At 36.9% G+C, this 72,089-nt stretch overlaps 2 protein-coding genes and 1 pseudogene across 13 annotated transcripts; all 3 read right to left on the reverse strand.

Annotated features, from left to right (window-relative positions):
- Nucleotides 1-1,071: 1,071 nt before the first annotated feature.
- Nucleotides 1,072-1,597, reverse strand: LOC132296469 (uncharacterized). Its single transcript, XM_059794669.1, has 2 exons — nt 1,593-1,597; nt 1,072-1,399 (listed from the first exon to the last, which is right to left on the reverse strand). The coding sequence occupies exons 1-2, from the start codon at nt 1,595-1,597 to the stop codon at nt 1,072-1,074; spliced, it is 333 nt and encodes a 110-aa protein (XP_059650652.1).
- Nucleotides 1,598-23,890: 22,293 nt separating this feature from the next.
- On the reverse strand, nt 23,891-25,125 carry LOC132287923 (uncharacterized; annotated as a pseudogene).
- A 247-nt stretch (nt 25,126-25,372) lies between these two features.
- LOC132295385 (protein MIS12 homolog) lies at nt 25,373-51,895 on the reverse strand. Of its 12 annotated transcripts, XR_009478452.1 has the most exons (12): nt 51,449-51,887; nt 51,146-51,286; nt 50,838-50,946; nt 37,747-37,875; nt 37,572-37,629; nt 37,291-37,410; nt 31,242-31,337; nt 31,002-31,140; nt 29,613-29,750; nt 29,378-29,500; nt 28,336-28,476; nt 25,374-28,260 (listed from the first exon to the last, which is right to left on the reverse strand). XR_009478452.1 is itself a non-coding variant. In XM_059793641.1 (10 exons), exons 4-10 carry the CDS (start codon nt 37,866-37,868, stop codon nt 29,439-29,441), a joined length of 735 nt encoding a protein of 244 aa, XP_059649624.1. In that variant the 5' UTR covers nt 37,869-37,875; nt 50,838-50,946; nt 51,146-51,286; nt 51,449-51,887; the 3' UTR covers nt 29,272-29,438. The 12 variants fall into 12 exon arrangements, 9 of the variants coding, with proteins under 9 accessions (XP_059649624.1, XP_059649628.1, XP_059649629.1 ...); XR_009478451.1 differs by having other exon boundaries at nt 25,373-28,476; XR_009478450.1 differs by lacking the exons at nt 25,374-28,260; nt 28,336-28,476 and adding an exon at nt 28,839-29,249.
- Nucleotides 51,896-72,089: the final 20,194 nt, after the last annotated feature.

The following is a 72,089-nucleotide window of genomic DNA, read 5'->3' on the forward strand; positions in this document are numbered from 1 at the left end:
ACAAGATTCGAACTCATCCATTACAGCCTGACATTGCGGGTAGGTGCGTTGCAAGGTATTGGCCTGAGCTACCATATCTGGCCAAAAATAACCCTGACGCTGGAGGCGCCGGTACAACGCCAAAGGCGTAGCACAGTGCTGCTCGTGAGTTGCTATGAGAGTTGCCTCAGCATCGCGAGGGCCCAAACATCTGGCCAACGTTCCGCATGGCAGGCGGAAGTAGAGCAGTCCCTGTAAGAGCTGGAATGGTTTCAATTGTGTGAGAGGTAGCGACCCTATCCGCTGTTTGAGCTGACTAATGATTGGGGCTCGCCAATCATTGTCCAGAACAGTTTGGGCCAGGAAAAGCTCAGCGATGATAACTGGACCAATACGTTTTGTGATACGGATCTCAGTCATGTCATCTATAATGGTTAGCTTCGAAGCTAATGTGGCGAGGGCATCTGGGTACCTGTTATTGGAACAAGGTACATGCAAGAAACGAACGGAGGAGAATCTCGCAAGGAGCTTTTAAATAATGGTACGATAAGATGCGAGCGAAGGTTCGCGTATAGCACACTCACCCGTTACCTGTTTAACAACCAACTTGGAATCCCCGCATACACATAAGCGCGAGATACCTTTGTCGAGGGCTACGAGGAGGCCAAGAATGAGTGCTTCATACTCAGCTTCATTGTTAGAACAACGAAAAGCCAGCTTGAAAGCCGCAGTGACCTACTGAGTTGGCAAGGTAAGAACAATGCCTGCCCTGCCACCCGTGCTAGTCGAAGACCCATCAAAAGCTAGTTTCCATTCGCCGTGACTGTCTGCAATGGCAGCCACCTGGAGTTCGTCAAGGAGTAATGCTTCATCGAGGGGCTTATGCCTCTGTTCGGGGAACTGCACGAGCATATCTGCTAAAACTTGGCACTTAATACCCTGCGGTGCATAACAGGTAATGTCAAACTCCAAAAGAGCTAAAAGCCATCGCGACGCCTTCCCTGAGATGATTGGCTCAGAGAGGAGGTGCCGATATAGGTCGCACTTTATGATTAAATGGATCCGATGAGCCATGAAATAATGCCTAAACTTCTATGCAGTGAAAACAAGGGCGAGGCAGTGACGCTTAATGGCTGAATAGCGAGCCTCAGCTTCGCGTACAAGGTGACTGAGATAATAGACTGGTCGTTCTTGCCCGTCGATTGTTTGCGCGAGAAGGGCCCTAATAAACTTGTCAGTTGAAGTGAGATAGAAAAGTAGAGGCTGTTCCCTAACAGGTGGGTGCATGGTGGTCGAGGAGGCAAGAATGGTCTTAATCTTCTCAAAGGCTGCTTGATGAGCCGCTGTCCAAAGGAATTTGGCATTGCCTTTGATCAAAGTGCTAAAAGGATGAGAGACTTCGGCGAGAGCTGGTATGAACCTACGCAAATACAAAACTTTGCCCAAAAAGCTTTTGAGCTATTTGAAGGAGCAAGGGCGGGGCATATCTGTGATTGCACGAGCTTTAGTGGGGTCGAGGTCGATTCCCTGGCGATGCACCGAAAAGCCCAAAAAATTGTCGCGACATACCCCAAACACATACTTAAGGGGATTCATGCATAGATTGTATATACGGCATCGCTCAAAGACGCGACGCAAATCGTGGAGATGATCCTCTCATCGTTTGGATTTCACGACGAAGTCATCAACATAATCTTCCACCGTGTGATGCAGTATATTGTGAAAGATGGCAGTCATGGCTCTTTGATATGTGGCTCCAGCATTCTTTAACCCGAAGGACATGACAGTGTAGTGGAAATTACCAAGTGGTGTCCCAAAAGCAGTCTTGTGGGCAACTCCTTCGGCCATCCGTATCTGATTGTAGCCGCTGTACCCATCCATGAAGGAAAAAAGTGAATGTCTGGCCGTTGCATCAACCAGCGTGTCAATGATAGGAAGAGGGAAATCATCCTTCGGGAATGCCTTGTTGAGATCGCGAAAATCAACGCAGATTCGAATTTGTCCGTTCTTCTTCTTCACAGGAACAATATTTGCCAGCCAAGTTGGATGTAAGATTGGCCTAATGAACCCTGCAACGAGTAAATTTTTGACCTCTGTCTTAATCTGAAGCTCGAGCTCAGGTCTATAGACGCGAGGTGCTTGTTTGACAGGGCGCGAGACTGGGATGGTACTGAGATGATGTGTCACGAGCTGGGGTTCAAGTCCTGGCATCTCGCTATAGGTCCATGCGAAGACGTCCGAGAATTCCTTCAGGAGGTAAATAAGGCCATCACGCAACGATGGGTCCAATTGCGAGGAGACGAAAGTTGCCCGTGGTTCTCGTCCTGTAGGGGCGAGATTAACTTCCTCAAGATCCGGCAGTTGCAGTGGCTCCTCCTTTACACTCGTAGGCTCAACAACTGGGCTCGCCAAGGCGAAGCCCGTACACCATCATAAGCGATAGACATATCGCCCATTCGGCAGCCTCACTCATTTGCACTCCCGCGGGGTAGCAGCTTCTGCACCGCGACGCGGAACATACGGCTGTGAAAGGTAAAAAATGCCTTGCTGTACCTCCTCCCACTTGGGTAGCAAAGTACGAATTATATGCGCCTCTGCTTCTTTATCCTCATCATCAGACTCATCAAAGAAGAGAGACTCAGTAAAGTGTGCCTCATGCTTGGCAAAAGGCTTATCAGAGCACGGAACCGTGACGACCTTGTTACCCAAGATGCCTTTGAAACATTGATGGTAGGTTGAAGCTACTAAGCCGAAACAGTGCATCCACGCTCGCCCGATGAGCACATGATAGGATGTATCAGCCTTGATGACATGGAATTTAGTGGGAGCTTGAAATCTACCAACCGCAAGATCAACATTTACATAGCCAAGAGTCATTGCCGAAACCATAGACCTCAATGGTTTCTTTGACAAGGACATCTTGGGGCAAACCAGCTTTCTGAAAGGTAGCCCAAGGCATGATGTTGATGGAAGACCCGTTATCGAGAAAAGCGCGCCAGAACTCCCTACCATTGAGTTGCACAGTGACATAAAGTAGACGATTCTGAGGGGTAGAGACCTTTTTGTCAGATTCAGAGAAAGAAATGGTCAATAGAGCCTGGTGAGAGGAGGGTTGACTTGACAAAGCGGCTGTACAGCACTCTTCCTCGCCGTATTGCGCTTGAACCTTTGATTGTGTGGGATTGGTTTCTTCAAACTCTTCATAATACGTGACCACAGCCACACCGCGATAACGAGGGTACGGATTGCGCCGCACATCCTTTGGCGCGGTCAACTCAAGATCACCACCCTCGAGCCGTTGTTGAAAAATTCACCTCAGAGTCCTGCATGCACTTGTTGGATGTGAAGTGGCTTGGTGGAAGATACAGAAATTTGGACTTGCACGATCCTGCGCCGTTGGCTCTTTGTGAGGGACGGGTAGCACGACTACACCATGCTTGACCCACTGTTCGAGAGTACTGGCAACTTCTTCCATACATACCAGGAATGGGGGAGGATCATTTATTCGCTTAGCTCGAGATCCCTTGGCCCTAACATCTGTCTCGTGACGCTTTTTGGCCTTATCATTGTGAGGAGCAACCGGCGTGTCCTTACGAGTGACCTGTCCAGCAACCTCTGTTTTGGGAGGTTTAAGATCTTTACAAATGTTCCGTATAGCTGTGGTGAGATCACTGAAGCTGTTGAGACCCAGATTGACCAAGTGTATCCTGTAGGTCTTAGTCATGCCTTGTATGCAAATATCAACCAGATCCCTTTCACTACTACCCTTGAAGCATTCCCTCGCACGGGTCTAGAAACGAGAAATGAACTTGAGGGGTTCCTCGTAAGATTCTTGCGTTTCTTTGGTGAGAGAGAGAATAGTGACCCTCTCGATGGCTTGACCAAACTTGTTATGGAACTTCTGGGAGAGTTGTTGCCAAGTGGTGACCGAGTTTGGCTCGAGACTACGAAACCATCTGTACGTGAGCCCGGTGAGAGACTTGGCGAATTCTCGCAAGCGTAGGATTTCGTCATGGCTATGTTGGCCTAAAGATTCCACGAATCTTTGCAAGTGCTCATCGGCATCCCCTTTGACGTCGTCATACTTGGGAAATTTTGGGATGATGTACCCCTGTGGGTATTGTGTCTGAGCCAGGCTTTTTGGGTACAGAGGCTCTGTCCGCAAAACTAACGCACGTGCAGCCGATGGGGCATGCTCTATAAAAAAATCACGTAGCATAGATTTAGTGACATATTCCAGGGAGGGGTTTGCCGGTGGAACTGTTTGAACTGGGGTGAGCTTTGGGGCTGCTTGGGCTTGCGTCGACGGATACCATAGCGGTGGCACGCGAGTAGACGAACTACCTGGCTGGTCATGCTCAGGAAGGGCCACTCTAGTGGGAGAAACAGTTATGGCTCGTGCACTCTGCCTGATCAAGGCTTCCAACCTATCAAGGCGGTCGTTAAGATCACGGTTGGACTGCAATAACTCCTCGTGAACAAAAGGGGCCACTGAACTTTCCGGCATTGTGATATGTGGTGCACGAGCATTGGAAGCATGTGACGATGCCTAGGATTGAAGAGGAACGCCACCACCACCACCAATAGAGGGCTCTGAATGGTGAGTCGGCGTATCTTGTGATTCCATCTGCTTGCACTGATATCCCCAGCAGAGTCGCCAAAATGTAGGGGTTCTTTTTTACTAGGTAATAAAATAGCAATAAAAAGAGATATTAGGAACACAAATACGAAGGAAAACAGAGGAAATGCTCAGTGTAGGAGGAAGAGAAGAAGACCAACTAACTCGATCAAGATGGTGGTAGGGCGAGTATATAGTATGATAGCTTTTCTTTTATTCAGGAGAGCTTGTTCTTTCCTCGTAAGACAGTGCCATTTATAGATCAAGATTTCATTGGCCATTATCCAATGGTCCCCTCTATGCATGGTTCCTCGTATGCATCACCCCCAATCCGGATTACGTGAGTAATCCTGAAGATTTAGGAGTCTGAAGGGTCTAATCCTTTCCTTGAGCCTTGTCCCATGTTACCATGTCACTTCTCCCCTAATCAGGGGCATTAAATGTTGCTTGGCCGTTCGGTTGGTCAAGCCTGACATAGCATTAATTGTGATTTTAAGGTTTGCTGTCACAACGTGTATAATCCCATCATCTTGTTAATTGGGCCTTACCGAGAGTGAAGGCACTTCTTGACTTCTTATCCACCAATCCAAGATCCTCCTAAGTTTTCCAAACATGGATTCCTATAACACAAAGATCCTACCTCATCTCATGCTAAGGAGCTTCGCTCTTTCAGGATAGCATCGTCTGGCATAACACCAGGATTCGGGATACTCGAGACTTGATAGGCCTAGTGTGGCGCCAGGATTTGGAATGCTCGAAGATCAGCTTCTTGAGGCTTACTGGGCTTGGGGCGATACCAAGGCTTAAAGCGCTCGAGATTTGATCTTTCGAGGCATGAAGGCCTAGAGCGATGCCAGGGCTTAGAGTGCTTGAGATTTGATCTTTCGAGGGTTGGGGGCCTGGAGCGATACCAAGGCTTAAAGTGCTCGAGATTTGATCTTTCGAGGCTTGAGAGCCTGGAGCGATGCCAGGGCTTAAAGCGCTGGAGATTTGATCTTTCGAGGCTTGAAGGCCTGGAGCGATGCCAGGGCTTAAAGTACTCAAGATTTGATCTTTCGAGGCTTGAGGGCATGGAGCGATTGTGATACCCCCGGATTTCCGAATGCGGGTTGGCCAGGCCCACGCCCGAATACCCGAGGATATCAAAAACAAATCGGCAATAAACGAACACAGAGTACAAAAAACATAAAGAAGAATAAATAAAATGCTGACAAGAAACTAAAATGATAATCTAATAATAAATCTCATAATATATTTCCATTAATTAATAAATTCTTCTGATACAACTGATCCTCCAAAATATAACTCGGGAATCCATATTGTGTGGACTCCTAGAAAATCCAAACTAAACAAATGACAGCAATAACTGTCTAAATCAGGAAACTGAATCATAAAGGAACTCCTATGCAGCATCGGAAGAATGAGGTAGACTGATCCCCGCTCAGCACGAACAACCTCTACTCCTAACAAACTCCTGAAAAATAATGGTGGGTTAGGCCCACAAACAAGTTCTACTTTACTACAGTTCAAGCAGAGATACGATACACGTATACATCCTAGTCAATCCAACAATAATTAGTAGTCCGTATATATATATACACACACTAAAGGAATATCACTAGGCTATAGGGTTGTCTCAACCTAAATAGTAGGCAACATGCAAAACGCACATATAGTGGGCATGAGTACCTAGACCTACCAGGGTACACAACTACACTATATCTAGCTACACATCCCTGGCGATATACGCGCCCTAACCACTGATCCTGAGACTCAAGCTCATATCATGGTACCATACTTATATATATATAATTTAGTAACCATCCTATTCAGTATAAATTAATCATCTATAAGTCATTCAACTTGTTCAGCTGACCTGACTTGAATATAAGTAGGACTTAACATTTTAGTTAATCCATTCCCTTATATAATAAATTAATCCTCTATAAGTCATTCAACTTGTTCAGCTGACCTGACTTGAATATAAGTAGGATTTAACATTTTAGTTAATCCATTCCCTTATATAAAATAGGTAGGACTTAACTGATAAGTTAATCTGTCCCTAGAATGCTACCGTCCCATACCGGTGCATTAAACTGCACAATCCAACAATTAATGTAATGATTAAGGAAATACATCAAACAATCTAAAAATAACTATGATAATATGATATCAAGTTATCACAAAATAGGAATGACTTATTATTTATTTAAGCTTCCTATATCATATGTCATACATAAACTGATTCTTATACATATGATGATATTTTATTATATCGTCAAATAAGTATTCTCCATATCCAATTCATCCTACATATTTAATCTCAATTGCTAAAATATATTAAAAGATTAAATTCATTCGTTTGTTTAAAACATTCAAATAGCAAGCATCATTATGATTGAGTCTATTTAAATTTATTTAAACCCAAACTTAGTTCCTATTTAATGTTCAGGAATCCTAGGCATGTTTCTACATTCTATCATTCCATAGATATGAAAAATACATAATGTAAACATATAAAAATTCACACCGAAAATCAAATCAAAATCATGCACTTATCAATTCATAACACAAGAACAGATATGAACCAATTTCATAAAACCTATATTCTAATCCAATTAAATATGCATAATTATTTAATTTTATGTGTTTAATAAATCTTGGAATTTCCTAGGCATGCATAGAAACATGAATCAAAGGGAAAGAGATAAAAGAAGAACTTGCCTTAAACTTTCGGATCGAAAATTAAATTTCTTCTTCCTTAATCTTCTCTCTATATGGTTTTTTTCCTCCTTCCTTCATTTTCCTCCTTCTCTCTCTAACTCTCTCTCTCTAGAACATATCACGTGAATATTTTTAACCCCTTTTTACAACTTATAGCTATATATTTATAGGCTAAATAAAATAACCCTAACCCTTTTCCCAATCCAAGTTAACTTAAAAAAAAATATATTAAAATATTAAAAAAGTAAGTAAAATATATTACGTATATAATTTATGTATATCTTTATTAAATAAATAAATTATACCCATCTCATTATTTATTAATGGATTATCCAATAATACTAAAGTTACCATAATATTATAAAGTAACTTAAAACATAACACGTATCAAATCTACTTATATTTTTATTATTTAAATATAAAACATATACATCAAATTAAATATTACTACCCAAGTTACCATAAAAGTAATTAATAAATTACTTTCCCTTTTATATATATTAAAAAGGTAAGTAAAATATGTTACGTATATAATTTATGTATATGTTTGTTAAATAAGTAAATTATACACATTCCATTATTTATTAATGGATTATCCAATAATACTTAAGTTACCATAATATTATAAAGTAACTTAAAACATAACACGTATCAAATCTATGTATATTTTTATTATTTAAATATAAAACATATACATCAGATTAAATATTACTACCCAAGTTACCATAAAAGTAATTAATAAATTACTTTCCTTTTTATATATGTATATAATATATATCTATATATATACATACACAACTATCCATAGGTAATTCATACACATCCAACCTCCTATCCAAGTAGTCCATGGGACCCAATTGGTTGGCCCATTACTACTAACCATAACCATAAAAGAAAAATAAAATAAAATAATAAAAGAAAAGAAAACATTTAATTTACAATTAATCAAAACACCATTTAAGCACATAATCTAATTAAACAATTAACACATAGACAAATACAAATAATATATAGGCACATAATCAAATAATCAAGTAATACCTAATTCAATTAAACGCATAAGTAATTAGTCAAATAATCAATTAAATAATTAAAAATACAATTAAAACAAATAAATAAATACTGAGACTATCCTTTTAAAATTAGGGGTATTACAGCGATGCCAGGACTTAAAGTATTTGAGATCTGATCTTTCGAGGCTTGAGGACCTGGAGTGATGTCAGGACTTAAAGTACTCGAGATTTGATTTCTCGAGACTTAAGAGCTTAGAGCGATGCCAGAGCTTTGAGTGCTCGAGATTTGATCTTTCGAAGCTTGAGGGCCTGGGGCGATGCCAGGGTTTAGGGTGTTCAAGATTTGATCTTTGGAGACTTTTGACTTTTCAACTTGCCATGAAAAGTTTAGCTAGGGTTGTATTGACTTGTCAACGTGTCACATCAGCGTCTGATAAGTGACAACACAAATATTTCCCCTCATTTTACTGGGTTGGTGCTTTTAGTAATCGTCTGTCTTCTTCTTTTTTATTTATTTATTTTGGGTGTCTAGTCCTCTTTGACTTTGGATTCCATTGTTAGTGATTTATACAACAGTAGCCATGAAAAAGAGAAGGAATTTAACTGAGGTGGGCGACAAAGAAGCAGAGAAGTCTGACTATGAACAAATTCAGATATCGGATTGTTCGTTCATAGATCTTCCAAGTCCTATAGTGGTCGATATTCTACTAAGACTGGGTGTAAAGAGTATTCTCATTTGCAACTGCGTGTGCAAAACTTGGCGCAGTATTATTCTGGATCCTCAGTTTGGCAAGCTGCAATTCGAGCAAGCAGAGCCTTGCCCTCTACTTTGAACGGAATTGGATATAAGGCCCTCAACACGTGTGTCAAGAACTCTTTACTTGGTTGAGCTTGAAAATTTCCACAATTCGAAGGGCGCTGTTAACATGAAGCTCGAAACCAAATTGAAGATCCCATTGCACAATCCTGAAATGTTGCTCGACAGTGAAGGAGTTGATGCCCAAATGTGTTGCCTCCCTAAGGGCCCAAATGGAGTTAAGAGGAAACGCTGCATCAAAGTTAGACCTAATCATCACAAATTCAAAATTGTGAATTCATGCAATGGTTTTCTTTGCTTGTCTGACCCATGGGGTCAATGTAATGACTCTATTGTTGTGTGTAATCCAATCACAGGTGAATATGTAAACCTTCCAGTGGCTGTGGATGATTGGAGTAACGGGAATTGCAAATATATCGTTAGTTGTGGGTTGGGCTTCAATCCAAGAACTAACCAATACAAGGTGATAAGAGTAGTTAATCAATACAGTCGCAATCCCATTACCGGCAAGGAAGAATGTGACTGTACTAAGGCTGAGATACACACTTGGCTCAGGGTCATGGGAAAGCTTGGGCGATGTTCCCTATTATAAGCTAGCATTTCCAACCTATTTGAAGGGAGCTCTTTATTGGTTCCATAATGACATGAACACTTCAGTTTAAATAGTTTCTTTTAACCTTGATGACGAGCAGTTCCAATCAGTTCCCTTTCCTTCTCATGAAAGTGATGACACGGTTGGTTTGAGCACGATTGCTAATGTGTCCATGGGAGTATTACAAGGCTGTCTATGCATTTGTGATGCCTCCGACAGTAATTCTTTTATTCATGTATGGATTATGAAGAAACATGGTGTTCAACAATCTTGGACAAAAATCTTATCTATCGATACCCTATATGATGAGAGGTTGTCTAACTGTTTATATCTGCCAATGAATTCCCTAAAGGATGGGGCAATATTGATGTTTAATTATTCTGAAAGTGCTCTGGTTTGTTTTGACCCTAAAACATCAAAATTCAAATATCTTGGAGTTCATGGGGTTAAATCAGAATTCGATGCAATTGCTTATAGTCCAAGCTTCATTTCACTTAAGGATGCTGTTGTTGGAGATAATGTGGTGGTGCTGAATATAAGTTCAAGGTAAATATGTGCTTGTTCGTAATTTACAGTCACTTTAGCACTAAAAAAAATAACTAAAAAGTTTAATGATGAAATCTTATTCTCACTTTTTGTTGTATTTCATCCATAGACATTGTAGATTATGAGAACATAGATAAATATTTGCAAGTGATAATCAAACTTTTTGTCCATGCTTATAAAAGTGGGAAATATTTAATGGAATATTGGATATAGATGAATTTGTAAGAACAATTTCAATGCACAGTTTTTTTGGACTGAATCTAAAATTAAACTGGCTTAATTGTAATGGTGTTTTTTTCTTGATTTTATTTTTATATTTTTATTTTTTGTTGTTCAATTTTAGGTAACTCCACTGCAAAGTTTCTTTCATACTAAAACTCAAAGTAACTTGTCTGTGATTGAGATTATTGAAATAAATGTTAAGTCCACAACTAGATTTTTTTTCTCTATAATATCTTTCCACTGGTCATTAACAAAATGTGCAAGTCAGATGAGTCAAAACACTGTCACGTTCCACTTGTCATTTATACATTTGATGCAATATTTCCTATACATAAATCAGAGTGCGCATACTTTGGCCCCCAAAACTAATCTGACAAATGTTCTGATTTGCACCCTATTGTGAGGTTGTTTGACCTTCTTAAAGAATAAGCCATAACAAAACAATTAACTAGAGCTGCACAATTGCTATTGCTCTCCTGTCTTAGTTTTCAAAGTGTATAGGATATTTGTTCTTACCGTTTGGACATGAAGATTAGCTAAAACATCTGAAAGCTGCTAATGTGTGCGTGCACGCACAAAAAATCCGATAGTGATTCAAATTAACTGCCCTTTACTGACAGGAAGTTTCTACTAAACTAATTGGAAGATTACATGAAGTTGAGAGTTTTGATTCAGTTTTTTATTCGTTCTTGTTTGGATTCTTTGAACATTTTAATTTAATTAGCTAAAACATCTGAAAGCTGCTAATGTGTGCGTGCACGCACAAAAAATCCGATAGTGGTTCAAATTAACCGCCCTTTACTGACAGGAAGTTTCTACTAAACTAATTTGAAGATTACATGAAGTTGAGAGTTTTGATTCAGTTTTTTATTCGTTCTTGTTTGGGTTCTTTGAAGATTTTAATTTAATTAGGATTTCGTTTTTGTGTATGGCTTCTATAACTTATTGTTTCCAGGTTGAATAAAGAGTACCAGATCAATTTGAGCATTGGTATGTTTGCTCTATGGATCTTATATTTGATGCACATTGTTCCTCCCTCTTATCAATTTCCCTTTTTACCTCGATGATGCTAATTTATTTCTTCTTTCTTTCTTTCTTTTTTCCATGCTTATATAATGCGCAATAATTCATTTTATCTTTATGTGAAGAGATTTTAATCCTTACCGGTAAACAATGCAGATTTAGAGTTATGGCCTTATGTGCTTCACATGACGTCAAGGTTAGTTTAAAACTTTAAATACAGTTGGAAAATACAGAAATGGGAAAATAAAAATGAAACAACAAATAAAGGGGAAACAAAAAAAAAAAAATTCAAACTACATCAAGAACTAGACCTCATGTGATTCTGCCCCTTATTACGTGTTGTTATCCGTATTCTTTATTCTCCTCTTCTTTCTTCCTTGTACACTTCTTTATATCAATTTGGTTCATGTCAAAGTGGAGATGAGACTGCATTATCTTATTACACCATCAACATTTACCAGTGCTTTCATTCATTTCCTTGCTTCCCCTTTGTAAAAAATTGTAGTCATACTAATGACAATAATAATATAATTTGTTCTTGGATGTAAAATAAAAGGGCTAAAATAAACCAAGTTGCAGACTGTTAGCGGAATAATATTTTTGATAAGAGTGAGTCCACTAAAAAGCAACTGAACGAGATGCATCCCATGCACACACTGCAGATACAGTAGAAATGAAAGAAAAAAGCAGGATTCAATTGATTAATCTAAATTTGCTATGTATATAGAGATATGTATATATATGTATATAGTTAAATGTAAGGACTGAAGATTGTATAGATGGCGTGCACTATATATTTTAGAAATGTGATATTTTAGAAAGAGATTGTTGATTCTCAAGTTTTCTAATACAGGCCAATTGGTAACCGGGGGAAATTCTGGAGACACTACAAAAATTAGTCTTGAATTGTCTTAGCATGCAGACTCTAGATTCACTATCAAACATTCAATGAAAGAGATTGTTGATCTTTTCACAACTTTAGGTACGGTGATTAGATGAATTAACAAGTCCAGCAATGATAAAATGGATGTTTAAGGTGAGGTTGTTTGAAGGAGTCTATTCTTTTGGGTAAAGACTATTTTGATTAATTCTTTTTCTATTTTTAGGTTTACTACTTCACTCTTTTCTTTTCTTTTCTTTTTTTTCCTTAAAAATATCTTATTCTTTTTATTTTCATAAGAAAAAAATATCTCAGCCTTCCCATTAGTGGTTTATCTCTTTTATGATTAATAATATTTGGTTTATTCAAAATATAAGAGATTGATGTATTAATATTCCATAAACAAACTGTTTTCTAAAAAAATGTCTTATCTGTATTGCGGTGTTGTAATAAGAGGCTTTTTTACTTGGGCAATAGTCATAGTTGAAAATTGCTAATATTAAATCTATATGGTTTGGCTTATTGGTGTGGAAATTTTCTAGGAAATCCTATCTTAGCTTTAAATTAGTCATGCAAGTTGTTTCACAAAAAAGTATATAAAAGAAAGCAACATAGCACTCAAGAAGTTACAGCGAATTATTTGAAGTTAATATAGTTATTCAAAACAAAAAGTCTTTCTGTGAAATATTGCTCAGAGAGAATTTTAATGTTACATTTATGTAGTTCTGGTTTTATGTAAGTGCCAAGTGTTTTACTCATGGTGGCTATAATATATAATGAACCATAGATGGTGAAACTGAAGCTCAAAGAATTGTAACTACTACTGCAATTATTGTGTGGATTGCATGAAGAAATGGGAAATATTTATTCAGAAGATCTTTATTGCTATTTATTTGCAGATTACGCTCTTATATTATGAATCTTGATGTAGGTGTGCAGAAATCAAAGTGCAGGGAGAGTCTAGACCTCTTTCGTTGGTGGAAGAACGGAGCTATTGCTCATCATCAAACTAGTCTGATGATAATAACTGGTGGAAGCCGCACTGATGATGGATGGCAAGTTCCACGAGTTAGAAATTTCGCTTCCTTTTAGTAGTTTTTGTGCACTTCTTTATGGTTATGGAAAGACGGTATTGAATACTTGGCTCAGTACGCCACAAGACACAATCCTAATTTTTGTGGAGCTGGGACTTCTTGAAATTTCTTAGGTGAATGCAAAACATATTGTCAACAAAATTAGAAAATGCAGCCATATCTTTCTCATGCTTTGCATAGGATCTACTAGGAACTCATCAGAAAAGTTACAATTCGAACATATTTACACGATTATTCTAAAATTTGGGACAATTAATAGTTTATTGCTTTCATCTATCTATACATGAATGGACCAAACTCTGTTATAGTTTATTGCTCCAATTCAAGTTGACATGCTCCCTTGAAACGAAATCGTTATAGGAACATGTTTTTGTAGCTTTAGCTATTCTGATTTGATCATTGACTAATGTAAACTACCTTCTAGTAAAACAAACAAAAGAAAACTTAAAAATTGCAGCTATTGACTTTGTAATCAAACCGACCAACATTAGTCCTAATAATCTAACTTGATTGTCCCTTTAGTTGATTTTCTTAGTGACACCAAGTATTTCAGACTTCCACTTGTACCATTTTGGGGTGTAGCAGTGCCTGTGTATTGTTTACATTCAACTCCGTACTGTGTCCTCCGTGCTGAAGGATGCACTGTCTGAGAGACACAAAAGGGAGAGATAGAACAAGTAAAACAAGAAGACGTCATAATTAGAAAAATGTCTCTTTGCGTAATGGGTTTTTATTGAAAGTTTTTTTTTTCTTTTAACTTGCAACAATATTCTCGTAGTTACATCTGAACTGTAAAAAGGAAGATTATGTTAATATTCATCCTCCTGTATGACAATTTGCCAGGACACAGAAAAATGTATTCCCCGACTTGATGTCCTACATTTAGCATGGCTTGCTTCTGTTTGGATCTGCAAGTGGATAGTAGAGAGCATTTGGCCATTTTGTCACTGGAGTTATCGATGTTTTGTTGGAAAGTGGGGGAAATAAGTAATGATTCAAACTCACCATTTTGTGAATATTGTTCTTGTTATGTGAATTCTTGGGTATTTGGGCTGATTGTGATAAGAGGATGTGCCTTGTAGTGTTGTTACATGAATTTCATGAATTGGTGCTTCAAAGAATTGGAGATTCTAAATCAGTATTGACGCGGGTTCGAAACTTTGATAGGGTAGAATTTTTCTTCCGTGTACCGAAGAGGATGATACAGGAAATGAGAAGTTGAAATAGGGGACACTAAAAATTTTGGCATCACATTCAGACACTTGTTATCCCCGTTGCACAGTTCTCTGAACTGCATTTAACATACCAAAGCCTTGTGCATTTGAGCTCCCGTGGCATTTGAGAACATCTTCATTTGATCCTTCTTAATCATGCTATGAAGCCCTCACTAGAATATGCCCCCCTAACATTTCCCACTCATCTCAAGAGGTTGCTGTTTCTGCAACTCAGTAGGGCTTGCAGGTTCCTCATTTCAAGTACTGTTCTGTCTAGTTTTTTGACCGCCCTCGTAGAAATGCTCCCAAAACATGCTTCCTTTGCCACTTCAGAAGCATGAATAGGGACTCCACCATGTAGAACTCTGTTCCTATGATTCCAAATACTCCAAATAATTGAGGTGAAAAAACATCTTGAAACTTTACTCCTCGGAGTAGATTATGAAAATGAGTGACAAACCATTCTGTGTCAGCTGCTAAAGCGTGAATTTCCATTACCTCCCATTTGTATAGCTCAGCAAACCATTCCCACACTAGCCTAGCAAAGCCGCATGTCCAGAACAAATGGTTATTTGTGTCTGGTCCACAGAAGCAATCGTGGCAAATCAAAGTGTGTATCAAACCTTGTCTCCGCAGATTTACAAGACTTACTGGCCTGCTGCGAAATCAGGACTGCACAGACAGAGACTCCGGGCCTACTGCCATTCCAAACCGAAGAAAACTATGGAACCAAATTACTGTGATGTCTGCTAAGATTCCAGGCCACCTTGAAACAGAATTGGCCATCTTTCCATTGCCCTTCATCTTCGGAAGCCGTATTTGCATTATCAGTTAACCAATGCTATGGAATTTTCCACTCCACACCCTGCCTCATAACGCGAACTGTATCCCCAGCTTGAAAACCTGAAATGAGTCTTCTCACTCCATACCTCTGTTGCAGGGAGATGCCATGAAACCGGGAATCATAAAATAAGCTGAACAGAGGATTAGCTGTAGAAAAATAGATTTCTTTATGATGACTTGAAACATCCTAACATTTCTCATGGAAGATAAAGTCATTATGAGTTCTCCAAAGATAACATCAAATGAAACAAGCCAATACAACCGATACACTTCTTCCCCATTTATTTTGCAAGCTTTTAGACATGTTTCAACTAGCTCCACATGTTTTACATGTTGCATCATCTACACCCTCTCAATTTTCACTTTTCTATATATTCATAGAAAATGCGTAGTGTGTATCAGGAAGTTCCTCCTCACCAACGTAGAGGCATCTGTATCGTGCCAAATCAATAATGGTTGTTATTTTTTCAAATCTTTTTGACAAGACTGGTTCTCGAAGATAAACATTCTTCTCTCAGCTTTTCTAGACGAATGCTATGTTGTGAAGTTATAGGGTTAACAGTATACAATTGAGCAAAGAGAATAGCCTATCAATCAATCACCACATCCAAAATTCAACCCCCGTCGCATATAAATGTCCGATTTATCTTTAGGCACGCAGCTGGCCTCCAACTTGTGGGATAAGCTCGAGTGGGTTTTTACTTGAGGAAAAATCGTGGTGCACTCAATGGATGGTTTCCACCCAAAAAACACTCCATTCCGATAAAAAAACAGACTTGTCAAACTGTTCAAATTATGTAAGAGAATCGAAGTTCTTTCTGCAGCTGAGTTCCCTAATGATCGTCTCTTGTTGTGCAGCCTCAAAATGTAATAATATTTTATAGTTCAATGAATTCTCTTTGCTTGCCTTGAAATAAAAAATAAAAAAATCAAGTTACATTATCAAAGTTATATATATTATCATAGTCATAGCCATAGGTTTACAACAATAATTTTAGTTCAGTTAGCTGGTTAGCCCCAGTTTTACTTGGTTGTTGTAATCTTCACAGTCACTTCAATTTTTTTTTTGTATGATTTTTCACTTTACATTTTGTTTCTGTGTTCAAAGGGTAAACGAATCCCACATTGATAAAATATAATATAACATATATCTTAATAATAAAATTTTTTGCAACTTATGATTGCCAGGCTCAGTGGCGTGAGCTTGTAACCTAGTGGGCATTAAAATGGTTGTTTGTAGTGACTGAGCTCGAGTGCAAGTGGGTGAGGTGGTTCCCTCCGGGTTAGAGAGGGCCAACCCACCATGGGTTGGATAGCCAACCAAAAACCACTCTGGATCAGGGCTTAAAATGGAGGGGCCCCACAATCATAGGAAAAATGAACCCCCATTGGTTGCAAATAGATGAACAGGTGCACCATACCTGGCGTGCCAGCCGGAGAACTTGGTCCCACACACAACCACTTTTTAATGCTATTTTTTTTTTTTTTTTTGGTCTGAGTTACAGAAATTTTACAAGATGAGCTTGTAATTTAAATCACAAATAAACAATTCATTGATTAATTTGTATGACCACCGAAAAACTTTTTTTTAATGATTTTTCACTTTACATTTTGATTTCCTTAATTACCTCCCCAGGAAAGGAAATAATTTTTTTTTTGCCTTTGACATAAGAAAATAAGATAAATCAGAAATTTTCATTCCTTTGACACAAGAAAATAGATAAATCAAAAAAATTTATCCCTTCAAATATAATCTAAAAATGCCAAACAAATAATACTAGATATTATATATTTCTTTTCCCTTCTATTCAACTAAACAGAATAAGAAACGCAATCCCTTCACATCATTTCTTGTTTTTTTCCCTTTCATTCAATTTTCTTTCTACCAAACAGAAACGTAAAACAAAAAAAATAATATTAAAAACCAATCGTAAAACAAAAGAAATAATAAAAAAAGGAGTCTATTTCATGAATTTTGTTTTGCTGTTCAATTCTTTTTTTTTTCCGTCACCTTTTTCATTTTTCCTCATGTTCACTGCTCTAGACGCTGTATCAAATGAGCATTAGGCCATAACATTAACCCGTATGATACGATCCTATAATCTCTCATCTTCAAAAAGGAAGTTGAGTGTTTCGGTTCTTGTAATCCATATGCATGTTTGTTTCAACTTTAAAGAAATAAATTAATATTTGTGCCATGGTTCTCTCTCTTTCTTCTTCTTCTTCTTCTTCTTCTTTATTTTTTATTTTATTTTATTTTATTTTTTTTGTGACAAGTTCAGATCGTTTCGTGGTGTTTTTTTTTTTGTTTTTTTTGTGACAAGTTCAGATCGTTTCGTGGTGTGTACAACCCCTTGGCCCCTTGGCTCCTTTCAGCTTGATTCTACATAATTCACTAAAATAATGCTATAGAAGATTTGCCTGTTTGATTTCTTAATTCAGCAGAACATTATAAGTAATTTTTAAAAATAAGTTTGTTTAATAAAATTTTTGAAACATCCCCTTTGCATAGTTTCTTACTGAAGATTGGCCAAGCGGTAGTAGGTGTTCCCCCAGGGGGCTTAGGGGTCTGGGCTGCTAAGGGGATTGCTTTTGCTAGGGGTAGTGGGGCCAATTTGGTTTAAGCAAACCCAATAAATTTCTCATGACTACTCTACCCTCATATAATCGCATTATCTCTTTTAGGGTTTCTGTTTGCGATTTCTCTAGGGTTTTTGTTACTTTTTCATGATAGAACAAATTCGTAAAAAATATTTTACCTTGACGGAAGTGACTTCAGATCTACGCAACAACGAGTTGTTCGATTGTGGCCGGATCTGACGGATTTAGAATTCGGAGAATTCAGATCTCGTCAACCGTAAGCATAATTCGGAGAATTCGAGACGGGTGTGGGAATTCCATTCTTATTCTTTCATATATAAAAAAAAATCCTTCCCATTCAACCATAGAGGGCAGTGGCCAGTTCAAGCACAGAAGGCAATAGAGTCCGGAAAAAGTAAAAAAAAAAAAAAAAAGTCAATCACAGTGGCAATCTTTCCAATTCAAGCTCCGACCTCGCCGACTACATCTCTCTGTAAATTCAATCGAAAAGAACAACTCTTTCTACACCAACAGTCAAAATCAACCCAGAACGTCATTTGCGTTGGCTATGTTTTTAAGCCATGGACCATTGTAGCACGTCTAAATAGGTAAGTTACGTTTGCGTGCATAGTCGTTTCCGGGCAAAACCTCATCGTTTGTGTTTTGAGCTTACTCGCTCAGGAAGAGCGAGGCCGTAGTTGGATGTTTTGGCAATGACGTTATAAGGGAATTCTTGGTGAATGTACTTCATTTCAAAAGGGAGTACGTCAGGGACGACATTACAAGCATCGCTAGATGGAAAACACCATATTGGACTGCCTGGGTTGACGTGCCAAATTTTGATTATTATCATCGTACACTGGGTGGCATAATGAAAAGAATAATAGAAGAGTGGGTTAGACCCATGAGCAAGTTCTAATCTAATTGTAATCCATACAGTAACCCGATACACAGATACACCCTAGATACCTCACAATATTTATTTAGTCCTAATCCCAAATCCTTGAATAAATTTACAGAATTAAAATCCAAAATAGCCCAGGAGCTTGACAGGCCCGCATCCAGATATACACAGATGTCAGTGGCCCATGAGTCAGTTTTTGACATACATTATTTGTCCAGAACGGTGCTTAAGTACTTGGCAATATAAGAACTAAGTATTATTTATTAATTATTATTTTTATTAAATATAGTTGTAGGTCTTTATATTTTGAAAGCGATGCAAGAAAATCACACCATTAACTTGCATAAAGTTAACTGAAACTTGTAATAATTCCCAAAAAATAATAATAATAATAATTAATAGCTGGATATAATGTGAATTTATTTGTTATTTTATCTGTACTCTTAAAAAGAAGCCAAAATTTTAAGGGTAGAGAAGGTTACTTATCGCTTATCGCAGAAGACCTGGGTTTAAAAAATAACTTTTTAATGACTACTCTACTCTTATATAGACTACTCTACCCTCATATAATTATGTTATCTCTTTTAGGGTTTCTCTCTATCTAATATATTTTAAACACGTATATAGCCTTTTGGTTATCATTTAAATTGATTTACTATAGAAAACAATTATTTATATAACAAAATTTTATTCAATTTAACGTACTTTCTTTAATATTTTTAACACCATTTTTATACACTCCCCATTTTTATATCCTACATAAATATTATGTAATTATTTATATGATAGAATTCTATTCTCGAATTGTCTTTCATGTACTTTCTTAACATTCTTTTCAATACCCTACCGTGTAATCCAAAACCCATATATTTTAAATTTTACTTTCTTTTAATCTTTTGTAACATTCGTTTTTATATTCAAAACCTATATATTTTAAATTTTTATTGATTATTTATATAATAGAATTATTATTATATTTTTTCTTGGTAATCGTGGGTGTCCGGGTCAGCTTGCGCTCACCTTGACTAATTCCACGAGGTCCTGAAAATACATAATAGAATTATGTTTTTAGATAAGAATTCTTTTTCACTTTCCTTAATTTTTGTAACATATTTTTTAATACCCTACATAAATATTATGTAATTCAAAATACATATTTTAAATTTTACTTTCTTTAATTTCTGTAACACCATACCTATATAAATATTATGTAATCCAAAACCTATAGATTTAAAATTTCCATCAATTATTTATATAATAAAATTTTATTCCTAAATAAGAATTTTTTTTCAAATATTTTCTTTAATCTTTGTAACACTCTTTTCAATACCTTACCTAAATATTATTCAACCCAAAACTCATATATTTTAAATTTTATTTTCTTTAATTTTTTTAACACCTTTTCAATACCATACATAAATATTATGTAATACAAAATCCATATATTTCAAAATTTCATATTTATTTATTTCATTTAGTGAATGTGGTTGTTTTATTAACATTTTTGTATTATAAATATAAAATTGTTATGAGTATCAGATATTGAGGGCAAAAATATAATATGTACAATTTTCAGACTTCAGTTTTTGTATATAACAAACAATCTTAATGAATTCAGTACTTAAAATTAAAATGTTATCAAACAGGTTTTTAAATTATTACATTTAGCGTTTAAAGTTTCAGTGCTTAAAATTCAGTACTTAAAATTTTCAGTTTTATCAAACACCTTTTAGAGGATCATCTCCAATATTGTGTCTCTAACTATCTCTACTAGCCAAATATTATGTTAATTTGAACAGTTCGATTACTTAGCGCACAAAGAACAAAAAAATATAAATAAACAAATAAATAATGAATACTTTTGCATTTTTTTTTTTCTTTCTATTTTCTCTTTTCTTTTAGCTTTCACCTTTTATAGTCACATTGATTTGTGTATTAAATAGAGGTGGTAATTCATGGTCATAATCGTGTTATGTCGATTTATTAGTATTTCACGAAATATGTCAATTCAATTTCGTTTAATAATCATGTCAGAGACTCTCTACACAAACACGTCCAATCTATTAAATGAGTTACATAGATAAACCTATTTAACCTGCTTAATTTAAGTGAGTCATGTTAACCATTTATTAATTTAAGATAAAAATAAAAATATAACAAAAAAAATAACATACTAGGAAACAAATTTCATGAAAATGAAAATAATTTGGACACTACAATTACCATAAATAAATAAATAAATAAAGGTCCATATTGAATTTATATTGAAATAGCAAAAATATTTATAATAATTGGGTTAAACCATGTTATCTGTTTATTGTGTTGACCATGACATGAGTTTGACATAATTAATTAAACAGGTTAAATTTCAAAATACAAACACGACACGATTGATTAAACAAGTTAAATAGCTTAACACAATAATGTATAACACGAACACCCTTAAAGTCAATCCAAACCCACTAATTTTGTATTGTATTCGAGTTGAGTTGGCGGCTATGTCAAAATTTGTCACTCCTAGATATACCAAGAAATGATTATAATTAATTTTATTTCACAAAATAAAATGATGTAATTTACTTATTTCAACAAAGTCCATTGGATTTGAACCATGTATAAAAGCTTAGAATAGATTCCTTTCTGTTGGAGTCCAATTCTAATTCCAATTCCAATTCAATTTATCAAACCTAGTGCATCCCACTGGTGTTCGAAGTTTGGTGGAGAGAAGAAACTTAGTGCATCCCAAATTCCTATACATACATGAAGAATTATAATTATAGAAAATATTAGGTGTAGAAAATTATATACATACTAATTTTGCATTGTTATTTATTATTATTATTATTATTATTATTATTATTATTATTATTATTATTATTATATATATTAATTAAGAAAAAAAAATCATAATAATTTCATTATTTGTTAGAGTTTTATCAAAACTCTTTTTATATTAATAGGTAATTTGTGTTAAAATTTTATAGAAACTCTTTTTATATTAATTAATAAAAAAATATGACAACAATCATAGAAGCGGTACCATATGACTTGATCATGTATCACACATTTCACATTTGCAGATGATTTACTTATCTTCTGTCATGCTGATATCACCTCCATTTCCATTATTAAGTCAGCTCTTGACCTTTTCTCCTCACTTTCTGCTTTGGCCATTAACCCCTCCAAAAGCTTCGTTTTCCTTTCAGGTATTGATCATTCAAGTGAGATTCTATTCTCTAACTTTCTTGGTGTTGGAATTGGGTCACTCCCCGTCAAGCATCTTAGAGTTTTCCTCATCTCCACTAGGCTCAAAGCTGCTGACTGCAATCTGATACTCAAAAAAATCACAGCAAGAATCCATCATTGGTCTTCTAGAAGCCTCTTTTATGCTGGAAGACTAGTTCTCATCAAATCTGTTCTTGTGTCCACTCAATTGTACTGGTCTAGTATATTTATTCTACTATAGAAGGTGATCAATGACCTCTCTGCATTGCTGAGGAGATTTCTCTGGACTGGACCTTAAGAAGACTGGTGCTAGGGTTAAGTGGTGTAATGTATGTAAGCCTATCTCTGATAGTGGTCTAGGGCTTCCTAACCTTGAAGTTGCAAATAGGGCTGCAATTCTCAAACACATTTGGGAACTCAGAGTTAAAAGCAATCAAAGAATATGGATCTACTAGTGCAAGACTTATCTTATCAAGGATCAGTGCTTCTGGACCATCAAAATCCCACAAACATGTTCATGGAGTTAGAGGAAAATCCTCCAGTTAAGGCCTCTTACAAGGAAACTCATCAAACACAAGGTTGGCAATGGTGCATCTACCCATCTCTGGTATAATTTTTGGCTTGATAGAAGTCCCCTTTCTCAACTCTACCCCATTTACATTACCTAACCAGCAAGTATCTCCCCCAATGTTGTGGTCAGTGATTTCATTGATGCTAGTACATGGAGTTTTCCTCAACCCCTCTCCTCCTAAATACCTGATCTAAACAACATTCAACCTCCCAATCCCTCAGAGCCAGACCAATTTACTTGGGTAGCTAGACCTACAGGAAAATATAGCCTTAAGCATACTATAGCAGCCATTTCCCAAGCCCATTCCCCAGTACCTTGGTCAAACCTTGTCTGGAAGTCCATAACCATCCCCAAACACAAAAATGATACTGTGGATTGCAGTTCAACCCAAACTCTCCACACTGGACTCCAAATGTATGTCTTACATTGATTCTGCTAATGTATGACACCTATACTCAACCCTACCAAAAACACACTCTCACTTTTTCTTTGATTGTGAATTTGTCTCCCCCATATGGAAGTTCATTCAACACAAATGTCGATTTTACACAAGAAGTGAAAACTGGCCACAATTTGTCTTCTGGGCTACTCACCACTGGAATCACTCTTCTCCCATAATAGATATGTGTTGTTTAGCCCTTGCCTCCATGGTGTATCACATTTGGCAGGAGAGGAACAATAGAGTTTTCAGATCCTCCCCTTCTTCGCAATCATCTGTGCTAAAGCTTATATATAATTCAGTTGCTGAAGCCCTAAGATCCCGCCACAATGAATGCTACTCTCAGCTTGCTTTGGAATGGTCCTATTCTCCAGCTGCGACTCGTCCACCACCCCTTCCTCCAGATTAGTAAGCAGAGGTGAAGCCTCAAGGAGGCTGGAAACAGCCTTGTTGCCGGAACTGTTAGGACATTCATTTCTAATGGTCAACGCCGTTAGTAACGACTATCCTCCACATCCTTGTTGAGGATCCATTGCCTCTCTGTTGTTCCCTATTTTGGGTTTGGCCTTCTATGTAACATCTTTCAATAGTTTGGGTTTGGCCTAACTCTATTATGGGTTGGCCTTCTGTGTACTGTTCTTGTTTCCCTTTGGGCCTCTCTTGGGCCCAATGTATCTCTCTTATTATTAATATATTTGCTTAACCATTCCAAAAAAAAAAAATCACACACACATCGACAACCCCATTAGCGTTTATAAACACTTCAGATTTACAATCAAGATATATATACAGATTTACAATCAAGATATATATATATAAAGAAAATGAACAAACACATACATATCAAGTTTTAACACTAACATGGATCAAATTCAAATACCATTGTCTAAAACCAAATCTAAAAAAGTCTTATATATTATCTAGCTCACACATTGTATCATGCCTGAGGAGGAGGATGTCAAACACCATCTTCAACCTTACCACCATTGCTTCCTTTTTCAGCAGCAATTGCTTTTGATCCAACACCAGCCACAACGCGGCTGCATTTTCGCTTCACCCAGCCAAAACAGTCCCCATGACTGATACTAATTTCCAATGGTGTCACTGTCCGACGTGCACAAATCCTTCCCAACAAGCACGAAATAATTGTGAGAATCGCTAGCACCGAGATATATGACTGCAAAAAATGGCCCCATAGATCGTGAAGACTGCCCCGAACTGCTCGGCACAGTTTTGGAATTAGGCACCGCTTCCTGAGGCTGTTGCTGTTCAGGCAAGGACGGCGATGTTGTAGCCATTACTTGCTAGAAGCAAATGGTCCCATGAAAGTAAATATATACACACACATATACAATCAACTTTCTTTTTTTATTTTATTTTATTATTTATGGCAAGAATGTTAGATGTTGGATTAGAGAGATCATAGATCAACTATTGGACCCAGGAAACTGTGCTCTTTTTCTTTCTTGTTTTTTTTTATGGCAAGAATAGTCTCAGGGGTTAGCGGTCATACTCAAAGTCGAGCTTTCAAAGATAACGGGGATCTATCTTATTGCTGGGCCTATAAATACATTTGTCTTAGGGATGGCAAAATTTGACACGATTCGTCAATATTATGCGAGTTAAACAGGTTTAGATTGACCTTAAATGGATTTGGATCTTAAATGGGTCGACACGGTTAACCAATTTATTTAATCGTATCGTTTTCGAATTAAGATGATTCATCCCGTATAACCCGTTTAATTATACGTGTCATAAACAAATTTATATTTAAGTTCTAATATAATTATCTAAACTTCTGTTTTATAATTTATTCTTTTGCAAACTAGATACTATTTAGTAATTTTATTGTATTAAAACTTATATTTTTCTAGGTATTTATTATTTGATCGAATATTATTAATAATTTAAATAATATAATTTTCTGTTTTAGTAAATAAGTCATTAAATGAGTTACATGTGTATCCTTAATAAACAAATAGAATTAGTGTTGATAATTTATGACACGAATTTTAAACGAATTATGTTCAAATTGAATTATTCAATAAAATACCTTTATGTCAACACAACACACTATTATAATCCGTCCTTTTGAAGTGCAACATGGAAAGACTAAAGAATTTTTTTTTTTTTCAATTTTTGTTGAAGATGTTTGCATGGCCTTAAAAGGAATTAGGCTTTTTATCCAAAGATTTAAATAATTTTAAATTCTGTGATCTATAGACAACTTTAATTTTTCTAGTTTCAAGTACTTTTAGGCTCATATTGAATTTGGTACTAAGATTGACACGTGGCACTAATGCATGTAGGGTCAGCCAGGTGTGTGCAGACTGTTGATGGGGATTAAATGAGGTGATAGCTGAAAACAGGCTTTTTCATGGTCTTCTTAAAGAGAGAGTGAAACCACTTACTATGGACATGAAAGGATCGCAACCTAAAAATGATACTTATGGACATGGTACGTACGGGTTCTTGGTAGAACGAATTTGGTAGGCCTTTAAATGAAATAGGAGCAATTACAGTAATTAAAATCAAAACTCACTTCAAATTTGGATTGGAAATTATATATTAATAATTTATTAGGTTCACTCTTGACTAGTTGAGACTTAGACATTTCTATAATCTTTCTAGTATACAAGTTGCAATTATTTAGAGGGAATATGATTTGTGATCAGAAACTAAAGTTGTGACATCCCTATCTAAAAGTGTCAGCTTGCGATGTCATTCGACTCTTCACTGGTGATCGGGGCCGACAGAAAATAGAGATCTCGCGAAATCGTCCGACTCATCCTCACTTCCCACTGTAGTTTGATACTCTCTCTTTCTCCTAATGAGATATGAGGTGAGCCGGACATGTCATGTCATTAGTACGTCCGACTAATGAAAATTCATCATATAATGAAATGGGTCTCCCTACATAACAAAAAGTGTTCAATGATGCTATTCATAAATTGATTTGTTAAATTTATATTAATTAAGCATACTAATGACATGGGATGCACTCCCCTATGTCTATATCTCTACTCCTGACTCTTTCCCCTCTCCATATCTCATTTTGTTGTCATTGTTGTAGCTCTATGTATCATTACATATACATATAGTTTTTTCTTTTTTTATCTTTTATTTTATTTTCTAGTCATAGGTTTCTATTTTTTAGGATGCAAATGCATAGATGACAAATTAGGGCCTTGCTTATAATCGTTGACACTTTTTAAAATCAAAACTCACTTAAAATTTGGATTGGAAATTATATATTAATGATTTATTAGGTTCACTCTTGACTAGTTGAGACATATCTATAATCTTTCAAGTATAGAAGATGCAATTATTTAGAGGGAATATGATTTGTGGTTTGAAAAACTGAAACTGAAGCTGTGACGTCCCTTTACTCCAGATCTGAAAGTGTGAGCTTGCGATGTCATTCGATTCTTCACTGGTGATCGAGGCCGACAAAGAATAGAGATCTCGCAAAGTCATCCAACTCATCCTCACTCCCCACTGTAGTTTGATACTCTTTCTTTTGATAAGATATTGGGTGCGCCGTATATGCCATGTCATTAGTATTTACTTAACAAAAAGTGTTCAAAGCTGCTATTCATAAACTGATTTGTTAAATTTTTATTAATCAAGTATACTAATGACATGATATGCATGACTCACCCTATATTTACTCATATCTCTCCCCCGTGTTTATATCTCTACTCCGGTCTCTTTCCCCTCTTTATATCTCATTTTATTGTCATAGTTGCAGCTCTATGTATCATAACATATACATATAGTTTTTTTTTTTTCTTTTTTTATCTTTTTCTTTTTTCTAGTCATAGGTTTCTATTTTTTAGGATGCAAATGGATAGACGACAAATTTGGGCCTCGCTTATTATTTAAAATTCATAATTTTATTTATTTATTTATTTTTATTTTTATATCATTAACTGACTTTTTGAAATTCAAAACTCTCTATTCTTTTACTCTCGGTATAATCTACCCCGCCATTAAACAAAGTGTGCTGGGTGGAGTCGGTAGTTTGTCTACCCCACCAGGACAAATGGTATAACGGTTAAAAAATTTGTCTCGAAATAAGAGCATGGATGGTATGGATAATTTTTCAACGGAGCGGAATAAGATTTAGTCAAACCTATCCCAAACCCGCCCCGTTTCCATTTCTAATGGTATGACACGATACAGAAAATCTCACAAAAATAAAACGCGAATATAATAATAATACATCAAAAATAGTAATAAATAACTTTTGTTCATTTTATTCACTAATCATGAATGAAATCATTAATTTTAAATTTAGATCTAGATGTTTCTCTGTTTTTTTCAAAAATTTTATATTATTAATTTGTAATATATTTTAAAATTGCATTGGAATCTCAGTATTCTAAGAAAAATAATTACAAAATTAATACATGCTTACGAATTTACCTGTATGTACACTCGCGTATTCATTACCATCACAGGATGCAACTGTAACACCCGTGAGTACATTGAAATTTTTATTTCAATTTTGATTTCGATTAGTGATCAGTAGATTAGGCTTTTGAATTATTCAGGGCACCTATACCAGCATTAGTGCTTCAGACAAATCCTTGGAAGAAGGCTAGGAGTTCTTTCACAAAGGGCTATTTCTTGAAAGTGTTCTAAAAGTGTCCCAGACATGTCCAACCAGAGATTAGAAAATCAAAATTCAAATTTCATGACACTTCTTCTAACCATGCCTTACATGTGTCTAGATCGTGTCCGACAACGCAATGACACTATTAGGAGAACTGTCTATGCTTTATAGATGGAAACCACTGGTGGTTCTAAAATATACGAGATCCTATCACAACGATCTAGCAAAGGTGTTTAACATACATTCCTATTATCTCTGCGCTCTGCGAAGCATATTAAAAGCACAACAAGGGTTTCAACTTTCTAGTACCCCATACTGTCCCATTATGTGTTGTTCTACTCCCCCACTAAAATCTCAGCTGCATTTGAAATTATGAATCGAATGAGTCGATTAGAAAAACTCCACACAAATTCTGCAAAGGCACAAGTCTCACCTGTGTTTAAAGACTGACATGCTTCGAGAGGCTTGATCCGAACCACGCTAATTTTGTCAAAGGCAATGGGCTGATGCCAACATCTCCATTTCCATTCACAAAAATCCTTCATTCAAGTCTCAAGTAGCTTGTTGGTTCAACCTTACAAAGAAAGACAGAAAACTAAGAACAAAACGGCAATGGCTGATCAATCTAGCAATCTTAGCTACCAAGCTGGAGAGGCCAAGGGCCAAACTCAGGTTAGACAAGTAGTTTCGCAATTCATTCATGCCATAAACATGCACTGTTACTTACCTAATAGAGTCAAATGGCTCTTAGAATGACATGATCACGTAGTAAAAAGACATGATTCAATGAACAAATACATTGTATAGTCAAGGTAGATGATACAATGTGCAATGAATGTGACATTCGATACAATGTGCAACACTAAATTTGAATTGCTTTCTCTTTCAGGCTAAGAAAGACCAAGTTGCCGATAGGGCAAGAGATAATGCAGAGTCTGCCAAAGAATCAATAAACAAAGGAACGCATATATCTGTAACAAATAAACAAAATTACATACATGAAGCATAAGACAGTTCTGATAGTATGACCAAATTCATAGATTTACATTCACAAGCCACATTCAAGGAGCAGCTGATGCCATCAAAGATGCAACTGGGATTAACAAACAATGCTAATGGATTCAATAAAGCTATTATTTATTTTTTTGGATTCTTAAACTTTTTCATCGTCCAGCGATGGGGTTTAATTTTTTTTTTTTTTCTTATTTAATTTCGATCTCCACATTTGCTGGACACAGCTAATAAAGAGCTCATAGCAATATTGTCCTTGAGTGGTGTACTGTGTTTCCCTACAGAATTTCAATCAACAATTTCTTGTCACTTGTCTTCTTTAAAATCTTCAAAAACCTGTTTATCATTGCACAGATAAGAAAATCAAAGCAAATTGTTTAATCCATAGTTTCATTCGGTGGGAGATGATGACTCTTAATGCAAACATTACAATCCAATCAGACAAAATGCGCAACTGTTCTTACTTGGCCACAAAACACAACACAGAACTTCTGTACAGAAAGGCTGATGAACAATAGTTAAGGTTCACACATTCTTTATATTGGCTACGAATTCTTGAAGTTCTTCCGACATTGCATTGTAGAGGCCTGCAGAGCAAAATGCAACATTTGACACTAATATATTTGATTTCCTTCAAATTCATTTCACTTGAAGGGGGCACTATAAGAAAATTAACTTGCCAACTTTCATAAGCATAACCTTTGCCACGATTCTTCCTAAACAAATCGCCGTTTCGTACGTGCATCCTCTCTGTTCTAAGGCATTGAGTCTCCTCCAATCTTTTGGTCTTCAACTTGTCCATTTTCGTACGAAGCTCTGATGCAGTTCTTGTCAACTCTGCAGGAAGCAATAATCTATTTGAAGATTTGTCACTTGAGAAACTTCAGTTCAGCTTAAACTATTAACTGATAATCTTCACAATTACTGTAGCTAGAAAGTCCGTGTACTTTCATTGCAAGAATTTCTCTTTCCAGTGAGTGAGACTCAAAATCATAGCAACAAAAATTGCACATTTAGAAAGTTCAAGCTCATCTAGACATAACAAATAAAGGTTCAGTAAATTCAGGAATAGAACCTAGAGCAAGCGCAGTACTTTATTGAAAGCATCCGAATGAAGTCCACAACTTGGTTAAGTTAGTTCTGAACTTGAATTTCTACAAAACTAAATAATTGATAGAATTGTACCCATAACACAATTATAAACTCTGCCCCCAAAAAAAGGCTTATGTTGTTTCATAGATCTCCTTTAAATGACTTGACCCGAGAGAAGAGAGAAACTCCTTAGCACGTATTAACAATTAAACATCCCTAAAGAAATGGATTATATAACTAAATAGCGCACGCAGTTATATCAAATCCCACCTCCGCCACACCCCCCAGCAGAGACATAGAAGGCAATCCTGACATGTTGATTCGAAATACCCAAGCTGATTAACTCTTAGGGCCAGGAATACCAAGTCATTGGTATGCCCAACCAATCCACATGCACCATTCAAGTTGGTTGGTCCCATATATTCATCAAAACTTCTCTGAACCAAGTTGAATGGTGCATTTTAATTGGTTGGGCATACCAATGGTATGCCCGATGCACCTTATACCTACTCCATGAAGGAGGAGGAGGAGGGGCAGGACAAAAAAATAAAAACTCTTTGATCTCACTCAACCACTATATATTATTTGGTTAGAAGTTAAAACTATTTCAATGTGCATGTAGTGGAAACCTGGCTAAAATAGCAATTGGCTGGAGATATCCCTCTGTGACCGAACAAAAATGAAACACTATAATCATGAGATATACATTTCCATCTTTCTGTAGCATATATCCAAATATCAAATCAAGAAAAAACAAAACCATAATAAACACACAGGCACACACTCGGATCCAAAAGTAATTTTCTAAGTTACATTGGCGACTAGGATGATTATCCCAGGAATTAAGAGCATTCCACACCCCCCCTAAAATTTAAACATTGTTCCCCTCAAACAAGATTTAGTCATACCAGCGTAAGCTACTAGCCTGCCTAATAGTACAAGTTTCTGTTGTGATGCTACTAAATCAAAGACATGGTTAATTGATTGTTTAAATACCTTGGAACATGTCATGAACAGACTGTCGCTCACATAACTGTAGTGCTTCATTAACAGGCCCAGCATATTGATTGCTTATAGCAGACTGTCTTTCCAACGATTGGAGCTCTCTGGTCAGCTCAGCAGTCTCCTTTCCAACCTGGGTGGTAAATCAAAATTAAAAGGAAATCCATGAGAAAAATAAAAGAATCAACCAATAAATGCACAAGGGAGTACTTCCGAATGCATAATCCTTATTACCAAATCAAGTTTATCTCTCAAGGAATCTAACTGCACATCCGGCTCTGGGTCACTGAGAACAGTACGATCTGTTGAGCTGCCACCAGGTGATTCATTCTAAAAAGACATTTTAAAAGTACTTTTTAGCTATAAATAAATAAAAACAGTAGTAAGCAAGGAGAACTTAAAAATTGAAGTCAACTAGTATCAAATTTATTACAGAAAGGGTGACATAAAGCAAAATCTAAAATCCAAGCTATCACTAACTAAAATCAGTTTGTATTCATTAAATTCAATAAATCCAGGCTGAGCCTACACAATTGCAGCTCTTTTTTGGCCTTGGGCCACATTTAAACTTTGTGCTTGAGGCCCCAAAAACTGCAGCATTTTCTTTATCAAATCATTCTATGTCATTTGCTCAATCACTCATAGTTGGAAACGCTAGAGAAACAAGTTCTAAAAAGAAAAGAAAGAGAAGCGAAAGTGGTGAAGAAATGATAATTGAAATGGTAAAGAGTTGGTCGTGTTTCATTAGCTCAAAGATGGAGTCATCTAGTAACGCATTACTCAACTATAGATGCATCAATCTATGCGTTGAGACACAAGCTAATGAAGAATTGAAGTTTTTTTCTTCTTTTAGAATTGAAGAAGTTACCATGCTTAAGCACAATTAAGTGACATAAATCAACTACTAGACTTGCTCATGATCGTACTTGACTCAAGGTTTTTTTTTTTTAATCCTTTTTACAACTCGTGATGAGGAAATGGAAGCTTAGTTAAATAACTATGGTTTGGACTATGTTACCAGATCTTAGGTACATGTGTTAGGTGCGGGTGTGTATCCAAACAGTAGATTTATTTTTTAAACAGAAGCACGCATGAACACTGCTAAATATTCATTTATCTGATATGTCCATTTTATATTATGGAATAAACTTTTTTCTTTATGTTACTTAGTTTTATATTGAGCATTTCACTTGTTTTTAAGCAATAATATTATAAAATTGAACCATTGTATATATCTTTTAGTTGCATATCAAACCAAAAGTGTCACATATCACATACTTACATCCGGGTATTAGGAGTCCGACACAGGTTCATTTCGGCTAGAGCACCAAAATCCGCTATATATTTGACATGGGTTTGCCGTAATGCTGAAACAATGAAGAATGCATCTATCGTCATTGATGCATAGATAAAGATACCAATTAGTAGTGATAGAATTCCTTCTTTCCACATGAGAAACCAGAACGAATATAACCTACATGCCCAATCCGAGTATTAGGTATCCAACAAGCGCTCATCTACTTTGAAAGAGTCCATGTAACATAGATTTTGGATACTTGAATAACTTCTATTTGGACCTTGATATGTTAGATCACTATTGGTAGTTTTATTTTTTATTTATTTAATTTTTTTGAAAAAGTTATTTCATGCTATATCTGGTGATTTTGTTTATTTTTTTTCCTTATTAGTTACTACAAAAAAATTCTTGTTTATTAGTTTAGTTGTAATTTCCATTCATGGAAGCACAGTTTTGAGAGCTCCATTGGTTTTTCATTCAACTAGACAATTATTGGGCCAATTCGGCATGTAGATTAAAATAGGCTTTGGATGAACTTCAAAACTTGGAAGTTATGCAAGTTTAGTTTGAGATGAGGGAATATATATAAGATTGTCAGATCACAAGAGCAGCTAAGTTAGAGCCACCCAGCCAATCATAGCTTTCTAAAGAGACTAATTGAAGTTGTAAACGACGAACAGGAAGGCCCTTCAGGCCGCAAAGAACACTCTGATTTCACCGACAAAATTCAGTTGCCCAAAGTGTGAGATTGTTATTCCAGTTACGATGCAACTGCTTATTATTGTGATATACTGCAACTGCTTTTGTCCAATCTAATGAATATTTGCCATATGGTTAATGCTTTCACAAAAATGTCAGTATTATAAGACATGCTTAAGCCAATCATTTGTTATATTTTTACACAATCAGGCGCAATGTTCTTTGATATTATATTTATATAGATTGGGTAAAAAACCAATTTGCTCCATTTGACCGGAAATGAACTTCACAAGAGATCTGAAATTCATTGCATGAATCGAATGGCCGGATGTTCAACTAAGGGTTTGTCTAGGACTCGATCTTGGTATTCTTTTTGGTGGGCCGGTTGCTGGTTGATTAGTCCAGTGGTCACTTCAGCTGTACAGCTTCAACATTCTGGGTATTAACCCTTTGCTTAGTGAGAAAAGTGACCTCTTCTAAGTACATAGTTTCCATCAAGATTGGACCCGTGTCTAAGACTTTTTACTACTCATGTACTATTGTATGCTTTAAATTCCTTAGATAGGCGCCACTAGGCACCAGTTAGTTGGCAATCTGTCTATCTTACAGTTACCCAACCTGATGTTGCCTATGCTGTTCACTTAGTCAGTTTATGTCTGCTCTTTTCCTCTCATTTTGCTGCTGTTCTTCACATTCTTCGTTATATCAAGGGCACTTTATTTCATGGTCTCCACTTCTTGGCTCAGCATCATATCCAAAACTTTGAGGAAAGAAAGAATCATTCGGCAAAGGACCAAAGAAAGGGTTGCGCAAGGGCGGGTATTCTCCTACATGAAAACTAGCCACTCCTTTCCGTATTGCTATGGACGAGAAAGATAATGTTAATATGAATTAACAACGGCTATACTGTAAAGAAAGTCCTCTGGCTCTCATGGCCCTTTCTCGATGGTCCTTCTGCCTCCTGTTATGAATGAATTCAGCGACTGTGTTCCAAATTCTGAATTAGTTGATCTAATGATTTGTTATGTCGTCCTCCATTGCTGCCTGGTTAGGGTAACAATGAGGAGAGGGTTGTACAACCAGCACTTGCATTTCACCGGAGATAGTGAAACTAGTGTGAGCCATGGGCGTAGCCCATATTTTGGGTGAATCACGTAAAATCTGTGTCGTGATTTTTTACTTTGTGTGCTGGGTTGGAGTTCTTTCTGATTTCCTGTCTGTCAAGTAACTATATCCAACTCTGAGGCCAAGTTATACCAGTAGTCTGTGTGGTTGCATAATTTAAGCATCGACGACTCATCCGATAGTGCGTAATCTAGTTCTTCTTGGAAGAGCTCCCTGATGCTGCTTTTGGCCTTCCCCTTAAATGAAATTTGGACGTAGCCTTCATAGTAAAGGCTCACTAGAGTTTGTGCTCTAGAATGACCTTCAAACCTAACCAATTCTCCCTCTGTAATAGCAGTATTGGCGGGCCTGTAGTCATTCTTACTCATTCCTTGCAAGAGTTTCAAGCTTGGTGCTTTCGATCGCACACATCCATCCGCATTGAAGTAGACAAAAGAAGACAAAGGCATAGCCAAAAAAGCGGAGAATCTGGGCCCAACACTAAGAAGTTCATTCATTAGAGGCCTCAAACCGGTTAGAGGACCAGAGGGTGGTCGATTTATGTGTATTCGGCTGTCGAGATTGGTGTCCCACCAGGTCGCACTGTTGTAAAGATGAAGGTGGAGGTGTCATCTCAAGTATTGCCTTGATCTTCAAAGGCTCTATTCAGGCTTTCATTCTTATTGCTCCAATTTCCTCCCAACGGGAATCTTCATTCTCCTTCACGCTTGAGGAGCTGTGTAATGGCAAAGATCCATCTGCATGAAGCTGGCCTACTCTAAGTGACCAAAGAGTTTGTTCTACTGTTAAACCGCATCATGCCCAAATGAGTGCACCGAAAGATAGAACAGCAGAGGACGTACGGGCTGAACCCACCCTTTTCCACCCCAGCAGAATCCGGACCACAGCTGAGGTTCCATCTACGCCTATAACATCAAGCAGGACAAGACCTCGGGAGACCCCCCCATGTGATTCTTTCCTCCCCTGAAGAATCACCCAAAAGTGGGGCACAACCAAGAGCAACTACCCAAACCAAAAAACTATAGCCTTAAACTATCCACAAAAGACAAGAATCTCCATAGATTTCAATTTGACTCCTATACCCAAAAGAATAGAGAACTACGCATAAAAAATCAAAACACGCCACAAGAGACTCAACCCCATCAAAAGATCTCCCATTCATTTCCCTCCATAAGGTCCACCACAAAGAAATATAGGCAGCCCACCATGCATCTCTAACTTGGGACCAGACTGGACATCCTCCCCAAGCATCAATCAAGCTCTTCGCGAATTCCAGCATGACCCAATGGATCCCAAAAATGGCACAAAACATATCCCATCCATCCATAGCCATAGGACAATTTTAGCTTGCAAACTTCCAATGGAAGACCCTTCAACCAGCAAAGAACACTGATTTCACCAACAGTGTCCAGTTGTCCAAAGGGTATAGATTATTTCTCCAGCTAGAATGCTATATAAATAATTACCTACTTATTGTTGTGATATACTTCATCTGCTTTTGTCCAATCTTATGAATGTTCGCCACATGATCTGTGTTTCTACAAAATGTTAGTATTATAGAGTTGCTATAGGCCAAATTTATCTTTACACAATCTGCCAAAACGTTATTTGATATATATTATATCAAATATATGTATATATAAAATTGCCATATGACAAGAGAAACCAATTAAAGCCAACCAACTAAGGCTGAAAATGAACTAAGCCAAGCCAAGCTTTAGTCTATTCGGGCTCACCTTGTCCATTTGTAGGTTTAGCTCAGACTCGACTTGGGATCATGCCAAGGTTGAAAAGTTGAGCTCAAGCTCTGCTTGTGATTGGAATGGAAAGGGTTCGACTTGGCTCAACTTGTTTAATAAAAAAGTTAACCTCATACTATATTTGTGTTTGCCATCAATTTGAGCTCGTGCTTTAACTCCATAATAAACTTGTACAAGCTTACGCAAGTCTATATTCATTAAAATATGTTAATGAGCCAACATTAATGAGCCTAAAAAAGCCTACGTTTATGAACGTGTTCATGTACCTACTTCGTAGGTTCAAGAACACATACAAACCTACATGAGTTTAGTGTTTAGGAGTCTACACGAGCCAAGCCTAACAATATTCTGAATTGACTCATTTACTAAAAGAGCTCAAAAATCAAGCTCAAACTTGGCTCGTTTACTTAATGAACGAGCTCAAGTCGAGCTTTAAATGAGTCCATTCTGAACTGTTCGTAAATAGCTCAGTTCATTTACAGCCTATACTAGCCATTATAGATTTCTAAAGAACCCAATTGAACTTGTATACTAGCAAAGACAAGCACTAACTTCACCGACAATGTTCATTGCCCAAAGTGGAGATTGTTTCTCTAACTATGATGCTATATATATAATTACCTGCTCATTATTGTAATATACTCCAACTGCTTTTGTCCAATCTGATGGACATGTGCAATGTGATCAATGTTTTTTTGTAAATGTTTAGTATTATAATAGATGTTGTAAACCAGTCATCTATTATATCTTTACACATAGGGCTTCAAAACGAACTGAGCTGTCCATGGACAGCTCTGGATTGTCTCTTTAAAGTGGTTTGTTGGGCTCGTACAGTAAACGAACCTATCCTAAATTTGTTAGACTCCGCTCATGTAAGCGCTCATATGTTTTCATGAACATAGACTCGTGAACACGTTCATGAACGAAGGCTCGTGAACATAGACTTTATGGGCTCATACAAGTTTATGAACAAGCCAAAACGATCTTGAACACGAGTCTAAACACAAATATGATATCGAGGTTGGCTTTTAATTAAACGAGCCGAGCCCAAGCTTTTCAAAATAGTGACAAGTCTAGGCTATGTTAGAGAAATCAATTTAAAAGTTATTTCATTAACACTTTAATTCGGTCTAACGAAACACTGCAGTAATAATGGTCATTTCATTCCTACATATATTTTGTCAATGGAATGTGAATGACCATTTCATTCATCACCATTCTCATTCCATTCTCACTTGCTTTCCATCCCTACCTCATTTCATTCCTGCTTTGCAGGCCAAACATATCATAAAATAAAGAATTGCATCACTGCATCAACATAGATCACATTAGCAAACGATACATAAATATATAAGAACATACAAATGACTAACTCCAAAACTATTCAAATTAGAAGACATACGGTTTTGGGTAGGGAAAATCCTTGTGGAACGCTAAAGCAATGTTGAAGAAAATACTTCTCCCACATCTCCAATCGCTTATCCAGAACAGACTGAATCATGTTTTGAATGAAATTCACACCCTATGAATACAACAATCACAAAATCAAAAGTATGCAAACCCTAAAAAGAACAAGAAAAGCACTAACACTCCATTCAAGTGATGAATTAAGCATAAATCAGTGAATTAACACACACGGCATACTAAATATGACAAGAATAAAAAGGAAAAGAATGGGTTTACCTTGCTTAAATCCTCGGATCTATCTGTGCCCTCGACTTTCAATAGTGTCGATGCCTCTCTACATGAGCAAGAGTAGAGCATAATCTTTAAGTTCATAAAGTAGAAAATTCAAATAGTAAACAAATGTAGATGTATATACATATATAGAGAGAGAAAGCGGAAGAGAGAGAATTACTGATGATAGAAGTCGAAAGCCCCATCGACCAAGTCATCAACTAAATTAAGGACCTCATTGATGAAAAGCTGGGGGTTTAGGTTCAGAGAATTGAAAATCGCCTCGCTTTCACTTCCTTCCATCTTCACACTTGAAGATTGAGAATAGAGAGAGAAAGTTAAGAGAGAGAGTATAAAGAGTTCAAATCGAAGCTATTTTCCCGCCAAATGAACTCTGTTGCACAAATAGTATTGCATCTGAATTCTGACGAGGGCTTTAAAATGTGACTCCTTTTTTGGAAAAAGGTAAGAAAAGGAACGGCTAGTGTTTTGATAATGGTAAAAGGGACAGTCAAGATTGTCCCAACCCTTAATTTCAATAGAAGAATCAAAAGGACCCAAAAATAAATAAATTAATTAAACATGTGTAATATATTTTTCTTATATATATTAGAGATGGGATTGGGTTTGTTGGAATTTATCAAAGAATTTTTAGTAGGAGTAAAGATTTCACTAGTAGGGTTTGTTGTTTTCCACACAAGTCTTAATATCAGTATGGTTTCATAAAATGAGAAAAAGAAAAGCAGATGAATGAGGTGAAATTAGAAAAAGAGTAGGATTACTGCTACTGGCAGTACAGCCGCTGAAATGCCTATGATCAATAAAATGAGATGTGCCTATGTTTTCAGTTACTTAATATATGTTCTCAGCTAAAAAAAAATGAAATTATTCTCAATTTCATATATTCAAAGCCGCTGCCAGTCTACTAGTATAGACTTGTGCCAATCTAGTTTGTAACATGCTCACACATATCATTACTTCTATTTCAAAAGTAAGGACATGCTCATCAATTTTATTCCTTCAACAATCTTTTGTTCTTCAACTACTACCAGTCCAAGTACTACCACTGTCCCTTTCTCAGTTACCACTGACCCTTTCTCAGTTACAATTAATTGAACACATTTCAATTAATTCCTAGCCCCAAACGTCTCATATTTTGGCTCAAACCCATGACTTAACACTATATGGGTATGAGTTCAAAATGGTTCCTCTCTATTCATGAAAAACTACAAGCCTTTTTTTTTGTTGGTTTAATTAAATATTCCATGCTGCTTTTTTTTAGAATGAGGCAAATTGTTTTGTGTCTATACATATATATTTAAGTGTTTTTTTGACTTTTGCTCAGATGGTGTCTAGTACTTTTAAAAACAATTTTGATCTCTGAAACTTCTTCTTCTTCTTTAGATATTTCTAAAATAACTACTGTATGATATATACATATATGTGTGTGTGCGCGCGCGCGTTCATCCACAATTAAGATGACATCAATTTTATTCTTTTCTTTTTTGTTTTTTTCTCAAACTACTTTAAAATAATATATTATGACAAAACAAATGCTGCTCATGAATTATCTTCATCAGAAATTATGCCATGTTTTTCATGAATATATATTACGCCAATTTTTTAGCAGACTCCACACACGCACAAAAGAACAGGAAGAAGGTAGAAATGAAAAATCAAGGAGTAAATTAAGAAGGAAAATATTTCTTAGAGAGAGAAATAGTCCAAAAAAATTAAACAAGGTAAAGTATAAAGTTGTTCTCTAGTTCTAAATTTTAATGTACAAGTTATTGTGAACATAAATATATAGAGAGAGAAATAAAAATTAAGAACTGATATTCTATTTGTTTGACACAACTATCAGAATAGAAAAAAAAAAAAAATTCCCTGTTTTACAACTTAAAGCTTGGCCATGTACAATAGCAGAATGTCCATAATGAGTTTTCATTGGAAATTGCCTAAAAATTATTTTGTGATTAAGTAATTAATTTTCATTTTTGTGATTAAGTAATTTTATTTAGAATCGGATTTATCTTCTGTGAGAATTTGAAGTGTTTCAGTTTCCTTTAGAATATGTGGGTCATATATATATTGTCATTGCGTTCTCCAAAGTTCTTTATTCACAAGTTCTCTCTTCAAAAGAAAAAAAAAAAAATCCATATATATTTCTCTGTTCACAAGTTTTCCAAACAGGGGAAAAACATAAAGACAAATTCCTAATTCTTTTTTTGTTCACAAGACAAAGGGCCGCACATACTATATATATATATAGTCCAGGAATACAAATAAAAACAGAAACCCAATCAATTAGGAAATGGAACACAAGAAAACCCAAATCCAGCCAAAACCAAGCAAATTCAGCCAACAAAATTTACAATAAAACCAGAGAAAAAAACAACAGTGTGTTAGTCCTAACAATGTTTGAGAATGAGGGATAGAAGAAAGCCCTAAAAATGTTTGAGAAAGAGGGATTGAAGATTACCTAAAGAATGAAGATGTGTTCGGATCCTTAGAGAGTAGAGAGAGAGGGTTGAATAAATAGCTCTGCGTTGGTCTGTGTTGGAACAGGTTGAGATGGTTTCTCGCTCAACTCTCTGACTTCAAGCCTCCTCAACAGAAATAAAGGAAGAAATAAAAGGATTAGAGCAATGGACTGGGTCGGAACAAATTGAAATTAGGGCATTTTGGGAGACCAAGTGTCGATTTTGTCATCCATTAGGGCAATTTGAGCAGGAAGCTTTGGGTGGAGTAGAAACGGGTGTAGAGCTAAAAGGTTTCGTGGGAATGAAAGGGTTTTTTTTTATTTATTTATTATTTTTTTTTTATAAGAGTGGCTTTGGCTGACTATCTGAGTTTGGCACGGGAGTGGGAAATTGAGTTAGTGGAAATTTTTTTTACTTATTTACGAGACGAAAAGAATCCCTTAAAAGTGGAATTTTAGCTTTCATTAACAAGACGGCTCTTACCCCGTTAAAGTTTGACAAATGCCTCGTTAACATATGCAAACATTAACGGGCACTTTAACATCTTGAAAACATTTTTTTACGAGGATTCTACTAAAATCCAGTGAAAGCCCTTTATGTGACAACTACAAGGAGCCCCTTATGAACCTTGTAAAATGTAATTTCTACGAGGCAAAATAAATGAACCCCCTAAATACTTCTTGTAAAAACCCACTTTTCTTGTAGTGCCCCCGCTTGGGCTACGAAGGCGTTCACTATGGAGTATGGGTATGTAGACATTTCTTTTTTCTCTCTTGTCAAAACTGGTTATGCGAGGGTTGCATTGATAGTATTACTCTCCATTGTTCCTATGTCCAAATTGTATAATGCAGCAAGAGCAAATAAGTAATACATTTATATGATGTGTCGCTTTGATTAATTAATTGTAAGCTTAACTCTCTGCTTAGTTCTACCAAATACGGTTAATTTAATTTGTCATTGTGCCAAGAAGAACAAGTGTTTATCAGAGTATGTCTAACCAATACCTCATTATGATATGGTATGTCACTGTCATTAACATGCTCAACTACTAAAAATACATCGTCCTATGAAATTGGACCACCTATTTTGTCAAACTGCTCTCAACTTATAGAAAAATAATTTAATTGCTCTGGGTATAGTGATGACATGATATCACCCACGATTATACACAAAGTATAACCGGTGCAGGGCACAAAGAATCCGTAAATCACTTGACATCCCTTTCCCTTGTAGTACAAAAGCTCTAAACTAATAGCTTCAACAAACTCCCTTTCTAATCGAAACATAATGCAAATAATTACATGACAACATAAGCTTCTAGAGGTCAGTACACAACATATGTCATACAAATATATATAAATTCTTATAAAAACTATATATTCTCCGGGTCTCCTAGAAAGCTTATAATTAATTGACAATCATAAGACAAGAAAGGATTGATATACATACATATATTCACAGATTTGTAAGTCCACTTCTTGTACTCATATGGAGGATATATATGAAGGAAATGAGAAAGATGCATGCAGAACCTGTGACAAGCTAGCCCAGGTAAAGCACTAACTAAACCTGCAAGCTCTATAGACTCTGCAATGCATGTCCAAACTTTCCTTCCTTCTTCTATTCTATCTCTAAGAATCCTCAAGTTTGTATCCACAATATTTGCTGACTTTCCAATCAAATCAAAGTAAGGGACAACCAACAAATTAACTAAAACCCATTCTAATTATCATTAAAAAAAAAAAAAAAAAACTCCTTTTTCTTTGCTACTTTTTTTTCAATAATCGGAGTGTCCGGGAAAGCCCCGACTAATCTACGGGACCCGTATAAGGATCCCAAAACAGATCACGTAAAGCTCAAATTATGTTCGCAGGTTTCTTTGCTACTTCTTTGCTAGCTTGTAATGAAATCCATCATTTCTGTATGTATGTTAAGCTCATCTTGAAGCATGTTATCCAACATATATATATATCAATTGAAAAGGATATAATAGAAGAGTATATATACATACCTTCAGCTTGGAAGCTTTGGGATATGATCATCATATATATGGGGATATTTTCTCACCTTAGGATTGCAAAATGGTTAGCTTAAGCTGAAGAAAGAAGGTATAGAAGAAGCCATGAACTGGCTGAAATAATGGGCTTGCTTTCCCCTAACGGAGTATTTTATAGTGATGATTTGTTTCAAATATGACTGAGATGCCGTGATCAATATAGTGACCGCCCGTCAAGTAGTATCCTTGCCCCTAGAAATAAGTTATTTGGCACCAATTGACAGATTGAAGTTCATCTACTGTTGATTTAAATTAAATTAAGAAGTTCATCACAAGTTTTCCAAATCCAAACAAAACATAAAGACAAATTCCTATTTCTTTTTTTGTTCACAAGACAAACGGACGCACATACAATATATATAGTACACGAATACAAAAAAATATGTATATATATATAAATATATATGAAGATAAACTCAATCAATTAGGAAATGGAAAACAAGAAAACCCAAAACCAGCCAAAACCAAAGCAAATTCAGCCAACAAAATTTACAATAAAACCAGAGAGAGAAAAAAAAAAAAAAAAAAAAAAAACCATGTGTTAGTCCTAAAAATGTTTGAGAATGAGGGACTGAAGAAAGCCCTAAAAATGTTTGAGAAAGAGAGATTGAAAAAGGCCCTAAAAATGTATGTGAAAGAGGGATTGAAGATTACCTGAAGAATGAAGATGTGTTCGGATCCTTAGAGAGTAGAGAGAGAGGGTTGAATAAATAGCTCTGCGTTGGTTTGGGTCGGAACAGGTTGAGATGGTTTCTAACTCAACTCTCTGACTTCAAGCCTCCTCAACAGAAATAAAGGAAGAAAGAAAAGGATTAGAGCATTGGACTAGCCGGAACAAATTGCAATTAGGGCATTTTGGGCGACCAGTCGATTTTGTCAGCCATTAGGGCAATTTGAGCAGGAAGCTTTGGCTGGAGTAGAAACGGGCAGCAAAAGGTTTCGCAGGAATGGAAGGGATTTTTTTTTTTTTTTTAAAAAAAAAAGAGTGGCTTTTGTTGAGTTTGGCGTGGGAGTGGAAAATTTTGTGGGCGGGAAATTTTGTGGACTTATTTACGGGACGAAAAGAATCCCTAAAAAGTGGAATTTTAGCCTTCAATAAGAAGAGGTTTTATCCGGTTAAAGTTTGACAAATGCCTCGTTAATATATGCAAATATTAACGGCACTTCAACACCATGAAAACATTTTTTTATTTGAATTTTATTAAAACCCCTAAAAAACGTGACCCTTTACTACAAGGAGACTCTGAAACTGAAAAAATTTCAAGAGGCCCCAGGCGAACTTTAATGTGAGGCCCTTCACACATAAAGTTTTTTTTTTTTTTTTTGATAAGTAAGAATTTAATAAAAAAATGCTCAAAGGGGAGCGAAACCCATAGAAACAAGATGAAAAGGCCACAAAAAGCCTCAAGCCTTCAAAGAGAGCAAAAAAATAACAATCTCCTCAACAAAACGATAATCTCTTCCTAAGACTCAACAAAAGAGAGTAGAAATAATAGGGAACTTAAGCATAAAAATGGGTTTCTCCTTGCCATCGAAGTATCTCCGATTCCTCTCGAGCCAAATGCACCACCAAACACAAAGAGGGGTAGCCCTCCAAGCATCCCGGATGAGCGCCCCAACAGAGAAACCTCTCCAAGCTCAATCAACCCTCTAGAGGTACAGAGCATAACCCAGGGGACCCCAAATAACCCAACCATCATATCCCAACAATCTTTGGACATTCTGCAATGCAACAGAAGGTGATCCACTGTCTCCTTATCGCGACGACACAATTAATAGTGATTGATAACCACCTGTTTTCTCCTCCTCAAATTATCCTGAGTTAAAATCCTACCCAAGACAGACGTCCAAGCAAAGAAGGCCACCTTAAGGGGAGCCTTGGAGCCCCAAATAGCCTTCCAAGGGAAAGTGCCACCCTCCCCAACACAAAGGCACCTGAAAAAAAATCTCACCTCTAATCGACCCTGAAAGTGTGGACTCCAAAGCCAACAATCAGCCTCCTCATGAGATATCACCTGTCGATACAGTAACTGCAAAAAACGAGTGACCTCCTCAATTTCCCAATCCTGAAAATGCCTCATAAACTGAATGTCCCAAGTTAGTCTTCCTTTATTAAGGTGATATCAGTCAACCACCAAGGCCTACCTGTCAGAAGCCCTGTAAAGCCGAGGGAAAGAGAGAGCAAGGAGAAGCTCCCCACACCAAAGGTCCTCCCAAAATCTGATCCTCTTACCATCCCTGATCCAAAAGCAAACATGATTACGAAAAATGTCCCATCCCTTTCGAATGCAAATCCAAACCCCACACCCCTAGGACTACGCACCACAAGAGAACACCACCCACCACTAATTTCCCCAAACTTGCTGGCAATAACTTTCCTCCAAAGCCAAAGCCTCTCAACCCCAAATCTCCAAAGCCATTTCCCAATAAGAGCCATATTGAAAGGCAACAACCTTCGAATCCCTAAACCTCCACTCCGAAAAGGACGACACACTTACTCCCATCGAACCAGATGATATTTGAACTCCTCTCCTCTCCCTCCCCAAAGAAAATTCCGCTGCAAACACTCAATTATCTCTGCCACCGAAGAAAGAATCTAAAAAAGGGAGATAAAATATGTGGGAAGGCAAGAGAGAATGCTCTTGATCAGAGTGACCCACCCCCCTTTGGAGAGGTATTGCTTATTCCAACCCGCCAGCCTCTTCTCAAATCTATCCACCACCGGATCCCAACTCCCCACACATCTTGAAGGAGCACCTATAGGCAAACCTAAGTAAGAAATAGGAAAAGAGCTAGTGCGACATCCGAGGATCTGAGCAAACATCTCAATATCAGGAACATCCCCAACCGGCACTAAAACACTCTTTCCAACATTCACTTTAAGCCCAGAGACAACTTGGAACCAAATCAAAACGCATCTCAAATGTCTCAGCTGGGACTCATCAATATCACAAAGAACCAAAGTATCATCCGCAAACATCAAGTGAGAAATCTCCAACTGACTAGCAATATCTCTACCCACCCGAAAGCCTCTCAATAATCCCAGATCAACAGCCTTTTTCAACAACCTGCTAAGAGCTTCCACCACAAAAAGAAAAAGGAAAGGAGAAAGTGGATCCCCCTGTCTCAAGCCCCTCGAACTAGAGAAAAACCTCGTCGGAGCTCCATTCACAAGGATAGAAAAACGCGCACTAGAGATACAAAAAAGAATCCATCTCCTCCATCACTCCCCGAACCCCATCCTCTCCATCAAATAGATGAGGAAACTCCAAATGGTCGTAAGCTTTCTCAATGTCTAGCTTACACAAAACACCCAGAACCCCACTACTCAACCTAGAGTCCACACATTCACTAGCAATAAGAACAGAATCCAAAATCTGATGGCCTCCCACAAAAGCATTCTGAGAATCAGGGATGACGCCATCCAGCACCTTCCTCAGCCTAGAGGCTAAGACTTTGGCAAGCAACTTGTAAAAACAACTCACCAAACTAATAGGACAAAAATCCCTAACATCCAGCGCACCTCCTTTTTTCAGAATAAGGGCAATGAAAGTGGCATTCAAGCTTTTTTCAAAAGAGCCATGAACATAGAAAGCATGAAAAGAGCCCATCATATTATCTTGGACCACTTCCCAACACTCTAAAAGGAATCGCAAGGAAAAGCCATCTGGACCTGGGGCTTTATCCTTGTTACAGCTCTTTAAAGCAAACAAAACTTCCTCTTTAGAGAAAGGCACCTCCAGTAAAGAACATTCCTCACCTAAAATAAAGTCAAAATGAAGCCCAGCCAGTAAAGGTCTCCACCTAATCGGTTCAGAGAACAAAACTAAAAAGTAATCAGCAAAACCCTTACAAATCTCTTCTTCCTTGCAAAACATCTTCTCATCCACCCGAATCTTCCCAATATGATTGCCTCTTTTGTGAGCATTGGCAAGTCTATGAAAAAATTTCGTGTTGTTGTCACCTTCTTTGAGCCACAAAGCTCTAGACTTTTGCCTCCAAGAAATTTCCTCCATGACAGCAATCTCAGCAAACTCTGGTTGACACTCCACCCTCCTAAGTTTCAAGGAATCTGTCAAAAAACCTTGACCCTCTAATCTATCAATATCTACAATCTCAGAGAAAACTCGATTCTTCCTCCACGCAAAATTACTGAAAACCTCTTTGTTTCAGACTTTAAGATCATTCTACCCCACCCACCAAGAACGGATATGATCCAGAAAACCCTCAGCCCGAAGCCACATATTCTCAATCCTGAAAGGGGATCTTCTACTACGCAACCTACCACAATCCAACATCAAAGGAACATGGTCAGACAAAGGACGAGCTAAAGTGGCCTGGATAACATCCGAAAAGTGCTCCTCCCAATCACTCGACACCAGGAATCTGTCAAGTCTAAGAAGGTAGGAGGAGAATGACCACTAGACCAAGTGAAGGGCCCACCCACCAAAGGCAAATAAATCAAACCAAAAACATCAATGAACTCCGAAAAAGACTGCATCTCGACCATCCACCTACCACCTGACGATCTCTCAAATGGGGAACAAACAACATTGAAATCCCCGCCAATACACCAATGCAAAGACCATCTCCTATGAACCTCTCCCAGCTCCGCCCAAAGTAAATGACGCACACTATCCTCTGTAGGGCCATAAATGCCAGAAAAACCCAACAAAAATCATCCTCCAACACAGAGAAAATGTAAGAAGCAGAGAAAAGCTTAACCTAAGAGTCCATCATAGAGACCCACCGGTTATCCCAAATCACAAGAACACCACCCACAGAGCCAATAGCATCCAGAGCAAACCACTCCACAAATCTACCTCATCATAAACTACGCACCAACAAATCCGTCATCGTCTCAATCTTTGTTTCTTGCAAACACACTACATGCCCACCCCTTTTACGAATCACCGCCTTCACCACTTTTCTTCTAGCCAAGTTATTGAGACCCTGGACATTCCATGATAGAATTTGTAGCTTCATAAGGAAACAACCGAGCGAATAGACTCATCCCTCCCTCCAAAACCCTTCTCCCTAAAACCCTTGTTCCTTCTTTCATAAGTGACAAGTGTCGTTGGGCTCAACACTCCCCTCTTCTCCACCTCTATCTCCCCCGGCAGACTCCCCCTACTTTCCCTACCACCCATTCTATCCAAATGTTGAGAAGACAGAACCTCCAAAAACATATTTGTCGCCTCCTCCATTCGACCTTCAAAAAAAACTCCCAGCAAATAGCCAATCTCAATTCCTTTCTCCCTCACCCAATTCTCCTCCATATCAGCCCTTCCAGAATCAAAACCAGCCCCCATCCTCAAAGACCTCATCCAGATAAACAATCGCCAAAGGAGAAAAGAAATCAAAATTCGTCTCATTGCCATTCCACTGACCTGACCCCAAATCCTCAAAAAAAGAAGAGCATGATCCACCATCCCCATCCTTAAAGACTGACGAGGAAAGGAAATAACAAGCCAACAGGGTCCCTTTTTCTTCAGCAGCCAAAGACCCACTCGTCCCACACTGAAAACCTAAGAAGCACGGACACAGATACGACACGACACGGACACGGCGACACGGCAAATCCAAAAAAATTAGGACACGGACACGGCGAGGACACGGCAAATAGTGTGTATATATATATATACACACACATGATGTAGTACTTAAAAAATTACTAAGTGTTACTATTTTTCATCAACCTCACAATGAAAAAAAAACACAAATCATAACTCATAACTAATAAACTATAAAAGAACAATGTTGCAGATTTATAAAACCAAATAAAAAATAAGACATTAGAATAATAACTAGTATCATTTAATCATCATTGCAACTTTATTCCAAATACAAAAGCATAGACAGAAAGGACTATTAACATTTATGACTGTTTAACATTCAGGACTTTATTATTAGCACTTAACATTCACAAAAACCTAAAGGCTAGTCCCCAAAAAAGATAAAAAAAAATAAGTTAATGTACTATCATCTATTCCTATCCATCATTTGACCTAGGACTTTTACCATTTACATTACCAAAAGAGTAGTACAAAACAAAAAACATAACATATCAGCATTCAAAAAAAAAAAAATTCCAGACACGCGGAATGTCCGTGCCGTGTCCGTGTCCACGGAGTGTCCATGCCGTGTCCGAGCCGTATCCAAAAATTAAAAATTAAAAATTAAAAATTAAAAATTCCAGACACAGTTTTTTGGTGTGTCCGACACGTGTCGGGTCGTGTCTAAGGCATGTCCGTGTCCGACACGTGTCGGACACGGATTCTCTGTCCATTTTGGAGTGTCGGTGCTTCTTAGCTAAAAACCCTTTAAGGCCAAATGAGTCCATAACTGACTCAACAACACAGTCGCTGAAGCATCATCGAAGCAAAATTTCAAATCACGTCCCACATATACTGTGACACTCTCATCCTTCTGAACCACAGACCGAGATGGACCCAACCCATCAACCTGGAAAACCCCAACATCATCCTTCCACCCATTCTCCAATCCATCCTTCAAATTAGAGGAAAGGTTGTTGGACAAAGAAAACCCCGGCCTCAACACACCCTCAGAGCATCTCCTCGAAAAATCAGAAGAAAAAGAATGGGAAAAAGAGGAAGGAACCACATGCGAAGAACAATTCAAGAAACCATCTTACCCGGGAGAGAGTCTAAAATAAGAACTCATTTTTGTTTCTCCTTTCGAGTCCGATTTCTTCGCATGGCCGTGAGGAGAATCCTCTTCTTAAATCTCAGTCGATGCCCCTGAGAATGATACTTAGCACGCCATCCGTCTTTAAAGAGCGATGAACCAGACAAATGAGATGGATTAGCAACAGAAAGTGGTCCAAACTAGTTGGCCACTTCCAGTCCAGAGCCCAAAATAGGCCCAGGATCAATGGGCTCGACACTTGGCCCACAACCCAAAACAGTTGAGGGAACATCAGAGTAAATAGGGGCCTCCACACCTTTATCAATCCCACACATCATAAACCCTTGGACCTTATTAAAGTTAGGCCCAGAAACCGATCCCACAGGGAATGAGACATGATCCCGCACAACAATAGCCCCACCCGCTAGCCAATCACGGGCTCGGAAGCAAGCCCACCACCACCTGAGCCCAAATTAACTTTCCTCGCCCCAATGCCAGAATTCAAATTGGATACAGCTGTATCCCACTTAAAACGGTTGCCATTTCTGCGCCAACCACGTGTGTGGTCACTATCGCTTCCCTATCTATGCGCCCGATACGCGTGAGACCCAACTCGATTCAACCTTCGTTCCCAATCTGTAAAAACATCTGCCGCCTCTACAAATCCCGGCGACCAAGATTCCGACCACCAACCTTCGAGGAAGAATGGCTTTCCCTCCTACGCTGAGTAAAGATCCTTCTGAAGCAAGCAGTGTTTCGATCCCACAGTTCATCCTCCACTCCTTCCATCGCTGAAACTCCTCCATCCTTTTTTCACCCATGGAAACCCACCTCAACCACTCCTCTTCTTTCAGCAAGTGAGAACCGTCACCCCTTTCCAGGTTGTTCGTCGTCTGGACAAGCTGTGGAAGAGTCTCCTCCCAAACAGCCACCTTATAGCAAAATTGGTCATTATGAACAAAAATGAAAGGCGGGCAAGCACAAACATCCGACACGGTAATCTGAACCCTCTCAGCATCAACAGATTCATCAGCATCCACCCAAATAAACCCCCCACACAAATCCCCAACCGTAAAAAAAAGAGCATGGTTCCAAAGGTGAAGAGGAAGGCCAAACAACGAAACTTTCTTCAGCCCTTCTCTTTTAACACCTCAGAGTAACCCACCCTAAAATTCCACGAATCCACCTAGAAAGTGACCTTCTCCCAGTCGCGGCGTCCCTCCTTGAGCACTCTCTCAGCCTCCACCTTAGATGGAAATTGAAAGAGGAACAAAGAATCTGGCAAAGGCGAGACAACCACCGCCGGCGAAACATTCCATACCCAAGAAGGCTAAGCTGCAATCTGATCTCTATTCCCCACTTCTTTATCGAATTTTCCTACCAAGCAAGTCTTTAGATCCTCCTTTCTCTTACCAACCGAGTCATCATCCAAAAAGATCAAGTCACCTCTGTGAGTGGAAGCAGATTTCGCGAATCCACCCTGAAACAATTGAGGCAAACGAGCGACTTCCAAAAAAAGAACGCATGACATCCTTTATACATAAAGTTTCACACGCACAAAAATAAATGTCTATTTTTTGAATCCTTAGGAAAATTTTCAAGTTTAGCATATCTTGGAGGACCTCTAAATCTCTCATTTTTTTATCAATATTTTTTCAATTTCCTGGATCATTAATGTTTAAAGGAAGATTATCATTCTCGTTCATATATTCTTCATTTACCAAATCTTCAAGTTCATTCACATTTTCTTCATTTTGATTCTCATTTCTATCTCCATTCATTAAATCTCCATGTTCATTAAGATTTTCTTCATTCCTATGTTCTTCATTCACCAAATCTTCAACTAAACTCTCTGTTTGTGTATTGTTCCTAAAAAGCTTATGAATAACATCTTTTTGAGATTGAATCAAATTTTTTTTTTCATGCCCAGATTCAAATTTTCTTGTAGACATGAATGACAACAACAACAACAACAACAACAACAACAACAACACAAAAAAAAAAAAGAAAAAAAGAAAACAGAAATAGATGTTATAGAATTAAAAAATATATATATTTGTTTTACTGAAATAAAATGTAGATTACCTCAAAATGCAATGCAATGAATATGACACTATAATACATTTTACTGTAATCAGCCCCTTCACACCAACACTAAAATCAAGCTCCTCCAAGTTGCTCAACGCACAAAAGTCTACAAAAAATGAAAATTTTGTTGTTTATGTATTAATAAATTTTGTTACTTTATATTGTACTTTGTTTCATATACAATTCGATGCCCATATTAATTGACAGATTTATGCTTGATGTGGTTAACATCCAATTTATTATTAGCATGGAAAAAACTGGAATAAAAAATATGTATATTTTGAATAATTGAATAAATGACTTACCAATCTGAAGTGATGGAAGCAATCTAAAAGATGGTAGGACCGTAGGATGCTGTAATTATAAAAATTATAATCCACGATAAGGGCCTTCAGCTTGTTCAAGACTCAAGTTCAACCCAAATTTAACAATTAGTCTTTCAAATCCTGCAAAGGGAGATCCTGTTTCAGTCATTATCTGAAAAAAAATTATATAAAAATGATCATAAAAAATTTCACCAAATAGGATTTAGTTTGCAAAATAAGAATTACAAACCTAATTAATTGATTTAAAAAAAAAAAAAATTTCAAAACAAAACCCATACCTACAAGTTAGCAGTTGCAGAGAGAGAGGGGGGCAAGCTCGAGAGTTGAGAGACAGCGGGCCAGCAGCTGAAGCTTGCGAACGGTGAACCGAACTGGAACAGCAGAAGATGGAAACTAAAGGATATGGGTTTTGGTTATTTGAACAATCTGAAATGATATGCCGTTATGGGTTTTGATATAGGTAATAGGTTTTGAAATTTTGATTCTTACAGACAGATAGATAAACTGAAGTATATGGATTTTGAAATTCTGATTCTTATAGATTTTGTAGTTTGCAGTTGCAGAGACAGAGAGAGGGCAAGTTCAAAGTTGAGAACGATAATAGAGATGGAGGCGATTAGGGAGGCTGAAATGAATTGCCCGAATTTTTTTTTTTTTTTTTTTTTTTTTTTTTCCCTTTTTCTGGTGGCTTAGGCGACTGCCTTGGGTCAGGGCAGGGTAGCGCCGACCCTACTAATTATGAAGGCCTTCGCTATGCATATGTAGATATATATATATATTTTTTTCTCTCTTGTCAAAACTGGTTATGCGAGGTGTGTATTGATAGTATTATTCTCTATTGTTCATATGTCAACATGCTCAACTAATAAAAGTATGACGAATGTGAAATTGGACCACCTATTTTATTAAACTACTCTTAACTTATTAAAAAAAAAAAAAAAAACTTAATTGTTCTTAATACAGTGATAACATCATATCACCCACTATTATACACAAAGTATAATCGGTGGAGGGCACAAAGGAATCCTTAAATCACTTGACACCTCATTCCCTAGTAGTACACAAGCTCTAAATTAATAGCTTCAACAAACTTACTTTCTAATCAAAACATAATGCAAATAATAACATGATGTACACACAAATTTTGTAATCTGCAAATAAGAACCAATATGGAGCAAAATACAATATTTTATTAATTTAAAAAAATTAGAGTACAATCCTCTGTAATAATATTCCAAAGAATAAGGTTATCTGATTCGATCTCTTTTTTGTAGTTGGTTGGATACAAGGGTTGCACGACCTTGATCTTGAATCACCGTGGAATGTGGATAAAGAATGGCATGATTTGATGTGCTTGTTGTTGATCACCGTGGAATTTGGATGAAGAACGGCACGATTTGATGTGCTTGTTGTTCTTCACTTTTGGGTTTGGATTCTGAATTTCTCTCTGGAATTCTGGATTTCTGAATTCTAGATTTGTGTGTCTGAATTTCTGAACCCTCTGGATGTCTGTGTCTCTGAATTTCTGGACCTTCTGGATTTTAGAATTTGTCTCTGAATTTTTGGACCTTCTGGATTTCTGAGTTTTGAATTTGTGTCCCTTCTAGATTTCTAAGTCTCTGAATTTCTAGATCTTCTGGATTTCTGAATTCTGAATTTATATACCCCTTCTTTCTTCCTCCAGGCCTCTATTTATAGGCTTCTTGGATCCATAGGATGATGACACGTGTCCTTTCCTGATAATAATAAAATCATAACTGGACCGGGCCGGTTATATTATGGTAATTATCCTTAAAAATAATTATTCCAAATATATTTTATTAGGAATAATTATCTTTCCATTTAATCATCTGGGCTGGACTAATTAAATAATTTAAGTGGACCAAGTTTGGGTCAATTAAATAACTTAATTAAATATTGACCCATATTTAATAGGTCAATTTATCAAAACAAAAGTCCATTAAAATTTTAGTGTCTACAAATTGCTCCCACTTCGAGTCCCATGTTTGACAGGGCTTGTCTCCTTTTTCAAGTGAGACTTAAAGTATCTAACTTGGTCTTTGAATTTTAAAAGGCTTTCCTATCCAACTTTGGATTATAAGATTTACTTTTTCCCTTTCCTATCTAACTTTGCGTTAGAATTTTACTTTCCCATTTTTTGAATTGAATTATACAAATCGCAGTACAAATAGGAGATATTTTGTTGCCTATATATACCACCAATGTTATAGGGTTTGCCATCAATTCCAAAACCTCTGAAGACTTGTCAGATTGCAGCGTCTGAAGATTTTGTTGGATCGAACAAATAATTGGTATGACTTTCCTGTCTTTTTCTTTTTTTTTTTTTTTTTTTTCTTTTTTTTTTTTCACGTTGATTTTTTTTTTCTTCTTTCCTTTATTTATTTATTTATTTTTTTTCTTCACGCATTTTTTCCTTCCTTTTTTTTTTTTTTTTTTCACGCTTTTTTTCTTTCTTTCCCCTCTTTTTTTTTTTTTTTTTTTTTTCTTTCCCTGTTTTTTTTTCCCTTTATTTATTTATTATTGTTTTGTGGCTTTGCAGGTATTTTGATCAAATCCTTGGCATGTTTCCATTGCTTCCTTCCACATTCAGAAAAGAATGAAGAGTGAGATTTCAATTGAAACCCATATTGGTCCGGTGTTGAATACTTTGCTTCCGACTTTGATTTTAACTTCACACGCGTATTAAATTACCATCAATGGGAGAGAGAGTTGCACATTCAGAGTAGTAGATTGGCAAGGTGGTTTCAGAAAAGAATTCCGGCTTCGAGAAGTCAGACCAAGAGTGGTAACCTTGACGATGGACTACGCCCCGCACCAGATCCCACTAGATTTCCATGGCATTGCTCGCTTGAAACTTCCATTCAAGGCATTTGATTTTGTTAAAACTGACCTTGATTTATATATATATATATATATATATATATATATATATATATATTTTTGTTGCAACGCTTCTATGACAAGCCTTATCATTCCACTGTCACCACATTCATTGTAGGTTGCCATAGCCGTAGAGGGAGACACTACAGTTTGCAACAAGAAGATCACCAACTATGTTGATATATTCAAGGCATCAACTCTTCGAAGAATGAACGAAATATACACTCTGGCCACTAGCACCATGATGAGAAGTTATTGTAGATGGTGTGAGGAGGTGACAGATGCAGCTTGCATTCCTATGCCTCTATATAGTGATTTTTTTTTTTACTTCAGCAATACCTTGATGAAAGACCAAATTTCTCTTACAGCAATAGTGAGCAAAATTTTTTTTTCTTTCTGCAATACCACAACGGAAAACCAAATTTCTCTTTCAGCAACACTTTGGCGGCAAGTAGATTTTTGTTTTTCAGCGACACCTAGGCGGTGAACCAGATTCTTTAGCGACGCCTTAGCAGAAAGTAGAATTTATTTATTTCTTCCAGTGACACCTTGATGATGAACCGGATTCTTCGGCGACACCTTGGCTGCAAATCGAATTTATTTATTTCTTCTAGTGACACCTTGATGACGAACCGGATTCTTCGGCGACACCTTGGCAGCAAATCGAATTTATCTATTTCTTCCAGCCACACCTCAATGACGAACCGGATTCTTCGGCGACACCTTGGCGGCAAATCGAATTTATTTATTTCTTCTAGCCACACCTCGATAACGAACAGGATTCTTCGGCGACACCTTGGCGGCAAGTCATTTTTTATAACGACACCTTGACGTCGAACTAAAAATCTTTGAAATTATTCTTTGAAACTACACTTTGCTGAAGGATCAAATTTCCTTTGTAGCTACAATTCTGGCGATGAACCAAAATTATTGTTTACAGCTACATTTGGCGATGGATCAAATTTTCCTTTACAGCTACAATTCTGGCGGCAGGCCTATTTATTTCTTCGCAGCTACACTTTGCCGGATCAAAATTTCTTTTGTAGCTACAACTATGATGATAGACCAAAATTCTTCTTTGCAGCTACACTTTGGCGGCAGACCAAATTTCTTCCTTGCAGCTATACTTTGGCGGCAGACCAAATTGACAGGTGCAACGAGCACTTTGCCATTTTGCAACTTTGAGGAGTTTTTTTTTTTTTAATTTTTTTTTTATTTTTTTTATAGTGGACTGAACTTGGAACAGGCCTCCAAGATACCTACGTACCCTGAACAGGGATCAAGTCATCACATAGTTCAATTTTTTTCTTCTTTCAGACAGTTTATACTCGTATCAAAGAGTTCTTGATTTTTTATTTTTATTTATTCAGGTAGACAGTTTAAACTCGTGTCAAGGAGTGTCATTTTTTTTTTCAAGTTGACAGTTTATACTCGTGTCAGGGAGTGTTATTTTTTTTTTTTGGGAGACAGTTAAAACTTGTATCAAGGAGTTCTTAATTTTTTTGTTTTCTTTAGGTAGACAGTTTAAACTCGTGTCAAGGAGTGTCATCGACAGTTTAGGCTCGTATCTGGGAGCACTTCAATTTGTATTATTCTTCAACTTTGAAAGAATCAGATGACAATCCAAACCTATGCTGAAGGGTATGGACTATCTCGTCGTCACTTTGAGGATTTTCTTCTTGGTTTCCTTAACTTAATGGCCCCTGTGATTTAGTACTTTTGGTTGAAGTCATTATTGTAGCATGGTGCGTTTCTTGATGCAAGTCTCTCGAGTTGATGCTTATAATGAAAGATGATGCTACTTCGTCATCTAAGTTAAGAAGTATATTGTCTTCTTCTTCGGACTCACTTCCCTCATCTTCTTGAAGGTTGTCGGGTATATCTAGAACATCTTTCCTAGCACCATGATTTTTCGTGCTAAGCTCTATATCGTGGGCTCGAGTAACAAGCTCTTTAAATGTGTAAGGCTTAATCCCTTGTAGGACGTAAAGAAGCTCCCAGCGCATGCCTTGCATACATGCTTCAACTGCAGAAATTTCAGACAAATGATCCTTGCAGTCAAGACTTAGAGCTCGCCAATGGTTGATGTAGTTAACCACGGGTTCACCCTTCATCTGTTTTGTGTTTGTAAGCTCCAGTATACCTACAATATGACGAGTGTTGTAGAAACGGTTGAGAAATTCTCGTTCCATCTGTTCCCAACTGTCAATACCTCCAGCTTTGAGTTCTGTGTACCAATCAAATGCATTCCTTTTGAGGGAACGAATTACCGCAAGTTTCTACAAAGTGTGCAACATGTTGCTTGTGATTGCCTTTTTCGTCAAATTGTTGAAGTTTTGGAGGTTAATACCTAATCGGCATTTTTAAGATGTCAATTCTTTCTGTGTAAGGCTTTGAGTACATGCGAGCACTTTGAGGAACGCCACTGTATTTTTCTCTTATGATATTCACTACCATGTCTTGAAGTTGTTGGACGGAAAGTAAGGTGATGGAGTGTGACGGCCCTGGTTTTTTAAGCCAATGCGTCCTGTGATGAACCAAAGATTGACCCGATAGCGGATCCAAATGCGGAAGTAAGAAACAGGACTCCCAAGGCACAACACGCCTCTAAGACACTTTGATGACCTTCCATGAGGTCGTGGAACTCAATGAGAATTGACGCGGAAGCAAAAAATTAGAAAAATAATAATTAAGCTCCGGGGGCAAAATAGTCATTTTACATGAAAATGACGTCCCTAGAATGTATATCATTCCTGAGACACATCCGTGACTTCCCATAAAGTCATGGAACTCAAAAAAAAGTAGCGGAAGCGGAAAGCAAGAAAAACCAGACAAAAATAGCCCCAAGGGCAAAATAGTTATTTCTGAAAATAAGGATTCGGGTGTCACCGAGCATACCGCTGGAAAGACAACAAAAACTAATCAAGATGGACTCAAGAATCACATGATTCGGAGTCCGGATAAAGGAGAAATGGCATGATGAAGAAAAACGAGCACTTAAGGCTAAAAGGGTAAACTTGTAATTATCTAGGAAGATCTGGGTGCAACCGAGTACACTGTTGGAAAGACAACAAAAAATTAGTCAAGTTCAAAAAAAAGTTCATTCGATTTGAAGTCTAGATGAAGGAGAATGAGTGAAAACAAAAATCGATGTCACGACGTCGAGACGAGTACCCCATGAGCATCCTGACAAGCACCATGACATGCTAGGGGAAAAAAATTTCAGCCAGAACTAAGAGCCGAAACGAGGTCTGAAATGAATTTTTCCTGAAAGTTACGAAGAACCCCTAAAATCGAGTTTTCTACCTGACCATGTGAAAGGAAATGAAAAAAACTCACTGCAAAATCCCCAAAATGCCCCTAGATCAGAAGAGGTTAAGAGGGCAAAAAGTTGCTACAGTAACTGTCCACATCAGAGAGCAAAAACGGGCTACCAAACGAATTTTTATGGAAAAATATGAAGAAGAAACCCCTCCCAAAATCAAATTTTCTACCCAGAATCGTGGGAGAAAATGAAAAAAAAATGCACTGTGAAATGGCCAAAATGCCCCTAGATCAGTGAAGGCTTAAAAACTAAAAAAAAATACAACTTTGCACCAAGTATGCATTTGACTCTAAATGCATTTTTAGGTTGAAACGAATGTGCACGCAAGTGTAATAAATGAATCTAAGTGCACGGGAATGATCCGCGGCTCCCAAGAAGCCTCGACTCAAAATCCGACCCCCCGACGGCCAAATGAGAAAAATGGACTTGAAATTGAAATTTTGAAAACCAAAAATGTGAAATGGTATCAAATTACCGTTTGGCCATTGGGCCACACTTCATACATGATTAATGAGACCATATGAAAGAAAAAGAATGGAATTCCCACACCCGATACAAACATGGTGAAGCAATGACTTGCGATTTTTTCAATATTTCATAATATTTCACGAAGTCAAGAATTACATAAGATGCAATATAAATGTCATTGGCCTCCGGCTTCATCTTGTGTTGACCCTGGATTTTTTAACCTAGTGTGTCCTGTGATGACCCGAAGCGGATCCAGAATGCGGAAGCAAAATGAAAATAAGTCTATAGAGATGTACGTTATCCCTAGGACACAAGAATGGACTTTCAAAAAGTTTCGAGACTCAATGGAAGCGAAACGGAGACAAGGGTATCAAAACCTACCGAAAGAAGGACAAAGGGTAAAATGGTCATTTACCCTAAGATGAAGGAATTTGACTTCCAACAAGTCAAATGAGATAAAAAAACATCCAAAAACATTCTTTGGTAACTTCACATGAAGTACTAAGGCCAAAGGAAGTGAAATCCCAAATGAACCATATCCCGACTCGAATCAAAACTGGCACCCTCTCACTAAAACAAGAATATCTCAAGCTATGAGAATAATCTAAAATTGAAATTTATACGATTGGAAAGACAACGAAAAATGAATTAAAATGGACCCAAGAATCACCTGATTCGGAGTCCGGACGGAAAAGATATCAAGTCTTGAAGTTAATAAAAGAAAACCCCTTTCTGGTTCAAACCAAATCCTAACACTACCTCACTAAAACTTCAATAACTTGATTTAAAAATGGAATCTGAAGCTCTAATTGGTACAATTGGAAAGCTTATTTCGACGCGATCAGTTTAGACTTAAGAACGAACCAATTCGGAGTTAAAACGAGTGAGATATGGCCCTTTGAAGGAAGATGTCTAGAGCAGGAACAGGTCCCCACGGGAGCCTGCCCAAATGCTGCGGGGGCCAGCCAAATGTGGTAGATCCCTGTGGGGGCTTGCCAAAATGTGGCGGGGGCTTGCCAAATGCAGCAGTGGCATGGACTGGAACCCCTAAATGGCGGAAACTAATAAAGAGGAAACATGTATGAACCAAATTAATCATTTTTTTAGGATGTGCAACCTACTTAAGAGTGATTTTAATCAACAAAAAGATTAAGCAAAGGATAGCCTTAAGGCTTCATGGCATGTCATTTACAAATTGTGTTCAATCCTTAAAATTTCATATATTCCATAAACAACTATGAAGTTGAACCAACATACATGTCATATAGATGTCTTTGGCCTTGGCCTCATTACATATACGTCCAAGGAGTGTTAACAGGTGCACTTAAGTACACATTACATAGTTTAGACAAGAAATACAAGTTTTGGCATATAAGGTTACAAGTGGCATTTCAAGCCAACCTTTACAAGCATTTAAAACCTTCAAGTCTACAATCATCCAAGCAATGATGAACATCACGTACCAAGTCTTCGTACCTGAACAAATTCCCCAGTAACTTCGGGGTGAGTAAACAAGTTTACTCGTAGAGAATGAGCATGTATAGACTTGATTTCTTTAGAGATTTTTACATTGATTTGAAACAATTCAAAAGGGTCATGCCACCTAACGTCTATGTCAAGGTGAGACTCATGGAGCATCGTAAGCTATCATAGCTCATTTCTAGCATAAACTACATTATTTATGCAATTAAACAATATAGAAGCATGCTATACAATGCAACAAGATATAGATCCTCAAAATTATTCACTTGAAATCTAAGATACGAAATCCACTAAAGTGGTTCATGCCACCTAGCTTCTATGTTCCAAATGAGTCTAAGGAATCGTCCTAGGCTACATTAGAACAATAAAACACAAATCACAATTTCGATGTAATTTAACCAACATTGGAACTTCCAATACAACGCGTAAAGTACTAATTCTAAAGTTACCATCTTGAACTTAGAATGGGAAATCAAATAAGGAACAACAAGTTACAACATCATTTAGTTATCAACTTGAAATGAAATGCAAAACCAAACAAGGTGGATACTTGGACGTCACGCCGGATCAGACCGACACCATGGTTACTTTAGGGTTACTGGCACATGGGTAACCTCCCTATGTGCGCACTAGACTGTAGAGGGACAATCCCCCATACTAGAACTAAGCCCTAGCCGTAGTCAAACAACTACACCCCCAAGTTTCCAAAATCAACAAGTTATGCAACAACGTATATATATCAACATGTATATACAAGATAATCAACTATCTACCATGCACAACCGAATTTGGAAACACATACAATACATGCTCTAAGTCCACGACTACTATGGCATGAAAAGATGTCAAATACAAAATATGCAACTCATTACACATGACAACAATATAATCCATAAAGAAAATATGTTCTCATGAATATAAATATAACAACAATGTTATCCCATGCTCCAAACATAACCAAGTGAATATAAAACAAGTCTAGGTCCATGATTTGAATATAGAAACAACTTCTAAAGCACAATTAGGTCCATGGAGCCATTAGATAAAATTTAATTAAATAAAAATCATTAAATTCTCTAGATTTCAAATCAATATCAAATAACCTCAAATTTTTATATGTTAAACAAAATAGCATGCTCATTACATATATCAAATCAAAAGAGCAAAATGAGCAAGACATCATCATGTAGAATTTAATTAATTTAAATTAATTAAATCTCTAATTTTAAAAGTTATTCAAATAATCCCAAATTAATATATAGTAAGGATTAAATCATGATAATCACTAATATCAAGTCAAAACTTAATTACATCAATGGAGTAATTAAAACTTAAATAAATCTCTAGATTTCAAAAGTTATTCGAATAATGTCAAATTAATATATATTAAGCACTAAGTCATGGTCACACCATATATTAAGTCTAAAATGGAATACAAACAAAACACAATTTACTATAATTTAAATCAAATTAAATCCATTTAATCTCTAGATTTAAAAACTCATCTAAATCATCCCAAATTAATATATACCAAAGATCAAGCTATGGCCATGCCATAAGCCAAGTCTAAAATGAGTTATAAGCAACTAGGATACATCATTTATTTCTCAAATTGACAAAAGAACATGCTTATAACTTATATATTCATACAAAAGCAAATAAAACTACTTAAAAAATAAATTATAACATTCCTTACCTCACTAGAGAAGTGTCTCTCTAGAATCTAAGGCTAGCAAGCACAAAATGGTAAACCCTTCTAGGGTTATGATGAGGAAGATGAGGGGAACAAAAAGTGTTCCAAGCTTCATGGTCTAAGGTGAGTGGAAGACCCTCAAAAATCAAGGTCAAGGCCTAAGGCTTCAAGCTCCATCCCTGGAGGCTGGGGTTTTCTTTACAAGAGAGGGAGGAGATAGAAATTAAGTGTGATAGAATGTGAGTAGAGGAAATAGAAATCCTCCACTGTGTGGTCGTACACCAAGGTCAACACACACAAGTCTTGGTCAATTGCACAAAAACCCTTCTTTAAAACTAACATCCCAAAGTGGCCCAAAAAATAATTGCAAGACTTAATTTGGAGCATAAATTTGTCACTCATCCAAGCATCCATTGTAGGCTTAATCCTAAGCCTACACTTGTCAACCATCCAAGCCAACAAATGCACCTATCCTAGGTCAACAAGTGGTTCAATCTCCACCCTCCACATGTCATGATCTATGGCATCAAAGTGTCCCCACACAAATGTCAACAAGTGGACTAATGAGAGTGTGACATTTGTCACACTTTTCGAAAATTGCAAAAAGGTCTTTTTTAAAAATATGTTCCAAATTAAATTACAAAATGGTCCCTAAGACGAAAAATAATTACTTTACAGTAATTATACAAATGATCCCAAAAGAAAGAAAAATTCCAAAGAAGTGTGCATCCACACCCTTAAGGAAGAAAGTACACAACTAGCATGCTTTTCTACAAAAGTAAAAATACACATAGCATGGAATTTAAATATCGTGGATGCATATAAAACCAGGATCAAATCCGAACATGAGAAATGAGGTTATGCCAAGAAAGTGACAACCGAGAAAAAGACGAAAAGTGCATAGTGCCATAAAAGTGAAAATGTGGAAATGATTCGGTCGTCAATAGAAGTCGTCAAACCAAGGAAAATGGTATCGGAAACCATTTTCGAGCACTCAAGATGACACCAAGAAATGAAAAACTGAACTCAGAAAAGAAAGGACAACAAAAAAAAAAAAAATATCCGTGAAAATCTGAGAAAAAAAAAGAAAGGAGGGAAAATAATCGGGTCATTACAACCTTCCTACCTTAAAGGGATTTCGTCCCCGAAATCCAGCCCCAACAAAGCAAAAGGAACTATAGAGTACATCTCTGAGTATCCCACACAACAAGTTACAAAAGCAATCCCAAAACTGAAAGACAACGTATAAACCAATGTCATTTGCACCCACGTGCTCATGACAAGACAACCTTTCAAAAGGAATTGACCACGCGGCCACACAACAAGTCAAAACATATACAGAGAAACTAAGGTCATACGAGGGAATGGAAGACAACAATCGAAAGCATCTCTCTTGAAGAACCATCATAAGGAACCAAAGACAACCACCAAAAGAGCTCCAAAATAACCACATATCAAATCAGGGTACAGAACAGAGACGACATGGCAGTACGAATAGCGACCAGAACCCGCCCACGACGTACTCAAATGTGTGGTAGCAATGACAGTACCTAGCACCCGCCCACACTTACTCATCAGTAAGGTAGCATCGACGGCAATTAGCACTCGCCTACAACACACAACTTTGTATGGTAGCATGACAGTATAAGGCACTGGTTCATAACCTGCCCCCCCACTAGGTCTACCCACGAAACCTCTCGATACAAATGACATTAATGTCAGAAAATGATCATGGCCAAAAACAATGTGGAAACCAGGCATCTGTGAGAGTTGGAATATGGTCCAAAGACGTTCTAGACCATCCCGGCCAATCCCGAACTCTGACAACAATGTCATAGGCACCATTATGCTTAAGGCTCCAAATCCTCAATACAGCAAAACCAACATCTCTAACGTCTCAAAGTACTACTACTAACAACATCAACCAAGAATCCAAAGCCTGAAAAGTAAATCGAAACCTCCAGAAATCGAAACAAACCTCACTACAAGACATTTCATCAAAAGTCCTTCATATCCCCCTGAAACAGATCAACTACAAGACTACACCGTAATCAAACATCAGATCTACGTCCCTATCATGGATAACTAAATCCTCAAAATACAAGTCCACCAAGTGGTACACACATCAAAAATCCTAACAACTAACGTCACAAAACGAATCTCTCAAAACTATGCTTGGCATCACCAAGCTAAATCAAAATTCCTCAATTTCCATCGATCCATAAACAACCACTGGAACTACGATTCCTCAAAACTATGCCTAGCCATAACTAGGACGAGAAAACTCCACAAACAAGCCATATCCAACAACAATCCCCCAAAACTTCTCCTAAGAGTCAACCGCATCAAGGTCTCCAAAACTAAAACAAGTCTCCAAAATACATCCTCAAAAGAGCATCGAGCTCACCTTACGAATCAAACAAATCCTCAATGATATGGACACATGTCCCCGTAAAATGATCTTACACCAATCAACTCACTCTGAGCACCACAACCCGTCAACAACCACGGCAAAACTCCCCAAGGGAAGATACCCAAGAAAGGGAACCACCAGTCTTAAGAAAGACAACACCACGACTCTATCTCTGAAACAAAAGACAACAAGGTCAAAGACTTCACCCCCTACATGGAAGTAAGTCGACCAAAATCAACCAAATCCTCATCAAGGACTCAAGACAACAATGGTGATCCTCACGGACCAGCCAACCCCAAAACTATGCATAATGTAACAAAGAGAAGAGACTCACTCCTTGTGAAGTCCCTTACTCGAACCAAGAAAGGAAGAGGAAACCTATTCTCCCACAAGTGTCAACACGACAAATATGAAAAGGGAACAAAAAGGGAGAGCTAACATGGAAGTCTTGCATATGACAAGGAATGCAACTACCAAGTAAATAAATCTACTCATATAGATAAAATCAAGGGTACATGTGGCACGTCTCCACGTAAACACAAAAACATATCACTAAAGCACAACAACAACATGACATCTCTAAGCATATATGTAAGGCATGCTAAAGTCACACAACAAGAAGATAAATGTGGACACCTCCACCTACTCATGCATCACAATAATATAAATCATACAACTAACATGGTAGTAAACGAAACTGCAAAAGATAGAATGATGCAACAATAAACCCTATGGACATCGTGTCTAGGAAAAAGGGAGGACCAGTCTTAGCCATAATCTAACTCCAAAACCTAAGGCGACAACAACCTGTCTCAAAACAAATATGAGCCCTTACCACAATAGTAAGACTCTAACAATCCATCTCCGAATCTAGAGGTGACACTATGAGTGACACTAACAATGCAATGCTCTTACCAACCCGAAACATTGATCAATCGACTCGACCACAAAAGCGTCATCACGCAAGTAGAAGTCAAAGAAAATGGCAACTATAACCATACCATCAACAACCAAATCAATCTCAAGAATCATCCCTAAAATGATCATTAATCACTGACCAAAAGGACTACGCCTATCGGAACAAAACCAACGATGATCCCACCCGGACTACGCTCGTAGCTAGCTAGTACGGTAGTATGACAGTGTCATACACTCGCCCACAAATGTACCCGCCCATGAAAATTGCAATCTCAGAGGAACCATCCCGAACAACCAAGGATCCTAAGAGGTCTATAACCAACAAATCCAGCACTACGACAACGCCAAATGACTCACCTCACAAGAGCCTAAACAAAAGGTGTCTCACCACCTACCTCAAAACCAATGCGAGGTCAACACAACCTATGCTACTACAAAACCAAACTAACAAATGCTAACAAAATCTAAGAAGAGTGCCTAAAAAAAACCAAAACACACCAAACATTGCACTAAGTGCTAGCTCACCAAACAGCTCAACCTCAAGTCAAATATCCCATGACTAATCCCAAGTCCTGTTAAATATGCAAAACAGTTATGCATATACAAATCTAATCTAGTATACATCGTATGTCATGCTCTTTACATTAGAATCAAAACTGGCTGAACAGATAGCATACCACATATAGCACGTAAGCATATAAACATGTTATCAAACCAAAACATGTTATCATGAAGCATATAAACATAAAGAGCATGGCAACAAAAGCATGATATGCACCCAAAACCTATTGTCCTAAGGTTTTCAAACCTAGGAGTTCTGATACCACCTGTGATGACCCTGGATTTTTCAACCCAGTGTGTCCTGTGATGACCCGAAGCGGATCCAGAATGCGGAAGCAAAACGAAAACAAGTCCATAGAGATGTACGTTATCCCAAGGACACAAGAATGGACTTTTAAAAAGTTTCGAGACTCAACGGAAGCAAAATGGAGACAAAGGTATCAAAACCTACCGAAAGAAGGACCAAGGGTAAAATGGTCATTTACCCTAAGATGAAGGAATTTGACTTCCAACAAGTCAAATGAGATCAAAAACATTCAAAAATATTCTTTGGTAACTTCACATGAAGTACCAAGGCCAAAGGAAGTGAAATCCCAAATGAACCCTATCCCGACTCGAACCAAAATTGGCACCCTTAAGATATCTTAAGATATGAGAAGAATCTGAAACTAAAATTTACACCATTGGAAAGGCAATGAAAAATTAATTAAAATGAACTCAAGAATCACCTAATTTGGAGTCCGAACGGAAAAGATATCAAGTTTTGAAGTTAATGAAAGAAAACCCCTTTCCGGTTCAAACCAAATCCTAACACTACCTCACTAAAACTTAAATAACTTGATTTACAAATGGAATTTGAAGCTCTAATTGGTACAATTGGAAAGCTTATTTTGACGCGGTCAGTTTAGACTCAAGAACGAACCAATTCGGAGTTAAAACAAGTGAGATATGGCCCTTTGAAGGAAGATGTCTAGAGCAGGAACAGGTCCCCAAGGGGGCCCGCCCAAATGCTGTGGGGGCTCGCCAAATGTGGCAGATCCCCACGGGCACTTGCCAAAATGCTGCGGGGGCCTGCTAAATGCAGCAGTGGCGTGGACTGGAACCCCTAAATGCGGAAACTAATCAAAGGGAAACATGGATGAACCTAATTAATCATTTTTTTAGGGTGTGCAACCTACATAAGAGTGATTTTAATCAACAAAAAGATTAAACAAAGGATGGCCTTAAGGCCTCATGGCATGCCATTTACAAATTGTGTTAAATCCTTGAAATTTCATATATTCCATAAACAACTATGAAGTTGAACCAACATACATGTCATATAGATGTCTTTGGCCCTTGGCCTCATTACATATATGTCCAAGGAGTGTCAAAAGGTGCACTTAAGTGCACATTACATAGTTTAGACAAGAAATACAAGTTTTGGCATATAAGGTTACAAGTGGCATTTCAAGCCAACCTTTACAAGCATTTAAAACCTTCAAGTCTACAATCATCCAAGCAATGATGAACATCACGCACCAAGTCTTCGTACCTGAACAAATCCTCCAGTAACTTCGGGGTGAGTAAACAGGTTTACTCATAGAGAATGAGCATGCATAGACTCGATTTCTTTAGAGATTTTTACATTAACTTGAAACAATTCAAAAGGATCATGCCACCTAACGTCTATGTCAAGGTGAGACTCAGGGAGCATCCTAAGCTATCATAGCTCATTTCTAGCATAAACTACAATATTTATGCAATTAAACAATATAGAAGCATGCTATACAACGCAACAAGATATAGATCCTCAAAATTATTCACTTGAAATCTAAGATACGAAATCCACTAAAGTGGTTCATGCTACCTAGCTTCTATGTTCCAAATGAGTCTAAGAAATCATCCTAGGCTATATTAGAACAATAAAATACAAATGACGATTTCGATGCAATTTAACCAACATTGGAACTTCCACTACAACGCGTAAAGCACAAATTCTTAAAGTTACCATCTTGAACTTAGAATGGGAAATCAAATAAGGAACAACAAGTTACAACATCATCTAGTTATCAACTTGAAATGAAATGCGAAATCAAATAAGGTGGATACTTGGATGTCACGCCGGATCAGGCCGACACCATGGTTACTTTAGGGTTACTAGCCCATGGGTAACCTCCCTATGTGCGCACTAGACTGTAGAGGGACAATCCCCCATACTAGAACCAAGCCCTAGCCGTAGTCAAACAACGACACCCCCAAGTTTTCAAAATCAACAAGTTATGCAACAACGTATATATATCATGTATATACAAGATAATCAACTATCTACCATGCATAACTGAATTTGGAAACACATACAATACATACTCTAAGTCCACGACTACTATGGCATGAAAAGATGTCAAATACAAAATGTGCAACTCGTTATACAAGACGACAATATAATCCATAAAGAAAACATGCTCTCATGAATATAAATATAACAACAATGTTATCTTATGCTCCAAACATAACCAAGTGAATATACAACAAGTTTAGGTCCATGATTTGTATATAGAAACAACTTCTAAAGCACAATTAGGTCCATAGAGCCATTAGATAGAATTTAATTAAACAAAAATCATTAAATTCTCTAGTTTTCAGATCAATATCAAATAACCTCAAATTTTTATATGTTAAACAAAATAGCATGCTCAGTACATATATCAAATCAAAAGAGCAAAATGAGCAAGACATCATCATGTAGAATTTAATTAATTTAAATTAATTAAATCTCTAATTTTCAAAAGTTATTGAAATAATCCCAAATTAATATATAGTAAGGATTAAATCATGATAATCATTAATATCAAGTCAAAACTTAATTACATCAATGGAGTAATTAAATAGAATTTAATTACATAAAACTTAAATAAATCTCTAGATTTCAAAAGTTGTTCGAATGATCTCAAATTAATATATATCAAGCACTAAGTCATGGTCACACCATATATCAAGTCTAAAATGGAATACAAACAGAACATAGTTTACTAGAATTTAAATCAAATTAAATCCATTTAATCTCTAGATTTGAAAACTCATCTAAATCATCCCAAATTAATATATACCAAAGATCAAGCTATGACCATGCTATAAACCAAGTCTAAAATGAGTTATAAGCAACTAGGATACATAATTTATTTCTCAAATTGACAAAAGAACATGCTTACAACTTATATATTCATACAAAAGCAAATAAAGCCACTTAGAAATTAAATTATAACACCCCCTACTTCACTAGAGAAGTGTCTCTCTAGAATCCAAGGCTAGCAAGCACAAAATGGTAAACCCTTCTAAGGTTATGAAGAGGAAGATGAGGGGAACAAAAAGGGTTCCAAGCTTCATGGTCTAAGGTGAGTGGAAGGCCCTCAAAAATAAAGGTCAAGGCCTAAGGCTTCAAGCTCCATCCATGGAGGCTAGGGTTTTCTTTACAAGAGAGGGAGGAGATAGATATTAAGTGTGATAGAATCTGAGTGGAGGAAATAGAAATCCTCCACTTACTATGTGGTCTTACACCAAGGTCAACACACACAAGTCTTGATCAATTGCACAAAAACCCTTCTTTAAAACTAAAATCCCAAAGTGGCCCAAAAAATAATTGCAAGACTTAATTTGGAGCATAAATTTGTCACTCATCCAAGTATCCATTGTTGGCTTAATCCTAAGCCTATACTTGTCAACCATCCAAGCCAACAAGTGCACCTATCCTAGGTCAACAAGTGGTTCAATCTCCATCATCCACATGTCATGATCTAAGGCATCAAAGTGTCCCCACACAAATGTCAACAAGTGGACTAATGAGAGTGTGCCACTTGTTACACTTTCCGGAAATTGCAAAAAAGGTCCTTTTTGAAAATATCTTCCAAATTAAATTATAAAATGGTTCTTAAGACGAAAGATAATTACTTTACAGTAATTACACAAATGACCCCAAAAGAAAGAAAAATTCCAAAGAAGTGTGCATCCACACCCCTAAGGAAGAAAGTACACAACTAGCATGCTTTTCTACAAAAGTAAAAATACATATAGCATGGAATTTAAATATCGTGGATGCATGCAAAACCGGGATCAAATCCAAACACGAGAAGTGAGATTATGCCAACAAAGTGACAAACAAGAAAAAGACGAAAAGTGCATAGTGCCACAAAAGTGAAAATGTAAAAACGACTCGGTCCTCAATGGAAGTCGTCAAACCAAGGAAAAGGGTATCGGAAACCATTTCTGAGCACTCAAGATGACACCAAGAGATGAAAAACTGAATTCAGAAAAGAAAGGACAACGGAAAAAAAATATATATATCTGCGAAAATCTGAGAAAAAAAAGAAAGGAGGGAAAATGATCAGGTCGTTACACATTTCTTATAAGTCAAATACATCGTAAAAGGTGTACTTATGTACACGTTACATATATGGAATTAAAGATACAAGTTTTAACATATAAGGCTATAAAATGACATTTCATGCTAACATTTGCATGAAATGAAAACTTAAAAGCTATAAGTCATCCAAGGAATGATGAGTATCACGAACCAAGTTTTCGTACTTGAAAAATACCCCAGTAACTTTGGGGTGAGTAACATAAAGCTACTCGTAGGAGGTGAGCATGCATAGACTTAGCATTTTACAATATTATCACCTTGGTGTGTCGTCAACCCAATCTAAAGTTTGTGCACCAAAAGATAGTGGTGTAGGGCTGTGATGAATGTGGCCAAGTTTTACATTTAGAAATTGCCACTACTACCTTTCATTAAAAATATAGTTAGGACGAGTAGGGATCTTTCCAAGGGATTGGTGGGTCATATTAGGTTGTGGAATCGAGATTAGGGTTAGTAGGTTGAGTGATAAAAAGATTGGTTGGTGGTTGAATTACACTAAGACGCAATTTAAACTAAATTAAATGATTAAATGTAATGGAGAGAAAATAAGAGAGAGATCTTGGGATTTAGAGATCACCACTAAACATAGCTTTTCTACACTCTTAATGAATGATTAATGAGGGGGAAAATACGTATTGTAACATAGTGTGTGTGTGTGGTTGTTTCAACAAGCATGGATGACAAATTAAGCATATATTGTCTAAGCAACATGGTGGATAGCACAATATATCAAACTAAGTCATTAATCCTTTCTTTAAGCTCACAATCCAAATACATCACAAGATTAGAGATATATTGTAATACCCCTAATTTTAAAAGGATATTTCTGGTATTTACTTGAGTATTTATTTAATTGTTTTGTTACTTGAATTAATTGATTGGCTTAATTGTTACATTTGATTTAATTAATTATTTGAATTTTTTGGATTACTTGACTTAATTAATTGGTTTGATTGTTTTTATTGGATTTAATTAAATTATTTGAATTCTTTGACTTATTTAAATTAAATTAATTGCTTATTATTATGTAACTTGTTTTAATTAGTTAATTGAGTCTTTTAGTTAATTCATGGTTTTGTTATTTTGTTTATCTTAGATTATGGTTTTAGGATTTAACGTTGGCCGACTTATAGTTAGGGTTGGAATAGGGTTTTGGTTAATTGAAGCCTATAAATTCATACGCTTACTAGGGTTTAGGGTTTTCGAAAAAAACATAAGTTTAAGTCTGTAAAGCAAAGAAAAACAGAGAGTGAATGAGGGGGATTCGTAAGGCAGAGTAAGGGAAAACTCAGAGATGTGGAATTATTGTTTCAAATCTGAGACTCAAAGGCAAGTCTCTGTTCTTCTCTTTCCCATGAATCTGTGTTCTGTGCATACTTAGTTAGACTCTAGGAATTAAACTAAGTTATAATTACATCGTTTATGCATGTTAAATCAGTTTCTATCATCATTGAATTAAATCTGTTGCTTTGTTGTTACAAGTTCAGTTTATATATGGTTGTTGTTTGCTTTAAACATTGATGTGTAATTAAATTCTTAGCTGTATAACTCTGTTTTATGATCAATCTGGGATGAGGATGGGACTTTAAAACCTATAATAAAACTGAATTCAAAGACTGGAAACCACCGGAGTCGGAGAAGACAACAGAAGAATAGAAGCTTTCCTTGAAGTAGAGAAGGCTCTCCTTGAAATGGAGAAGTCTCCCTTGAAATGGAGAAGGCTCTCTTATTTTTCAGAGCCTTCTCTTTCTCCTTTAATACGTAAAACTGATAAATTGAAGTCAGTTTGGTTAAACTGGATTTTTCTAAGGCTGTCTATGTGCTACTGAATAATATAATTCACTGCTTAAGACTTATAAAATTGTTGGGAAGCAAGCCTACATTTAGATATTGAGGATGGGATTAATCTAAGCTTCAACAAAGAGTTCGTAGGTGAAGGATTGGAGAATTAATTTTTGTTGCTTATTGTTTTTGAAACTTTGACTTCTCTGCAAAATCTTAAATTGAGAATCATGTTTTCAGCTGTGATTTAGGCATATAGTAATTTAATTATGTGTATGCTTAAATGGAGTTAACTGGTGTTTAAATCGGTTATACATAGCATCAGTATGGTACTGTTTGGAGAGGTAGATTGTGTAATCTTATTTTACAAATTTAAAGGACTGGGATTTGGATTCTAACTCTGTTAGTGGATGCATGATTTAGTTTTACACATGTGAAATTGTATTTGTGCTTATTTTGGAATGTAGTTGATAACTATTTATACTGTTTTTTGTCAACTATGGTAAATGGAGGATTTAAATGCTATGACTCATATTAGCAATTTAGATGGTTGGAATGTGATGTTTAGGTTCTATAATGAATGCCTAATGTCATGTTATATGTATTAAACTGTATTTATGCATATCCTGGATAATGGTTGATAGATAACAATTATTGTATTTACAATTATGTTGTTTGGAGGATTGTGTGCACCAGTATTGGACGGTGGCATACTAGGGATGGATTAGTAAAACACTAAATCCTACCTATTTTGGAATGAGTTGGATTAACTATAAAAAGTTAAGTCCTACTTATATGGATGTCTATGCACCAGTATGGGACGGTGGTATATTAGGGACGGCTCAGTTCAAAACACCGAGACCTACCTATATTGGGGATGGATTAGTTCAAACACTAAGTCCTACCTATATTGAAATAAGATGGATTAACTACAAAAGTTAAGTCCTACTTATAACTAGGTGTCAGGTCAATAAACCTTTTGAA

Source organism: Cornus florida, unplaced genomic scaffold (genome assembly GCF_030987335.1).
Source record: "Cornus florida cultivar Cherokee Brave unplaced genomic scaffold, ASM3098733v1 CherokeeBrave_3.0.0_Hap2_Chr02, whole genome shotgun sequence".
NCBI lineage: Eukaryota > Viridiplantae > Streptophyta > Magnoliopsida > Cornales > Cornaceae > Cornus > Cornus florida.

Bases quoted from the DNA above. Each gene is read 5' to 3' on its own strand.
- LOC132295385 (XM_059793647.1), bottom strand. From the start codon at position 37,868: ATGGAAGGAAGTGAAAGCGAGGCGATTTTCAATTCTCTGAACCTAAAC. The intron at 37,630-37,746 runs GTAATTCTCTCT...TTGCTCATGTAG, and splicing joins GCTTTCGACTTCTATCATCA to AGAGGCATCGACACTATTGA. The intron at 31,141-31,241 runs GTAATAAGGATT...TTTACCACCCAG, and splicing joins TGAGAGATAAACTTGATTTG to GTTGGAAAGGAGACTGCTGA.